Below are 69,799 nucleotides of genomic sequence, written 5' to 3'. Positions count from 1 at the left end.
GTTCTGCTTGTTCTGGGTCCATGTGAGCCATCAGGCAGGGGAAGAGTTGAGTCAGTTCTGCTGATGTACTGATAGATGATGGAGGAGAAACGGTTTGTTATCTCAGCTTTGCAGATGGATTAGTTATTACGATACCAAGAAAGTCAAGCCATCATGGTGTGTTCTACCTAACGGATGAGTCAGCCGCTCCCAGTCCCTGCCCTTCACCAGCCCAACTTCCAACCGCCACTAGCACAGACACCACTTCCATTTTGACGAACAGGAACGCCTTGAAACCTCCTGCTGTCCCGGGCTCCCCACTCATCTCTCTGCAGCTCCTTTAATGCCTAAAGATCCGTTTTTCCTTCTTCCAGAGCTCCTCGGATGACGTAAAGAAGGTGATGCGGCGGGAAAAGAACCGGATCGCTGCCCAGAAGAGCAGAATGAGGCAAACTCAGAAAGCGGACAGCCTTCACTTGGTGAGGACTTTGGCGCCCCGACCATCAGACACAGCGACACTGCAGAAGTCTTCCAGATGAAAGGTCTCACATGCAGACGGAAGAGTGCAGATGCCGCTAGCCTGCAGCCTTCGTGTGTTTACAACACGCTACCAGAGCATGTGGCGGTGTGTCATGGCTACTGCCGGTCTGCACACTTGGACGCCTCTCTCTGTGTTTGCAGAAGATCAGGGCATAAATTAGCAGATGACACATGTATATGTTAATAGCTGTACTATGAGAGGGCTGCAGGGGATCCGGCGAAGCGAACAGCGGTCTTTCCAGTGAATCTATGATCAAACTCCTCTAACGCTGCCTCTCTCACAAAGAGCACGCTCTGTGGTTTTGCTTTCATCAGCTCACAGATAAACAGGAAGGTGAATTTTTCCCTCGCTGTGACACTGCGGCTTATTTCCTGTTTCTTCAGTAGTATTTTCTTCAGTGTAAATGAGTTCAAGTGCAGTATGTCGTGGGCAGGAGGGGAGAAAAGAGGCAGTCACTTCTTGTAAAGCGCGGATAGTAGTGGGCTGTATTTGGCTAAGTGACGCAAGAATACACAGGGGTTTGCCCAAAGGTTGTGAGACATTATGGGCCTGCAGCTTTTGGTCATGGTGAGATGACCTTTTAAATACCCCAATGGAAGATTTCTGCACGACTATTCCCGCACACACACACTCACACACACACACACACACTCACACACACACACAAGGGTACAGCAAACTTTCCTGTCAGATCAGCGCTCTCCAAACATCCATAGTTTCATCATTACAGACAGAAAAGCTGCTGTTTAACTTTCATTTACTCAGAACTGATGCAAACATTTTGTGCCGCAGCACTCAATAAAGTTATTTATTGACACACAAAAAGACAAATCGGCTGAACTTAAAACCCGTTTCAGAGCTTCTTTGGGGCTTCAAATTGAAGTTTAAACGTTGAAAGCAGGCTTTCCTTAAGAAAAGGATCTTTTCTCTTCTCAGGGCTGTGCTGATGCAGCTGAAAGTTGTGCTTTTTGAAATCATTTGTGTTCCTGTCAGGAGCTCCTCTGACAGTTGGAGAACAAAAACAAAAACACGGAGTTTGTGTCTCTGAATAAATCCTTTTCCAAGTTGCAGAACTTATCAGGAATGTTGAGCTACAGCAGAATCCTTTCCAAGATTTAGGAGCTATTTATTGACTGATGTGGGATTTATCTCACAATACGGGACCAATGAGATTCCTGCAAGAAAACCAGTAACAATAAAAAGACACAAACAGAAAAACAAGTAACATCAATGACATCAATGAAGCTATGTGGCTGTTAAGGAGGTCAGGTCGGCGTGAATCCTCTCAGTTTTATTCACGATGTTCAGAGCATCCAGACTTTTTCGGGTGTTCAGACTCTAAACTGCCTGCAGGAACCGGAATCCCATTCATTTGTGTTTTTGCTTGATTACAGTTGATTTTATTGGAAAGGATCTGAGGTGTTTTTGAAGGGGCTGGTTTGCAAACATGCTTTTAAAGATCACGTTAGCACACACGTGACAAAAAGCTAAGAAATTAAGTTTGATTTAATATTCACTCAACAAAAAAAATGAGGCAGTTAAGCTTCACACAAACTCAGAAATCCTTATTTCTTTTATGTTTCTCCAGTCCAAAGACTTCATTTAACTTTCAGTTGAATCTTTTATCACTTCAAAAACTTGGACCCAACAGGAAGTTTCTGTCCAAACAGTTTCTTAATCAGCAACGAGGGGCAAATCAAAAATGTTCCCAAAAACAAAGAATTCTGGACTTGATCAGCAAACAGTCCCATCAAACACTCTGGAACACAGGAAATGTCTTTAAATCTGCCAAGAAGTTTCATTTAACCTGAAAATTCTGCTCACAGCAGAACCACGTGGATCTAAAAACAGAACAAAACGATCAAATTTGAGTTGAGTCTGGAAGATTTGTAGTTATTTTCTGGATAAATTCTGACCGATTAAAGCTTTTGTGTTATTTCATTCAAGAAATGTTTGATTTTACTAAAGAAATTTGTGAAGTTTTTACCAAAATAAGCTGAGATTGTTCTGCTTTCGTGAAACTTTCCTTTTGAGAGTAGAATTCTTGCAGGGCAAGAAGTGAGGCTTATCGTTTTTGCAGCATGCTACCTTTTTTAAGAATCAAACTACACATTTTATTGGTCAAATTTGAAAAAAATAATAGATTTCCGAATTTATTTTTCATTTTGAACTTAAATATTGTCTTAAATCATAAACCAATAGTGGTTATAATATTACAGAAGAGCCACATGTGAGGGTTTTTGAGTGCAACTGCTGCATTTGCACTCAAACTTTAGACCCAAAAGTCATTTGAAATGTTTGTGGATTATTTAAAATATTGGCGTCCGGAGCAGGAAATGGAAATAAAATGCAAAGTTTGAAAACCATTTCTGAGCTTCATGAATGTTTTTCCGGCAAATCCAGCAGTGGTTTTCAGAAGCTAACACCTTTAGCGTGTTAGCATTGCAGTCATATATACCGCTATAGATTAAAAAACTTTTTTTTTTCTGCAGCTCCTCTCTCTTCCGGTAAAACATCATTTTTTGGGTGCATGTATGTTCTGCTTCTTCCTTGTTTCATTTTTATTTTGGGGAGGCCAGTTTTAACATTTCCTGGCCTGCGAACCGGGCTTGGGACATGCCAGGGAGATGTTCAAAAATGACTTACTCATTGAAAAAAGTGGAGGAAGACCTTGACGAATGAACCCGACACAGGGAACCATGCTTCTTGAGTGACTGACAGGTCTTTTGTTCTTACAGGAGAGTGAAAACCTGGAGAAGGAGAACGCCGCCCTCAGGAAGGAGGTGAAGCAGCTGACAGAGGAGGCCAAGTACCTGTCCTCGGTGCTGAGCAGCCACGAGCCCCTGTGCACCAGCCAGGGCGCTCAGACCCCCGAGCTCCTCTACCCTCCCCTCCACAGCAGCTACCACCAGCACATCGCCGTGCCACACTACCAGCACTGACTGCCGCTGACCTCTGAGGACAGAGACTGACCGGAGATTACGGGCGTCCGTTAAACAGCAACATGCAATATTCAAAACTATTTATTTTGCTTGTGTTCATCTCTTTGATTGTGAATCTGTCTGTGAACCTAAAGGCTCCATAAGCTGAAGTGTCAGCCCGTCCATGTTTACAAGAAGAGGAAGAGCCAGCTTTGCGCTGGGGGGGGATGGCACAGGTCCCTTTAGATGGCTGAGTCCCAGCAGCCTTTGCCATCCTGCCATGTTCGTGTTTCTACTGTGTTCTACTGTGTTCTACTGTGTACATGTCTCAATGCTCAGGAGCTTCTGACAGACTTGATTGTGGACAAAGAGAATGTAAAGTTGAGCTTCTAAAGGCCTAAATGTACCAAAAAGTTCAAGATGGAAGTGAAGGAGGAAGTGGGCATTTCATTTCAAAATAAGAGTGCAGCAAATGTATTTATTAAACGTGATGTTTTGGAGGTGACGTGAGATCTGTGGGGGGCCGTTATTCCTGCCATCCCGCCTCGGGTGCGCGCGCGCGCAGCGTCGGCCGATGGCGCGGTGGTTTCTGCGGTAGATGGCGGTGTTCACCAAAAGGAGGTCAACGCGCACGAGGGAGATCACTCATCTGTGCACCTTTTCTAGCGCGATCTGAATGATCGTCGGAGCTCTGATGCCCGCGCGCGCACGGCACGTCCATGCAACCGCGGCCTGTTTGTTATCTGAGAGTTTGGAACCGGAAGTGGTGTTGGTAAAGCGGGACGTTTCATGACCTTGTGGCGGGGGTCTGTTGGGCCACGCTGGAAGTTTCGGATCTGCGTGACATGATGCCCCGAGGCCACGCTGAAACGCCGGCACAAGCCACGCCCTGTCACGTGGGGACTTCAGAGATCTGAAGCGGCGATTTCAGCTCCGGGTGGAGGGTCACGGCGGCTGCTCGCACGCGCGCACGTGGGAACACCGGAGGAACTGAAAGTTCGCGGACTCTCAGGAAAAGTTTCCGTCTGGGGGGAGGAGGAGGGGGGGGGGGTCATGGGGGGGCTGTGAACGTTTTTATCTGACGTTACCGCCTCTAACAATCGGAGCGGGAAGTTCGCGCTCTTCCGCTCTCCTGTAAACGTGAGGGACACCGGGACGTTTCTGCGCGCCTTCGCCCCCTGAAGGTTGATCTCCATGAACGCGGATCCCGAGGACACCCGCCACTGACCATGAACCGGGCGTCGGAGGAAGAACCGAACGAGAAGCGGAGCGGAGCGGACCGCGGCGCACCTGAGGCGCCTCCCGGGGATCCGCGCGCCGGTGCCCCGCTGCCCACGCGGCTGTACCGGCGCCGCTGGTTCATCGTCCTGCTGTTCAGCTCCTACTCGCTGTGTAACTCGTACCAGTGGATCCAGTACGGCATCATCAACAACATCTTCATGAAGTTCTACGGCGTGGAGACCTTCACCATAGACTGGATGTCCATGATCTACATGCTGACCTACATCCCGCTCATCTTCCCGGTCACCTGGCTGCTGGACAAGAAGGGGCTCCGGGTCATCGCGCTCGCGGCCACGGCGCTCAACTGTGCCGGCACGTGGATCAAGGTGGCCAGCGTCCGACCCGACCTGTTCCCCGTCACCTTCCTGGGACAGTTCTGCTGCTCGCTGGCGCAGGTCTTCATCCTCGGGATGCCTGCCAGAACCGCGTCGGTGTGGTTCGGTTCGGATGAGGTGTCCACCGCCTGCTCCATCGGTGTGTTCGGGAACCAGGTAACCCCCAGCCCCCCCAGATGCACCTTTTCCCCACCTGGCCTCTGCTCCGGCTGTCAGCTCAGATCTGGAGTCACGTCCCCGCGTGCTGGCCACGTTTGCGTAAAGACGCACGGCGGCCGCGCGCCATGGCAGATGTGAGAGCTGAAATGTACAGAAGATGTTTAAGTTAAAGAGTTTTCACGAAACATGAATTCTTAATTTATTTATCTTTTTTTAAAGTTGACTTTAAACATCCTAAAGACTGCTTTTCAAAATAAAAGCGAAATCCCTAAAACAATTAAAGACCCTTTCAGTACCGGACGGTGTTCTTGGGGTTTCTTTAGCCTATTATTCTCCATTAAGATGACTTGTTAATCATCCACAAAACAAATAAATAAAAGCATCAACAGAACCTGCAGTGGAACCTAAAATAATTTTTTAATTTTGGAACAAGATTTGTTTTTCAACTTAATCAAATTTGACTGAAAACTGGATAAAGAAGAAACAAAACTTTAAAAAAATAGACATTGGATTTGTCATCTAAATTGATGTTTCTGGTTTGTTTTTCTAACAACCAGCATTTTTTTTGGAGAAATGAAAGTTTTCAGCCAAACACGTTGGAGCTGGAAAAGCCTGAAGGCCTGTTTCTAATGAAATGTGATGAAATGTAGAAATGTTTCCTGAGTTGACTCCCGTTATTATTAGAACATGCTGCTGTAGGAACTTTTTGCAGATGAATCCAAACAAAAAAGTCTTTTATTATTTTCTGGACCTGGATTCCCTCAGTGGCCAAAGCCGTCATAAAAGGAGCTTTGAGACCGACTGGAGATGCCAAATCAGCAGAAACGAGAGCAAAGATCAGCAGAGTTACAGAGCAATCGCATAAACAGGATCTGTTGTAGACGTCTTTTATGGAACAGAGGAGTGAATCCCAACAGGAAGTTTTCCTCCGCAGGGATGTTTCGGGTGAACACCTCCAGATCACATGGTCAGCAAACGTGAGAATATTAACTTTGGCTGCAGCTTTAACATTTAAACGCGTTGGTTTGAAATGGGATTAAACTGTAACTTCATGTCACCTGTTTCTGCTCCATCTGTTTGCTTTTATGGACTTTAGTTTGCAGCTTGAGAGAGACTCCATGAGGCTGAAGAGGATGAATTGAGGGGCGTGCGGCGTGGAGGCTCAGGCCTGTCACATGTCAGCTTAGAAGGACAATGGTAGATCGCGCGGTGGACGCTCCCCGCACAGAGCATCTTTCACTGGACCGCCTGTCAGGACTCTGCCATCTTTTCAACCGTTACAGTTTGCAGACGGCTCCGCTTCAGGACAAATGCAACAAAACAATCCCCTGAAGCGAAAGCGTGCAAACGCCGAGCCCGCTGCCAAAGAATGGCCGCCGTTTGGGGCGGCAAAGAATCTTAGTCTGAGTCTGGCCTCTCTGCGGTGGAGTCCTGAGGCTTTAGGCTGGGCTCTGTCTGCTGGGTCTGGATCAGAAACATTGGGAGGTCCAGCAGAACTGGGTCCAGAAACTGAGATTTACTGCCGTCGCTGGTTGATGCTGTTTCTGTTTGGTGCCGTCTCAGCCAGTAATGCCTTCATGGGTCTCCAGTATGCCATCATCAGCAACACCTTCATGCGCTTCTACAGCATGGACTCTCTGGCCATCGACTGGCTGTCCCTGGTCTACCTTCTCACCTACGTTCCTCTCATTCTGCCCGTCCTCTGGCTCCTGCACAACAGGGGGATCCGGGACGCGGTCCTCGTAGGATCAGCCTTTAACACAATCGGTTCTTGGATAAAGATCGGGAGCGCCGGTCCGGATTTGTTCCCAGTCGCCTTCTTAGGCCAGTTTGTGTGCTCGGTGGCCACGGTCTTCATTCTTGGCATTCCTTCTTATCTCGCCTCAGTTTGGTTTGGAGAGGAAGAGGTCTCCACCGCCTGCTCCATAGGAGTTCTGGGAAACCAGGTTTGTTGGAAATTTCAAATACGGAAGTGAATATTGAATCATTTCAGCTGCAGCAGCAGCATCTGCTATGAAGAACTGCAAGATTTCTGTGAGGAGGGAGAGGAACCTGCAACAACAGTTTGATGTAAAGACTCAAACGAACGAGCTTTAAACGGACCTACTATGAAATCACACGTCGACTATCCAGATAATCAAAAATCGATTTGATGGGAAGAAATATTGTTTGAGAAGATTTCAGCTTTAACTTTCAACTGTTGATGATAAAAAACAAAAAAACTTAGAAGCAATGAAAATATCTAAAAATGGTGAAATATTGTAACCTTTACACAATTTTAAAGACCTAACTATTTATATTTGGAGATTTGCTGAATGTTAAGGTTGACCTTTTCATTTAAAGACAAACGAAGGTCAAAATCCCATTTTGGCAGCATCCGTTCACAGGCGGGGGATGCAGCGTGAGATGGAACGCATGGGTGCGGCGCCCGCGCTCTTTGGGCCGGTCTGTTGTGGTGTCGTTTGTAGACTGGTCCACACGTCCCTTGCCTTTAAGCATGACCTGTTGGTCTGCGACCCACCAATGTTTAAGAATTTGTTTACATTAGACACAGAAATGACATTTTCGATAAGGAGAGTTGTTAGGAATGTGAGGAAAGATGGATTTGTGGTACAGAAAAAAACGTGTGAAATCAGTCCAAAAGCTTTGGCGGACAGGCTCTGTCATGCATGTGTGAGATGAACTTTGACTGTAGATGTATAAATGTAGACACTGATGGTGGTTAGAGACCAGACCGTGATGAAGCATCGCTCCAGGTTAAGGCGGACTGATTGGCTATTGGCTGAAATGAAAGACCTAATCGACGATAGTCTGTAGAGTGACGTAACAATTAGCCAACCCGGAAGTGAGGAAGATCTTCTTTATTGAAATTGCGTCAAAGCTCCACTAGAATTGGGGTGTAACCATTGACTATAAATGATAACTGCACTGAGTGGCCCCTCCCCCCTGGCGTTTCAAACAGGAAGTGGCTCCAAGAAGCCAAAATCTCATAGACTTCTAGAGAGAAATAAACAGCTGTTACTCAGTCATTCTATTGGTCAGAAGAACCGTTCTGGATCTGATACTTTTTTTTAATCATCTCAGTTTTCACGATATTTTCTCTGTAGTCCGAATTTTCAAGGTTATAAACCGACCAATAAGCTGCCTAGATAAAAGTAGGTGGAGCCTGCTGGGCCCCACGTTCAGCGTTCCAAATCTTTTATGGATTTCCACCTTCCAACAAGCTCACTCGCTATTGGTGACAGTGGTTGTCATAGAAACATTGACTCAGACCAACTTGGACCAATCACTGCTTACTGACTACGGCTGTCCGAATTCCCGCCCTAACTACTAAAAAACTATATAGTGCAGCACTATGTAGAGCCCTGGATTTTAGCAGCAATTCGGAGGCCACGCTCACTACTTAATGTTTTTTTTTTCATAATGGCGGAGATAACGTCATCGATTTCACAAAGGTAAAATCTAATTAATTTGAACGTTTGGTGACAATTATTTATGAGTCCACTCTCTTCTCAAGATAAAAATGCTGATGTTTTAAATAAAATACATTTAAATACATTTTTTGGCAAAAATTGTTCTGACACAATGCATTGTGGTCTGAATTCGCCCATCTAGTGAGCATCGATGCACACTGGTTTTTCACAGAGACTTCTGGGAAATTTCTAGGGCTCTGGATTTTGGGATTTTAGATTCAGACAGAACTAGAAAATGGAGAACGGACTATATGGTGCGCTATATAGTGAATAGGGAAGCAATCGGAAAAAAACCTACGTCTGGCTCCAACATGGAGGTGTTTGTTTTGTGAAAAAAACGCGACTGGATTGACTTCATTTGGTTGGAGTTGGAAGTGAACCATTTCCTACGGATGATGTCACTCAGTCGGTCCAGTTCTTAAATACGCTCAATGGGTGTAACCTTTTGATTGACAGCGGGTCAAATCTTACTTTACCAATCCATGCATCCATCCATGGTTCGGTTGCCTCATACGACCACAGTGATGATGAAAAACAAAGCAAAGTCATGTGACCAGAAGCCTCTGTCGTCTATGGTTACTGCCTGATTTAAAAAAACATCCCAGATTCTGCATCATCTCCTCTGGTATAGAGGAGCAACTCCAAAACAGACACGTTAGAGTTTTAACCATTCACTTCAGTTTTTTACAAATCTTTCTTGTAAAGTATAAATGCTGTTTGTAAATGTGCCTGTTTTCATTAATGTATTATCTGAACGTACTCCTATGTTAACAGTTCAGTTACATCTAAAATAAAGGGTGAAATGCTTTAACCAAAGCAGCAAACAGTTTTCTCATCTTCTATTCCTTCTGCTCCGTGTCATTCAGCTGGGCTGTGCCATTGGGTTCCTCCTCCCCCCCATCCTGGTTCCGAATGTAGACGACCTGGATGAGCTGGCTCATCACATCAGGGTGATGTTCTACATCACGGCGGGCGTGGCCACGTTTCTCTTCATCCTGGTCGTGTTTGGTAAGATAAACGAACCGCGTCTGTCGTTTCCAAACCAAACATTTCATTACCTTCCTTATCAGTGAGAGCTCTGTAATATCTGTGTGTAAACAGTTTAGGAGACAGTTTGTCGTTTTTAATTAGAATGTCCCAATCTTCCTATCACCTTAGATCCCGGTCAAAGTTCAGCTGTAAAAAGCCTTCTGGTTTTAAAACGAGCAGAAAGATTTATGCAATCTGCTTTCCTGTCCTTTTGCTGCTGATTCTCCTTCTTTTTGAAGCATCGCTGGTTGGTTGAATGAGCGGAAGGGTCGGGGTCTTCTTTGCAGTTTTAACGTCAGGTTTTATGGCTTCACACAAAACCATAAAGCTTCTTCTGTGATAATGACTTCTGGATAAAGAATATTTATTTTTAGCCGTCTTGATGCACACAATGGGTCACTGGGAAGACTTCACTTCATACAAGTTGCAAAGAAGACATAATCTATGGTTTTAACTTGTCATCTTTAGATTAAAATAGGCCTGGATAATAAATGGCAAATTTATCGTTATCGCGATATCAAGCTGTGCAATATGGATATCGCAAAAGACGGCGAAAATCGCAATAAACGGTTACCTTAAATGTGCTAAAACAATCAGCTTGAAGTGTTTAGCGAATCAAATAAATGCATTTATGCATTGGACCAATCGGATGGAGCCATATGATGTTAGATGCTCGCCTCCTATGTAGATGAAGGTCATCATGTTGGTTCTTATTTAAATCAAACTGCAGTGAAATGGAAATTATGTTTTTGGTTGTTTTGCTTTATGTTCATGTATCGCAAGTTATGTCGTCATCGCAATTTTGATCACTAATATCGCATATCGCGAGTTTTCCTCATATCGTGCAGCCCTAAATTAAAAGGCAAATTGTGAGATTATAGATGTTCCTACTGATGAGCAGCAGGTCTAGTCTTCCTTGGTTTTTGTTATTTGAATGTGAATACAAATGACACCAATAAGAACCAAACAACAGGTGAGAAAAATCTGGATCTTAGAGCAGCAAGTAAACAGAAAAAAGTGTAAAAAACAGAAGAAAGTAGGCATCAAAAAGATATTTGATCCTTTGAAATGAGTAATGTATTGATTGAATGAAATGGTGGGAGATGTGGCTAAACTGGTTCTGTTGAGTGTTTTTTTTTTTTGGGTCAGAACCACCGGCTGATTTCGGACGTTGTTTGGTTTGCTTGTCCGGGATGGACGCTTTTTCAGCCTCTATCAACAGATTATCGCATTGCAGACCCCATAACAAAACGGGCCTTTCTGACCGCTTTGTTCGGTCCGTTGGCCTCCCCACACTTGACCCCCCCCCTCCCCCTGTATTTCTGTGGATGGACCAATAGGAGGTTATTTTTATGATGGTTTCCTTTCAGTTTGCAGGGAAACAGTTGATCTGCTGGAGCTTTCATGTCAGATGTATTCACAAAACAAACCAAAAAAAAGGATTGTTAGTCTGTGCTCAGGAACTGCAGGGGGCAGCGCATTGTGACCGAAGGAAGCGGCGTGTTTGTGTTGTTTTATAATCTATATATTCAGGGACACATATGCTTCCTTTGTGCCTCTGATGTTTCATATCTCGCCGTTGACCTCAAGGCTGAGAAATCCTCCCCTGTTTGTATGAGAGGATTTGAGTTGTTGCAAACACATTTATCTTCTTGAACACGCGTACCCCCCCCCCCCCCACACACACACACACACACACAACTTTGAGTTGAAAGGCACACGTGTTCATCCCCGCAGAACCCAGACGGAGAGAAACCGCTTCCATGAGAATACTGCGGTTGTGTCTGAGCTGGAAGGGGGCGGAGCTCCTACTCTGCATTCCTAAACACAAAAGGATGCTTGTGGGGGCATTTCCATGTGGTGCCATGCACACATGGACACCAGCTCCCAGAGTAAGTCAGTGTTGGGATTATGCTTTTCCTTAGGTCACTCATTTCCACTCATTCCTTCCTCATGAGCGGAACCATGTGCCTTCTCTTAAAGCCATGTGTGACATTTCTGCAAACGTTTTTGCCAACTTTCTATAGAATTCACTGATTTGCTTTGTTGCTGTTGGAAAACCTTTAACAACACAAAGACTTTTGTGTGTCAGGAGAGCTTTGAATGTTTTTTTTTCATGCAGTTTTGACAAACTTTATTGAATTAAGTTGATTTGAAGCTTCAAAAAAGTAAAAAAAAAAAAGTAAAAAAATCTTTTGTTGAGGTAACATCCACCGTCTGACTGTGAATTACAAAAGAACTTTCTAGGAAACAGAACCACCACATCATTCAGGAAAATCGTTAACCGCCATCCATGTAAATCTTTGGACCTGTGGGATTGTTCAGGTGTTCCACTGTGCAGACACACCTGTGCAAACGTCACATCGTTGTGAGGGACTGGCATGACAGAAACGTGTTTTTTAGCATCAGTGAGCGTTTAGACGTGAGGAAGAGAGACTTTGACACGCACAGTCATGCACATGCATGCACTTGTACACACATGCATGCACATGCAGACACAAACAAAGACGCAAACGCACACACACAAGAAGGCAAACACAATTGCTTCACACGCATTTATCGTACACACAGATTTGTTGTACACACAGTTATCTTTTGCACAAGTCATACACACAGATCGCTCTCTCTCTCTCTCACACACACATAGTCATACACACACACACACAAATGTCATATACACACTAATAGACACACATGTCATCCACATATGTTATACAAACTCTGATACACACACATTGTCATACACACACATTGTCACACACACACATGCTCTCTCTCTCTCTCTCACACACACATAGTCATACACACACACACACAAATGTCATATACACACTAATAGACAAACATGTCATCCACACATGTTATACAAACTCTGATACACACACATTGTCATACACACACATGCACACACACACACATGCTCTCTCTCTCTCTTACAGATTAGATAACCGTAGACTTTACTCCGGCGGGGAACGTCGGGTCTTTGAGTCACGCGGGACTCTCTGCTCCTGACCGCCTCGGTCAAACAATCGGATTGTTTGTGTTGAAGTGAGTCCCTGACATGACACATATGTACTCACAAACTTCACACACTCCTAAACACAACACCCTGCCATGTGTGAGGGTTGTCCTGCTGGCGAGGCCATCTGCTGCGCTCCAACAGGCCGGTGAGTCAGCAAGGCAGACCAAGTCGCAGCCGTGAGCATAAGCGGCGAGCGCAGAAGTTTGGCGACGGCGATGTCCTCAGATGGAGACTCATCCTGGGGTCTGAGTCAGGAAGGCAGCAGATTAGATTAGAGAGAAACACATTCAAGGGCGAACAGCAGAGACTCTGCAACATCAGGCTTTTGGTTCCAACACTGTTGCAGAATTTAGTTCCCTTGAATCCAGTTTTGACGATGGTGTCGTCTAAACTGCCTTTTACCACTTAAATGGAAAGTTTTCCATCAAACTTTAAGTCACGGTCATTTCTGGCTTAGACTCCTCCCCCTTCGTGTCTTCAGGCTTCGCTTTTGGATTTTATCGTTTAGATTCTCCAGTGTCTGCATGATGTCGGTGTTTCGTTTCTTCTCTGCAGAAATGTCTATGGAAATATTTCTGTAGCATAATTCAAAATAAGAGTCGAGACCAGAAATGCTTTTTCATTTTCTCCTTCAACATCGCTCATTCTATGACGTGATGAAAGCGGGGATTGCATTTTCGTTTTCAAATCCACTGTGTAGCATAATTTATTCTTGGGGGGGGAGGGGGGCGATGACCTCGTTGTTCTGCCTTTCCATTTCTTTTCGTTTGAAATCATCGTCATCCAACATCAAAAACTTCATGAAAAAGAAGATCCTCCAGAAACGCTATAAAAACAACCAGAATAACAATTTCAAACTCTGATTATTCTTTGATCTATTTTCAAATCATCCCCCCCTCCACCAAAAAACCCCCAATTTTCATCAAAGTGGGTTTTTAATAAACTTTGTAAAAATAAATAATAATGTAAATAATCATTTTTGTCTGGAATTCTTTTGCATTTTTATTGAGTTTTCCTTCTTTTTAGTTGCTGTTATCTATTTTTCAAAAATAGTCTGAAAGCTGAGCAGTTTTTAAGATTTGTGTGGCTCATTCAGGATTTTCTAGATTATTTTGTTTATTTGAAGTTATTTACTTAAAGTTCATGAAAATAGTCTTAAAAAGTGTTTCATCAAACTTTGTTTTATGGAAGTAGAAAATGAGCTTTTATTGTGAAAGTCTGCATGTGTGTGCTGCAGTCTCAGGTGAGTTCATGGCGTCGTTGGAGCTGAACGGATGAACTCGTGTGCGACTGTTTTTTTCTCCCCGCTCACACTTTCTTCTCCTCCTCAGTTTTCCAGGAGCGTCCGCCGCTCCCTCCGACCCTGGCCCAGGCGACGGCCCGCTGCATCCCAGCCGAGGAGTACTCCTACGTCGCCTCCATCCTCAGGCTGCTGCGCAACAGGCCCTTCGTCCTCCTCATCCTCACTTACGGTTGGTGGGCCGTCCTCACATCTGCTCTGCCTCCTCTTCAAAGCTGCTGCCTGGAACGGCGTCTTAAAGCGTTTCTGTTGTTATTGGATATTGGGATTTTCCCACAGACGGAGGTGAACGTGTCCCGCAGGTCCAAAGTTTGTCCCGTCTGATAACGTGTCCGATCAATGCAACAAAAACAGATACAAAGCTGGAATATGACATCATCCAAGGCCACGCGTCAGAACCGTGAAATCGTTTAGATAAAAAAGGAACCAAAATTATTAAAAAAAGGAAACAAATGAAACGAGAAGGAGCCGCATTTCCAGAAGAAACTATAGGGTTGAATGAAAATGAAACTTAAAGGGTCATCAATGGCAAAAATAAAAGAAATGAAGAAAGAAATGATCAAAGTTCAGCATAAATAGAGTGAAAAGAGCACAATAACAATAAAGATATGTTTGTGAAAAATGCCAGAGTCGGGTATCGAACCAGCGAGCTTCTGCTCCAAGGATTCCCCATTTATTTCAATGGAGGCAGAAATCCTGGAAGATCTGGAAAAGTTCAAGGATTTGCAGGACCAGAAGGCACAGCTGGAAAAAGCTGAAAGAGATGAACATTTGAATAGTTGAACGGTTGAAATAGCTGAAAAATTGTAGGAGGAGATAAGCAGCAAAGAAAAGAGGAAGATACTAGAAGAAAGAAAGAGAAACAAAAAACAATGATTGAAGGATTTAAAGCATTTAACCCATAAAACCCAACATCTGAGGAACAAAAGGTCTCAGATGAAAATGAAAGAAAAGCTGTTGGCGTCTGCATCTGTCAGCAGCTCTGACCTTCCTCTTTGGACCTCACAGACGGCTGTCACGAGTCTGTTAGACGCTCTTCCTGTTTCTGCTGCTGGGTTGCCCGCCGTTGCAGCAGCTGCCACCTTCACCTGCCGCCTTCACCTGCAGCCCTCACCTGCCGCCTTCACCTGCCGCCTTCAGCTGCAGCCTTCACCTGTCGCCTTCACCTGCCGCCTTCACCTGCAGCCCTCACCTGCCGCCTTCACCTGCAGCCTTCACCTGCCGCCTTCACCTGTCGCCTTCACCTGCAGCCCTCACCTGTCGCCTTCACCTGCAGCCTTCACCTGCAGCCCTCACCTGCCGCCTTCACCTGCAGCCCTCACCTGCCGCCTTCACCTGCCGCCTTCACCTGCAGCCCTCACCTGCCGCCTTCACCTGCAGCCCTCACCTGCCGCCTTCACCTGCAGCCCTCACCTGCCGCCTTCACCTGCCGCCTTCACCTGCAGCCCTCACCTGCCGCCTTCACCTGCAGCCCTCACCTGCCGCCTTCACCTGCAGCCCTCACCTGCCGCCTTCACCCGCAGCCTTCAGCTGCAGCCTTCACCTGCAGCCCTCACCTGCCGCCTTCACCTGCAGCCCTCACCTGCCGCCTTCACCTGCAGCCTTCACCTGCCGCCTTCAGCTGCAGCCTTCACCTGTCGCCTTCACCTGCAGCCCTCACCTGCCGCCTTCAGCTGCCGCCTTCAGCTGTCGCCTTCACCTGCCGCCTTCACCTGCCGCCTTCACCTGCCGCCCTCACCTGCCGCCCTCACCTGCCGCCCTCACCTGCCGCCTTCACCTGCAGCCCTCACCTGCCGCCTTCACCTGCCGCCTTCACCTGCAGCCTTCAGCTGCAGCCCTCACCTGCCGCCTTCACCTGCAGCCCTCACCTGCCGCCTTCACCTGCAGCCCTCACCTGCCGCCTTCAGCTGCAGCCTTCAGCTGCAGCCTTCAGCTGCAGCCCTCACCTGCCGCCTTCACCTGCAGCCCTCACCTGCCGCCTTCACCTGCAGCCCTCACCTGCCGCCTTCAGCTGCAGCCTTCAGCTGCAGCCTTCAGCTGCAGCCCTCACCTGTCGCCTTCACCTGCAGCCCTCACCTGCCGCCTTCAGCTGCAGCCTTCAGCTGCAGCCCTCACCTGCCGCCTTCACCTGCAGCCCTCACCTGCCGCCTTCACCTGCAGCCCTCACCTGCCGCCTTCACCTGCAGCCTTCACCTGCAGCCCTCACCTGCCGCCTTCACCTGCAGCCCTAACCTGCCGCCCTCACCTGCCGCCTTCACCTGCAGCCCTCACCTGCCGCCTTCACCTGCCGCCTTCACCTGCCGCCTTCACCTGCAGCCTTCACCTGCAGCCCTCACCTGCCGCCTTCAGCTGCAGCCTTCACCTGTCGCCTTCACCTGCAGCCCTCACCTGCCGCCTTCAGCTGCCGCCTTCAGCTGCCGCCTTCACCTGCCGCCTTCACCTGCCGCCCTCACCTGCCGCCCTCACCTGCCGCCCTCACCTGCCGCCTTCACCTGCAGCCCTCACCTGCCGCCTTCACCTGCCGCCTTCACCTGCAGCCTTCAGCTGCAGCCCTCACCTGCCGCCTTCACCTGCAGCCCTCACCTGCCGCCTTCACCTGCAGCCCTCACCTGCCGCCTTCAGCTGCAGCCTTCAGCTGCAGCCCTCACCTGCCGCCTTCACCTGCAGCCCTCACCTGCCGCCTTCACCTGCAGCCCTCACCTGCCGCCTTCACCTGCAGCCTTCAGCTGCAGCCCTCACCTGCCGCCTTCACCTGCAGCCCTCACCTGCCGCCTTCACCTGCAGCCCTCACCTGCCGCCCTCACCTGCCGCCTTCACCTGCAGCCCTCACCTGCCACCTTCACCTGCCGCCTTCACCTGCAGCCTTCAGCTGCAGCCCTCACCTGCCGCCTTCACCTGCAGCCCTCACCTGCCGCCTTCACCTGCAGCCCTCACCTGCCGCCTTCACCTGCAGCCCTCACCTGCCGCCTTCAGCTGCAGCCCTCACCTGCCGCCCTCACCTGCAGCCTTCAGCTGCAGCCTTCACCTGCCGCCTTCACCTGCAGCCCTCACCTGCCGCCTTCACCTGCAGCCCTCACCTGCAGCCTTCACCTGCAGCCTTCAGCTGCAGCCCTCACCTGCCGCCTTCAGCTGCCGCCTTCAGCTGCCGCCTTCACCTGCAGCCCTCACCTGCAGCCTTCACCTGCAGCCTTCACCTGCAGCCTTCACCTGCAGCCTTCACCTGCAGCCTTCACCTGCAGCCTTCACCTGCAGCCTTCACCTGCAGCCCTCACCTGCAGCCCTCACCTGCCACCTTCACCTGCCGCCTTCACCTACAGCCCTCACCTGCAGCCTTCACCTGCCGCCTTCAGCTGCAGCCCTCACCTGCCACCTTCACCTGCCGCCTTCACCTACAGCCCTCACCTGCAGCCCTCACCTGCCACCTTCACCTGCAGCCCTCACCTGCAGCCCTCACCTGCAGCCTTCACCTGCCGCCTTCAGCTGCAGCCCTCACCTGCCACCTTCACCTGCAGCCTTCACCTGCAGCCCTCACCTGCAGCCTTCACCTGCAGCCCTCACCTGCAGCCCTCACCTGCCACCTTCACCTGCCGCCTTCACCTGCAGCCCTCACCTGCAGCCTTCACCTGCCGCCTTCACCTGCCGCCTTCACCTGCAGCCTTCACCTGCCGCCTTCAGCTGCAGCCTTCACCTGTCGCCTTCACCTGCAGCCCTCACCTGCCGCCTTCAGCTGCCGCCTTCAGCTGCCGCCTTCACCTGCCGCCTTCAGCTGCCGCCTTCACCTGCAGCCCTCACCTGCAACCTTCACCTGCAGCCTTCACCTGCAGCCTTCACCTGCAGCCTTCACCTGCAGCCCTCACCTGCAGCCTTCACCTGCAGCCTTCACCTGCAGCCCTCACCTGCAGCCCTCACCTGCCACCTTCACCTGCCGCCTTCACCTACAGCCTTCACCTGCAGCCTTCACCTGCCGCCTTCAGCTGCAGCCCTCACCTGCCACCTTCACCTGCCGCCTTCACCTACAGCCCTCACCTGCAGCCCTCACCTGCCACCTTCACCTGCAGCCCTCACCTGCAGCCTTCACCTGCCGCCTTCAGCTGCAGCCCTCACCTGCCACCTTCACCTGCAGCCTTCACCTGCAGCCCTCACCTGCAGCCTTCACCTGCAGCCCTCACCTGCAGCCCTCACCTGCCACCTTCACCTGCCGCCTTCACCTGCAGCCCTCACCTGCAGCCTTCACCTGCCGCCTTCACCTGCCGCCTTCACCTGCAGCCCTCACCTGCCGCCTTCACCTGCAGCCCTCACCTGCCGCCTTCACCTGCAGCCCTCACCTGCCGCCTTCACCTGCAGCCTTCACCTGCCGCCTTCAGCTGCAGCCTTCACCTGTCGCCTTCACCTGCAGCCCTCACCTGCCGCCTTCAGCTGCCGCCTTCAGCTGTCGCCTTCACCTGCCGCCTTCACCTGCCGCCCTCACCTGCCGCCCTCACCTGCCGCCCTCACCTGCCGCCTTCACCTGCAGCCCTCACCTGCCGCCTTCACCTGCAGCCTTCAGCTGCAGCCCTCACCTGCCGCCTTCACCTGCAGCCCTCACCTGCCGCCTTCACCTGCAGCCTTCAGCTGCAGCCCTCACCTGCAGCCTTCAGCTGCCGCCTTCAGCTGCCGCCTTCACCTGCAGCCCTCACCTGCAGCCTTCACCTGCAGCCTTCACCTGCAGCCCTCACCTGCAGCCTTCACCTGCAGCCTTCACCTGCAGCCTTCACCTGCAGCCCTCACCTGCAGCCCTCACCTGCCACCTTCACCTGCCGCCTTCACCTACAGCCCTCACCTGCAGCCTTCACCTGCCGCCTTCAGCTGCAGCCCTCACCTGCCACCTTCACCTGCAGCCCTCACCTGCAGCCCTCACCTGCAGCCTTCACCTGCCGCCTTCAGCTGCAGCCCTCACCTGCCACCTTCACCTGCAGCCTTCACCTGCAGCCTTCACCTGCAGCCTTCACCTGCAGCCCTCACCTGCAGCCCTCACCTGCCACCTTCACCTGCCGCCTTCACCTGCAGCCCTCACCTGCAGCCTTCACCTGCAGCCCTCACCTGCAGCCTTCACCTGCAGCCCTCACCTGCAGCCCTCACCTGCCACCTTCACCTGCCGCCTTCACCTGCAGCCCTCACCTGCAGCCTTCACCTGCAGCCCTCACCTGCAGCCTTCACCTGCCGCCTTCAGCTGCAGCCCTCACCTGCCACCTTCAGCTGCAGCCCTCACCTGCCACCTTCACCTGCAGCCTTCACCTGCAGCCCTCACCTGCAGCCTTCACCTGCAGCCCTCACCTGCAGCCCTCACCTGCCACCTTCACCTGCAGCCTTCACCTGCAGCCCTCACCTGCAGCCCTCACCTGCAGCCCTCACCTGCCACCTTCACCTGCCGCCTTCACCTACAGCCCTCACCTGCAGCCTTCACCTGCAGCCCTCACCTGCAGCCCTCACCTGCCACCTTCACCTGCCGCCTTCACCTACAGCCCTCACCTGCAGCCCTCACCTGCCACCTTCACCTGCCGCCTTCACCTACAGCCCTCACCTGCAGCCCTCACCTGCCACCTTCACCTGCCGCCTTCACCTACAGCCCTCACCTGCAGCCCTCACCTGCCACCTTCACCTGCAGCCCTCACCTGCAGCCCTCACCTGCAGCCTTCACCTGCCGCCTTCAGCTGCAGCCCTCACCTGCCACCTTCACCTGCAGCCTTCACCTGCAGCCCTCACCTGCAGCCTTCACCTGCAGCCCTCACCTGCAGCCCTCACCTGCCACCTTCACCTGCCGCCTTCACCTGCAGCCCTCACCTGCAGCCTTCACCTGCAGCCTTCACCTGCAGCCTTCACCTGCAGCCTTCACCTGCAGCCTTCACCTGCAGCCCTCACCTGCAACCTTCACCTGCCGCCTTCACCTGCAGCCCTCACCTGCAGCCTTCACCTGCAGCCTTCACCTGCAACCCTCACCTGCAGCCTTCACCTGCAGCCCTCACCTGCAGCCCTCACCTGCCACCTTCACCTGCCGCCTTCACCTGCAGCCCTCACCTGCAGCCTTCACCTGCAGCCCTCACCTGCAGCCTTCACCTGCCGCCTTCAGCTGCAGCCCTCACCTGCCACCTTCACCTGCAGCCTTCACCTGCAGCCTTCACCTGCAGCCCTCACCTGCAGCCTTCACCTGCAGCCCTCACCTGCAGCCCTCACATGCCACCTTCACCTGCAGCCTTCACCTGCAGCCTTCACCTGCAGCCCTCACCTGCAGCCCTCACCTGCAGCCCTCACCTGCAGCCCTCACCTGCCACCTTCACCTGCCGCCTTCACCTGCAGCCTTCACCTGCAGCCCTCACCTGCAGCCTTCACCTGCAGCCTTCACCTGCAGCCTTCACCTGCAGCCCTCACCTGCAGCCTTCACCTGCAGCCTTCACCTGCAGCCCTCACCTGCAGCCCTCACCTGCCACCTTCACGTGCCGCCTTCACCTACAGCCCTCACCTGCAGCCTTCACCTGCCGCCTTCAGCTGCAGCCCTCACCTGCCACCTTCACCTGCCGCCTTCACCTACAGCCCTCACCTGCAGCCCTCACCTGCCACCTTCACCTGCCGCCTTCACCTACAGCCCTCACCTGCAGCCCTCACCTGCCGCCTTCACCTGCAGCCTTCAGCTGCCGCCGTCTCTCTGAGTTTTCAGATTTCAGCTGCAGAAAGGAGTCAAGGCAGAAATATTTTAGCCTTTAGTCTTTTTTTCTGCAGGCCCTCCATGGAAGATTATTAAAACCAAACACAACCAAATGTATAAATGAATGCCTGAGGCTTTTTTTTTCTCTGAAACAGCCTAAATCCACTGAAATGATAGAAAGGAGACAGAAGGCCTGACTGCTCACCGCTGACGTTTCTGTGGTCTGACAGGTCTGAATGTGGGCTGCTACTACGCTGTGGGGACGCTGCTGAACCGCATGATCATCTCTCATTATCCTGTAAGTCCAGTTTTTTGGTTGGTTCCATCGTCTTAAATGATCAATAATTGACCTCAGTTCACAGGTTGGTCTCCGAACAGTCCAGTCTGCAGCTTCTTTCCTCAAACATTTACTCTTCCTTTTTTTTTTGGGGCGACCCAGAAACGTTGACCCAGAGCTTTCAGAAAACCTGCCTAGAACCTCGTGAGCAGTTTAGATCTTCCTCACAGCTGCAGGTCTTCCTCGCCTCCTTTTTGCTTAGTCGTGTTTGTTATGTCTGCTGCTTCCCGTCGGTCCCAGCTGACCTCCGGCTCGCCACATGCGCAAGGACCTTCGCCAGAGACGCTCATGTGAAGATGAGCGGTCGGGAAGCCCGGTTCTTTTAGCCGCCATGACATCTTCCTCTTTCTCTATGCTCTCGTCGTGACTTCAGCTGTGGTCTCTTCCAGAACGAGGAGGTGAACGCCGGGAGGATCGGCCTCACCATCATCGTCTCCGGGATGGTGGGCTCGCTCATCTGTGGACTCTGGCTGGACAGAACCAAAACATACAAGTGAGCCAAGTGGACCTTGAGAGCGGCGCTGGGTTTGGGGCCAGAACCCGAGACCCGTTTATGTCTTTAGGAGCGGCTCAAGCTGTTCTCTCGTTTGGGTTTTGGCCTTTTGCTGTTTGTGGCTGTTTGTCCAGATGCAGCCTGCTGAAACATCTGTGACCTCTGACCTCTGCTGCTGGCTCAGTGACGCCAGCGTCCTCCAGGCCGGCCCTCCGGCTGTTACAGTGCGAGTCCTGCAGACGTATTTGTGGCTTTGAAGCACTGAAATGTCTGAGGTTCCTCGAATGCATCTGAGAGGCCGCTGACAGGCGTGACTTCCTTTGGGAAGTCTGTTTCTTCTGCTTGTTCAGACAAGTTGCAGCCACACAGCACTTTGTTCCAAATTGAACCCAAATTTCTTAGATCCAGTTTGTGTTTTTGATCCGTTTTTTAGCTGTAATGGATTCATTTTCACCTTCGTGCTTCAAAAGGGTCAGAATCTGTCATGAAAAAGGTGCAAACCGGCCCGTCTGCAGCCCGGATGAAAAGCCTTCAGTCCGCGCTGCATCTGGCAGCTGCTGCCGCCGTTTCAGCAGCAGGAACCTGCTGACGACGCTCTCTGTGTCCAGACAAACGACGCTGGCGGTCTACCTCATGTCTCTGGTGGGGATGATCGTCTACACAGCCACGCTGGACCAGGGACACCTTTGGGTGGTCTTCATCACCGCCGGATCTCTGGGGTACAAAGCAACTGTACGGTCTCTTGTCTGTAATGTGGCGGTCTGCACACACGGTCACTTTATTTACACGCTTAGAACCGAGGTTTTCTAAAAATAATAGAGAGAAACAACAACCCAACCAGAAGGAGCTGTTGAATGCTATATGGCTGAATGAAAATGAAACGTAAAAGGTCAAAAAAAAATGAATAAATTAAGTGAAAACAGCACAATAACAAAAAATATATGTTTGTGAAAAATGCCAGAGCCGGGTATCGAACCAGCGGGCTTTTGCTCCAAGGATTCCCCATTTATTTCAATGGAGGCAGAAATCCTGGAATATCTGGAAAAGTTCAGGATTTGAAGAACCAAAAGTCACAGCTGGAAAAAGCTGAAAGAGCTGAACATTTGAATAGTTGAATAGATAAATTAGAAGAAAAACTGTAGAAGGAGCTAAGCGGCTAAAAATGGAGGAAGATACTAGAATAAAGAAAGAGAAACAGGAAAACTATGGTTGAATACTTTTTAGCACCACGGATAAATAAATAACGTGTCTGAAAAAGTTGGTTATTTGTCATCAAAGCAGTTGTGCAAAAAGAGGAAGTGAGTCTGGAATTGTTGCTCCAGAGACTTTTTGTTACTTTACTGTCAGACTGTTGGAGAATGACAGAAACAGAGTCTGTGAAGGAGAAGTTAGTGTTTGCATTGTTTGCCCCTGCAGGTTCTTCATGACGGGGTATCTGCCCCTCGGCTTTGAGTTTGCGGTGGAGCTGACCTACCCGGAGTCTGAGGGAACGTCGTCAGGCCTGCTGAACTGCTCTGCTCAGGTCCGGCGTGCCGCCCTGCAGCCCTTTGTTGCCTCAACAGCAACATTTGTGTTTATGCAAACAGCGGCTGTGGCAGTGAGACCGTTGTTGGGTTTGTTCTCTCTCTGCAGGTCTTTGGGATCATTTTCACCATCTGCCAGGGGAAGATCATCGACGCCTACGGCACGCTGGCGGGAAACATCTTCCTGTGCGTCTTCCTGCTGATCGGCACAGTCATGACAGGTGAGACCGTCAAACTACTCCCCACAATGTTTTGAACGGCAGTTGTCCAATTTCTATCTAATGACTCAGCAGGGAACCAAAAGGAATTTCTATAAATGTTTAACGTTTATTCTCCTGAAGAAATAGTTATTCTGTCTTTCTGCCTTAGATTTAGTGGAAAACATCTTTTTAAATGATCAAAAACAAAAATGAAACAGATAAACATAAATGTCTAATATTTTATTCTACTTCTTAGCCTGTTTTAATTATAAAGATGCTCAGATTTTGAATGAAACAAACATTTATCGTCAAACCCTCTTAATATTGTTTATTTTAAAGAAACTATTCAAGAAAACTAGAATTTAAAACATTAAAGTTACAAAAATAACTTTTATCCTTTACAAATATATATATATATATATTTTCCATTTATACTGTGGGGTTTTATTCCAAATGTGAGGTTTTTGTGTCTCACAAAACTATGCAGATGATAATGTTTAATTTTAGGAATTTAAATATTTTTATGATTATTATTACACCCGCCTCATAATTTATTCCTTTTCACTCTATAAGTACACGTATAATTTCAAATACACATATAGACACCTGTATAGGTAAATGTACACATAGAAACATGAACTCTCATTTGATTTCTTTAAGTCTTTATTTCCTACAAACCCAAACGCATCCCCACACAATAAGAAATTATTATTCATGCATATTTACAGATATATCACTGTTTATTTATGTAGATATGTATTAACAATCATATATTTATTTTTTTAAGCTTTTACATTTGGACATTGTTTTATTGCTGCATAAAAATATTTCTTTTTTTTTCTTATTCTATGTCTTCACTGTCAGAGGAAAGTTTTAGTGAAGTGGAGTTTAAATCATCCATTAAGGAAAAATAGGTTTCAGAGGGAATTTGGTCATGTGAGATCTTCCACAGCAGCCTGACTGCAGGAGGACTTTCCTTCATTAAAGGAGGGATTTGGTTCCTGCGTTAAAATGAAACCAGCAGAGTCTTTATGCAAATCTCCAGGAACCAGGAGGAAGGACGGAGGGAATTTCTGCCCAGCTGAAGGTCGGCAGATGTTCCTGATCTGAAGGAGTTGTTATCCAAAATGTTAAATGACCTGACCTGAAACCTCAGGGGAAGTCGGAAACCTTCTGGTTTGTCCGTCCACCTTTTTCTGAAGTGCAGACGTCTTCCTGTTAATAATCAAACAGGAAGTCACTTTGAAGAGCAGTTAGTGCGGCTCCTGTTTTCCGCCTCTGCAGACGGCTGCATCCTTACTCCCACCGACGTTCCTGCTTTGGTTTCATCTGCTGCAGGTTTGATCAAGTCTGATCTGAGGAGACAAAAAGCCAACCAGATCGCCAAAGAAGAAGTAAGTGAAGGACGTTCCGTCCGGCCGGCCGGCAGCCGTGGCGGTTCAGACGGGAAAAAATGGCTTTTCACAGACGACGAGTCCGAGTCCCAGGGGAGCTGATTTGGTTCTTATGTCTGAACGTTGTCATCTGTGAAAACCCTGCTTCTGCTGCGGCCTTCAGGCTCCGCCCACAGACAGGTGTCACGGCTTCGCTTGCATGAAGTTTGCACGACGGATTTGAAGGAACGCATGAAGTTTGATGATAAAAAAAAACGGTGGACGGAGTTACTAATGTTCCGACTAACTCTCATATTCTTGGAAATATAAATCAAACGGAAACTTGAAGGCTTTCAAACCCGTTCAACCCGAAGATAACAACAAATTCTTTACCAAAGAATTCTGATTTTCACTAAATCCATCCTTTTTTTTTTTTTTAAACCCGCACGCTGGAGCCTATCCTTGCCATAATCACTAAATGAGATTTGAAATGTCATGTCTGCTGCAGGTCACAGGATGAAACCTCTTTAGGTTGGATGATCATCTCTAAAAGCTCAATGATCAAGTCCAACGTTCTTCCACATCAAGCTTTAAATAATGCCTCATGTGCTGAAGAAGCGGCTGGAATCCCTGTGCGTCCGGGACCACACCGACTTCCAACCCAGCAGAAGTTTCAGGGAGCATTTCATTGAAGGGAAAATGTGTCAAAAACCCAAACTGATCAGCAGCTGGAAATGCTAAAGGATGCTGCACCCTGGTAACCGTGGCAACCGCGCTCCAGAGACCTGCAGCAGCATCACATCTGAGATGAGCTCATTTAGAGGATGAAAACATTTGTTAACTATATTTTTTTTAGCTCGTTCTGTAGAAGTTCACTTCTCTCCTTCCGGGTCGGGTCTCCAGGTTTGGATGAAGCTGCTGGTTCTTGTGGACAGTCAGATCTAAAAAACACAAACTTTTGACGTCACCTTTTGCTTACGAAGGACTCATTTGGATCACAGAGTCGGGTTTGTTTCCCATTAAAGTGCAGATCTTCATCCAGACTGGAGGCTCAGACCCTTTAAGATGCTGAATGAGAAGTGATCAGCAGCTGTTGTTTTAGGCAGAGAGGCAGATGTCGGGTCAGGACTATGGAGCCACGGCCCTCCTCGCCCAGACGCAGCCCGCTTCCTCTCAACCCTGACCAATCAAACTCTCGTTTCCACAAACAAATCTCTTCAAATCTTAGCTCGACTCTCAGAAGCACAAAGGTAGGAGCACCCAAATGAAGAGCAATCACCACACTTCCGCGTTGATCCCTCACACCTGCTGTTCACCTTTCACCCACTCTGTCCTTCTGAAGATCTGCACTTTTCACACAATCGCACTGATTGGAATTTCCTCACCTGCTTTTGCCTCCACAGCTTCTTAGAAAACTCTGAATGTTTTATTGCAGTGAAAACTAAACCTTTCAACCAGATGAAGTCGGTACTGAAGACTCTAGACGAGCCGTGGTTCTCCTCTGAGGTTCGCCCCATTTTTCCCTCATCATGAACACCTGCTGACAGGTGGGGGCGGGGCATGGAGAGCTGTGTCGCCTCCACAACAGCATTGTTGATCCATCAGTGGATCTGGATCTCCCTCCTTTCCTCACTTGAGAACAGAACTCAGAGACACCTGAACTCCAGACCTGGAGACGCAGAATTCCCCCGTCTTCCTCAGACTCCATGCTGGTTCCAATCCCGACCGCCTCGCCAACGTCTGCAGACCAACAGGAGTTTGAAGCCTAAAGAGGAGACCAGCTTTAAGCTGCTCCATTTTTACTTCCTGTGGACTCGGTTCTCGGCCCAAACCCAGGATCCATCATCAAGAAACGGCAAGAACCAGAGAAAAATCCAGAAAACGGCCGTCAGATTCTGCTGAGAAGAACCCGTTTCTGTGCTAGAAGGTCCAAATGGAGTCTTCTGAAACCCCTGCAGCTCCAAAAGGAAAGGCTGCAGCGCCCTCCGCTGGAGAAAGCTGGTACTGCTCACCAGTTCCACCACAGACAGACTCCAGGAAGGCGTTCTCCACCCTCCATCCTCCTCCACAGCAGTGGCGGCTACTGCTCTGTCTGAGAGGGGAAGCTCATTTTCGGCCTACATCATAAAATTGTCTATTTATTTAAAAGTAAATTCTGGCCTACGTTCCTTTTCAAGAAAATGGTCACAGTAATACAATTTAAAGCAATAAAACAATATAATCACAGCAATATAATTTAAAAATGTTTGGATGGAGCAATTTAAAAAAGGATCATGACTGATTTTATGTGGGCTTTCTTTATAAAAATCAATTTTCATTTAATCTTTTAAATCTTGGTTTTATTTATTCATAGGGTTAGGGTTAGGGTTTATTTATGTTTATCTAGAACTTTACTGATCACAACGATCCAATACAATAAAGTGAAATACAATAACAAAAAAGCTGCCGTTAGCTTCCGAATCGGTATCAGCCGGAGCCGCAGAGGAGCTGCTCTGTTTGAGACCGTTTGTTCCCGGTAGACTCACCGAACAGCATGAAGAGCAGCGCGCAGACCAGCGTGGCCACGAATAGCTTCAGTGAGTCCTTATAGGACAGAAGGGCTGTCAGTCAAAAGGAGAAGCAGTCTTTCAACAGACCCCCCAATCGTCACGCAGAAGCTCAGAGTCCGGGCCAGCCCACTCCCCATTCACCCCCAGAGACGCTGAGCGTCCGTGGGCGGGACATAATCGCAGCGTTTATCCAATCACATTCTAGTTTCGAAGCGCTGAGAAAAACCGTTCAAAGCAGTCCCATTGAAGTCAATAGACGCTGGGCTTCAATAGGGAAATGCACTGTGACGCTGCAGGAATGTATGAGAAGGAAATGGAGTCAGCCAACCTGCTATATGTAACTGATTCTGAACAAACTCGTCTTTGAGATGAACGTTTTCTAACCCATTTTTAGTCAATAAAATGTTAATACAATACAATACAATAGTACATCTTCTTCTTTCTCTTTCGGCTTTTCCCATCAGGGGTCGCCACAGCGAAACAACCTCTCATTTGATGATGAGTCGCATGGTAAACTTGGCAATGTTTTACGCCGGATGCCCTTCCTGACGCAACACTCTCAATTTATCCGGGCTTGGGACCGGCACAGAAGCAGAGAAGGGAACAGGGAGCAGCCCGGATTCGAACCATGGTTTCACGGACGGAAAGACCGCAAACCAGCACGAGCTAAACCAGCTCCCACAATACTATACAATACAATAGTACATATTTGACCATTAATTTTGTGACATTATAAGGGAAGCCGAGCTCCCTTGTAGTCTTAAAGAAATGGCCACTGTCCTCCACCCACCACTCTCTCTGAGCTCATCAGCTCCACTTCTCTACATCAGATCATTCTCACCACAGCTTAGGTTAGACCCCGCCCCCTCCACCACCCCCCCAGTGAGATGACACGCCTGGCTTCGACCAAAACCCCAGAATGAAAACCAGATGTCATGTTCTCTGATTGAGCAGCAAGTGGCTGTTTCTCAGAAACACCTGCTTCCCGTCTGTTTCTGGAGGCTCCGCCCACTGGACAACCTTCCGTCCTCATCCTGCTGGATCTTCCTGCAGCCTTCCACGCCATAAAGCATCAAACCCTCATTTTCAGCTGGAGTCTCACCTCTGCACTGACTTCATTAGATCCTTGCAGATCCTACAGGATGATGATCCAGCTCTCTGCTTGGGCGTTCCTCAGGGTCTCGTTCTCTGCCCTCATCTGTTCCTGACCTGCATCTCCAGCCTCCGTCTTTTGTTCACGGGGTTTCCGAGTGTCGATATGCTGGTTCCTGCAGCAGCAGATCACAGAGAAACCAACGTTCTGTGATCCACCATGGAGGAATGAGCGTCTGCAGCTCAGCCGCTTCACAGCCAGTTTTCCCAAAAAAATACCAAAAAACTGAACTTTTCCACAGTTTTCTATCCTAAGGACATCTTTCTTTTTCAGCACTTGACATTCTTTCAAGCTAGAGTGTGTGTTTTGGTATGCGTAGCTTACGTCTGACCGCTGTGGACCAAACTGAGGCGGGAAAATCATTTGCTGACTGATTTAAACATGTCGGACGAGTCAATTGTGCCGATTTTTGCTGGAAAATTGTGTCTTTTAACCATCATTTTCACCCAGCAGCTGAAGTAACACGTCTCTTATGATTGACAGGACCCGCCCACTGGCCAAAGGGGAAGCCTGGATGTGATTTCAGTCAAAGAGGCGGAGCTTTAGCCACTCGCCATCAGGGACCGTCGGTCCTTTCCAGAAGTCCTTCAGACACATTGGAGAGATTCAGAGATCAGAACAGCTTCTGTGTCTCAGTGGAGGCGACTCTAATCTGCAGGGAGGAAGATTCAGGAACATCTAAGGCAATAAAAGTCACTGTATAGATACTGAATAAATAAAGATATGACTGAATTTGGCTTTTTTACCAAAAGCAATCACTTAGAAGTGATGTCGTGTGGCTGTGTTTGTAGCAATATTGTTGTTTTTCTTTGAAAATAAATCGATTTTGTAAAACTTCAATCTGAGTCTGATTTGATTTGAAACAGAAAAGAAAATCTTTAGTTATGTAGCACTTTACAATCAGAGTGCCTCACAAAAGGAACATAAATCATATCAAAGCAAAAGAGAAGTAATAAAATACAATAATAATCAAAAAAAAAAACATGATAAAACGTAGTAAAGGAAGAAAATCAACTGAAAAAAACGTCTTGACCTGAGATTTAAAACGGAGTCAATCGGACTGAAATGACAGATCTCTTCTCGTCTTTAAGCGGATCTTTGGAACGCTTTAAAGATTTTGGTGTGAAGACCTCAAGGATTGGGCCGAAGAGGATGGGGTCAAAGGTCAGATTTGTTCATTGGAGCTCTAAAGTCTAAAAGTAGAATTTGAAAATCACTTCCGAATTTGACTGGTAGCCGACGTAGAGCTGACAACAGAGGAGCGATGCGTTTACTGGTTCTTGTTAAAAGCCTCGCTGCATAGTTTTGACGGTTTGTTAAAACGGACTAAATGCTTTTTCATTGATAAAAACGGTTTTTCAGGATCTGTTTTGAGTGACCCTCAGGGACATTGGCCTGTCAATCAACACCCCAGGATTTGTGAGGCTTGACTGGACAGACGAGCTCAGAGACCCGCGGTGTCTGCTGGAAGGGATTTGATGTTTTCTGGGTATTTAAAGAGTAAAGGATTATTATTCAGCCGTGTTTTAATGCTTGTTAAGCAATTCAACAAACGTTGTAGTTTGTAGTATCCACTTTGTTGGAAGTAAATCCCCTTAGTGTTGATCAGGTGAGGTCATAGATGAAGGTGACGGAAAAACACCACAAGACTGCATTCAATAAAAGAAACCAGAGGTCACTTTCCAGGTGACGCTCGGAGCATTACTTCCTGTCATTGATGATCAGAAACAAAAAGTTCAACAACTTTTATCTGCAAACTCCAAACATCCAGAGGCTTTGCAGAAACACCTTGATGAACTCTGAAGTCCTCCTGTCTGCTGTGCAGCTTTTCCCTGATCCCTTTTCAGGCTGTGTTCGGCGTTCTCTGACTGGGAAAAAGCCTCAAATTTGTCTCAGAAGTCCTGCAGAATTAGGTGAGATCTCTCCACAATGAACAAATGTTTGGATTACGCAGCCGGCTATGTGGGTTTAAAGATAAAGGAGAAGTTCTGGCTTGACCTGAGAAACCACAGCCACGCCTGTAGACGTGCAGGATGACCAGAGTCCAGGTGCCGGGGTTTGGTGTGGGGCAAATGATGAGCGCTGGAAAGCTGAGGGGAAGGACAGATGAAGGTGAACCTTTAAGTCCTGAAAATACCCACACATTAGAAGGAAATGGGAAAGATTGATCCCCATTGGTGTTTCACAGACTGTCTTGATTCCCTAATTGGCCACAAGGTGGCAGCATTGTCAAAAAACAAACTGGGAAAAAAGAAATTTTCTAAAATGAAAAAAACTGACAATAAAACACACATTTTTATACTTAATGATGTTCAATTGTGACATTTACAAGGTTGAAGAAGTGTTTTATTTGGTGCAATATAAGTGAAATAAAAAAGAAGGGCCCAACAGCAGAAAGGAAGCATCATTCTTCATCATCTTCATTCTTCTGCAGGTGTCTCCTATCTGATCTTCAACAGCTGACATCATGTTTTTCCTGATGTTTTTCAGCCTCAGGTGAGCTTTGTGCAGACAGGAATGTCGAGGCGTAGGACCCAGGCATGCTGGGAAATCTATGTGACCACCCACGTGTGCAGATGGGTGTTTGGAGCAGGCCTCTTGTCAGATCGGTAGAATGCTCTGGAGCTCAGGTCAGAGGATTCAACACATTCATCTGCAATGAGGAGAAAAAACACAAAACTGATGCAAGAATTGAATTTAATACACTGCTTGATGCTGACAACCCAAATGAGGTGTGTTCAGTCGATCAGGATGTGGAAAGGCTTGAGTCAACCAATCAGTAACAAGCTGGTTAGAGAAAAGTGGAAACCAGGCAGGGTTGAGACTCTAGAGGACCAGGGGTGGCCAGTCCTGCATCACCAGAAGAAGATGGCGTGCTGCTGCATCTGTCTCTGAGAGCGTCGACCCGCTGAGATCTGAAACGGTGGAGAAAAATGAGTCAAAATAGCAGAAAAACTGATGTGCAGCTGCACAGAAATTTAGTCATGTGAGGTCAAAAAGGTAGACACAAGGTCAACAATAGCATTGGGCTGAAAATGACTGTACAACTGGCTAAAGTAACTGAGAGGTACGCATGGCGTACCATAGGAGTACCTTTCACAAATACAGATAGAGAAGTACAACAAAAGTACCGAAAGTGTTAACATGGGCTTTTGGGCATGTTAGTGACAGTAGCATTGACAGAGCGGTAGTGATGGACGTAGTACTTATGTACAAGTATTATGAAGTTCCAGGATCCTTGAAGGTTCAGTCTTCTGACAATTGAATTCCATCAAAATCTGTGTTTTTTCAGGTTTTTCTCTCTACTGTGTGATCAAAGCTTTCAGCTCAATCGTGAGATCCCTAAATATACTTCCAATTTCGATCATTTTTCAATTTTTCTTGTTATAGTATCCAGTATTTTTCCCAATAAAACTGAATATAGAAACAGTAAAATCACTTTGATCTCCTTATAGGTGAAAATCAGCTTCAACCTTCAAATAGTCATCAGCTTTCAAACACATATAAGCTCATTTTTTTCTGGTGTTCTTCAATCACAGGGTAATTTTGTGACGGGTTAATTTTAACAGATTTCCATCGAAAGGGTTTGATGACATCATCCGGGAAGTTTGGGCAGAGCATGGGCTCCCTCTAGTGGCGGAAACCTGAAAGTATCACACAAAATGTAATTGAGCATAAATTCAAAATGATATGGCCCCTGCCTTGCTCCTCACTGGACCAACCGTGGGCCGGGCGGGTGGCTGCCTGGAGTGCGGAGCTGGTCTCCCTTGGGGGGTCCTGGCTCGTACCTGGGGTTGGGGCAGGGGGATGCCCAGAACTACTGGGTGGTGGTGGGGTGCTCGTCTGGGGCTGTGGGCACCCTTCTCGGGTGGGGCCCTGCGTTGGGCCCTCCCGGTGCGGCGGGGGGTGCTGCTCTCCTGGTTGGGCTGGGGCGGCGCTCTCTTTCCCTCCGTGCCTACCTGCTCTCTGGCTCTGGGGGCCTCGCGGCGGTCCTGCTGGCCCTGGCCTGGGTGGTGGGCTGGGTCGCCCGGGGGGCGGTTGTTCCCTGCCTGCTGCCGTGTGGCGTTGGGGGGTTTCCGGCTGCCGCTGCTGCTGCGGCGGGGGTCTTGGTGTGGGGGTGGCTGGGCACTCTCCTTCCTTCTTGTCACGTTCCACCATCCATTTTAGAAGAACATAAACACTCACCTGAGCACAGGTGTTAGCTCACCTTTGCACTAATAGTTTGTATGATTGAATGACTGAAATATTTCACACTAGTTGGTTTGAAGGCATAAGTATGCGTGTGTGAACACTATCTGTTTTGTGTACATGTTGACATTTTTGCAGCCAACAGGTGTGTTGATAACATTTGAGTGTGTGTGTGGACAGGCCCGCCCTTTTTGTACTAAAGTTGAACCTTACCGTAATGACAAGCAACCAGTAAATTTGTAGCTTTATTATGCTTCATGGTTTTATCCCCCCTCCCCTCCTATTATAACCCTCCTAAACCCCCCCCCCCCCCCCCCCCCCCCCCCTCTAACATCCCTCTCTCTTCTTCCCTTCTTTCCTTTTCCGTCCGGTCCAAGACAAAAAATATGAAATCAAATATGATTAAAATGAATAAAGTTTGGCCTCAATTCCCAAAGGGGTTTATTCAGACAGACCTCTGGTTTGTATGGAGATTAATAACCCCTCTTGTTAAAGTAAAATATGTCCAACACAAGAGGCCCTCAGTTCTCATCTGCCTGCCCAGCTGTTGGACAGGACAGGTAAAAATAAATAAATAAATAAATTCAAAATTATAAGATGAGAAATTTTGGTAAAAAGTAGGAAAAGACGCGTAAAATGAAATTAGTTTTTAGTAGAAATGTATGTTTTTGGGTTGTCTTTATACATTATTCTAGAACACACAGAGCAAAATATAAAAATAAACTTATTTTAATCTTCTAAGAGTTTGTAATTTTTTGAAAATCAACTGGTCAAAATAAATTGCTCAAAGGGAAATTTTATCAGTTTTATAATTGTTACAGTTTGAAAATATCCATGTAAATCTTATCATTTTTCTGTGCATTTTTTATTTTTTTTTTGTTAACAAACTGGAATAGTTCCCTGTTTTATTCCCATTTTAAATGAGCTTCTTGTAGATCCAAGGCTCCATTTGGCAGAAGGACATGTCTGTCAACCAATCAGAGGCGAGCAGAGATGGGCGGGACGGCCAACAGGTTCTGCCCTGACCGGAGCGGCTGAAGTCCAGACTCTTTGACCAGAGAACCTGGTCCACGAGGAGAGGGTCCATGAGGAGGCCTCTGCTGACCTTTGACCTGGAAGTTACATCTTTAGAGGTGAGTCAGATTGTTCGGAGTTGTTTGTCTGCTGATACCCGGCTCGGGTGTGGCCTTACAGCCACAGACTGGAGCAGGAAGAGTTCAATCATGACGTTTGTTTGCTTTCGTGTGACTTTTGGAGTTTGGTGAGGAATTTGTTTATGATAACGCTGGAAGCTAACAGAACGTGCTGGGATTTGTTTTTTTTTCTGCTTTCTCTAATGGTTCTGGTGCCAACAGCTCGTTAGTCTACAAGCTGGTAGAACAGGTTAAGTCTACAACCACAACCAAAGTGTCCTTGACCTTTGACCTTGCGAAGAGGCCACGATCTTGAAATTAAAACAAAAGAAAAAAAATCACCTTCATCATCTTCTACAATTTTAAAGTCATCCAATGGGTTTGGATCGAACTCCTCAAGCATCATTGACATTTAGAGGTTGTGGATTTTCAACTTTCCATCAAACTGGTGACCCTTGACCTATAAAGGGGTTAATTAATATCCATTTTTATGAAGTCTGTGTTGTCCTGGACTTGGTGCTTTGGGTTTCTACATGCTTCTGTACAGGCAGCAGGTCGGAGAGAAGCTGCAAAAGAGTCATCCTAAAGAAAGAGGAGCTCTCATGAAGACTTCCTGTCTGCCAACTGGATCCTTTACGACCCTTTTTATCTTATTTTTAAGCATTTTAATATGACACAGCAGTCCCTTGTGCTGGAAACAGACGTCAGGCAATGTCTTGTTAGAAAAATGAACTTCAAATGTGTTTTCAAAATGCTTTTTCAAAGAAGACGACTTGTTCTGCTGTGCGTGATGGTGACGCGCCTCACAGCCCTGAAAGCCGATGATGGAATCTTGGTGGGGATGTTGTCGCCTCATGCAGGTCTGTATGGTATGATATCGGTATGATGACTGCTTTAACCTTCATCACAGGTGGAGATGAAGGGTGGAGGCCTTGTGTTCAAGTTTATTTGTGTGGCACAATTCATACACAAAGTAATTCAAAGTGCTTCACAAAACAGGAAAATCCTTTAAAATCACAACACATAAAAACATACAGAATCATTATAAAATTGACTTTAAAACAAAGCAAAGAGAAAAGAAGCTGAACAGAGGTGAGGATAAGGACCCTTCAGTCGGCTAGAATGTTCTGAGTCTGGATTTGAACCTTAACACAGTAGAGGCCGGTCTCTCAGCATCACAGAGACTGTTCCAGTTTTTAGCTGCAGAAGACTGAAACGTTGATTCCCTTTGTTTAGTCCTGACTCTGGGCCCCCGCAGGAGGCCGGTCCCTGAGGTCCTCAGAGTCCCAGACAGTTCATACTAACATGTCAGAGATGTACTTTGGTGCATGGAGAGATTCGGAAACAAGCAGAGCTGCTTTCAAGTCGTTTCTTTGAGCGACAGGCAGCCAGTGCAGAGACCTGATGTGACGGTACTTCCTGGTTCTAGTCATGACTCCAGCAGCAGCGTTCTGGACGTCCTGAAGCTGTTTTACAGCTGGTTTGGGGAGGCCGTTGAGCCGGCCGTTACAGTAATCTAACCTGCTGGAGACAAAAACATGAAGAAGTATCTCCAGGTCTGCCTTTGACACGATGTTTTTGATTTTGGGAATGGAAGGCAAAATGCTGCTGATGTGGCTGTTAGAGTTCAGGTCAGAGTCTTTGATTAACCCCGGGTTTCTGACTTGATTTGAAGCTTTTAGAGACACAGAGTGAAGGGAACTGCTGACATTTTCTCTCTGTTTGCACAGAAACAAAGAGGTCAGTGGCCTTTTAGCTGCAGCTCACTGCAGTAGCTTCATTTACAAAATGTTTATGTCAGACCCACTACGATGAAATTGTTTTTTTTGGTGGTATTCACCTCATTTTGTGGCATATTTTTCTGATGATAAAGGACATGTATTAAGAAAATCAAGCTTAAAATTTGATTTCTTTATGAAAAAGAATGAGAAGCGGACTAAAACAATTGTGGGATTTGTTCCATCTGCCTGCTCATCCCCTCACGCTCCATTCTGATGCATCCACCTGCAGACCACGTACGTCTGTTTGCCCTGTTTTGTTTTTGAATAGGTTCTCACAGACTCAAACATGGAACCTCCAGCTAACTGCTCACGTTTATGGATGTGGTTTCTGTGGATCACTGAGGTCACGTTCCTCCAGCTTCTTCAATGTTTCCATTTCTCAGCAGGCAAACGTGGACAAAAATGTCTCCTTTTCCTGCAGCAGATCTCGGCTACCATCTTGGTTTTTTCAGCACTCCTCCTCCTCCTCCTCCAGCCTCCTTCTCCTGTTTGGGCTCTGGGAGGTGAAGTTGCTACCAAATCAAGTCCTGGAACGATCAGCAGGGGAACATTTCAGACTGTGAGGTCTCAGTTTTACGACAAGCGAGGTATTCATGGATGGGAAAGAAAAAAAGCAGAAGTCGCTGATTTACCTGACTTAAATTTACATCAGGGGGGCAGGAGAGGCCCCCCGGCTCCTCGGAGGAGCATCTCCGGTTTCAAAGCTGGCAGGCGGGTCGGCGCGCAGGAAGCTTGTGAGGCTTGGCGGCGACACGCAGCAGCAGATGGACGTGAAGTTAAACAAACACACAAACAGGCATGAATGGACGTTTCATCTCCACGGCGCACAAACACACGGCTGCCGTCCGTCACGCAACACAAAAAGCCGCGTCCAACCCTGACTACATGGACAAACACGGACTGTGGGTTGACACGGTAAAAACTGCGCATGAGCTCAGTTTTGGAGTCTTTTCCTTTCCTCTAGATGGTTATCTTTCCACCCTCCTCATCAATCCCAGCTTTTATGAGGAGCTTCATGACCTACAGGCTGAAGAACTTCTGCATCATCTGAGGTGACATTCATGCAGCAGCAGAAGCCTGGAACAGCAGAGATGATGGTGCAGGGGGGAGGGAGCGTCCGCTCAGCAGAAAGAGCCTTATTATTAAAGCCCCCCGGCAGGGCAGACATGGTGGAAAATACTCAGGAAGCCCGACTCCACCAATCCCAGAGGCTTTCTGAGCTTGATTTAATGACCCTGTGTGGCAGTGGTCCTCCATCTCTGAGAAGAAGTCATGATAAGCATCAGCGTGACCCCTGGACCCCCCTCCCCACCAAAAAACACAAACAAAAAACTTAAGAAGTCCCACTTTTCCCAACTTCATCTGATGATCACATCTGCTGAAGAAGCCGATTCCTCCTCCTGGAAAACTTCAAGATGGAGTCAAACTGTGAAACGGAGTTCAGCCGAAAGTCAAAGCCCATCCTAAGAAATCCATTTTTCCAGTTCAAAGCAGTAGGACTTAAGACCTGCTGGGGAAAACCCCACCGGAACACAAGAACTGGACCCTAGACCATCATTCCAACCTCCAGACAACAGTTGGATGGGATCTGAGGTCCACTAAGACACCTTGACTTTGACGCTTCTGATCCTGGTCTGGTTTCTGCTGATGGTCCTGACCTCTGCTCCTCTGTTCTCCTGCAGATGAACCCTGGTGCGGTTCACTTCAGTGTAAACGCAGACAGACTTTCCAAAGGGGGAGGGGCTGGGGAGATTTTTCTGCGTTTTCTGCTCCCTCCAGCCGAGTCTACATACCGTCCCACAAAGTACGGGGCGCCGTAGCCCAGAAGACTGGGACTCATCGAAGGGCGCATGACAACAATTCACACTCACGAGGTTCCTCCTCCAGCATCTCTGGATCTCCTCCTCCGGCTGGAGCATTGTTGAGCCGCTGACGGGTTTTGTCCCTAAAACATTTCAGCTTAAACATCACCAAAAGACAAACTTTCGTTTTGCTTCTATCTCAAATGAAGCCCATTCTGTAAAATTCTCCTTTTTTGATGAGTGTTGGCGTGTTTCCTAGTGTCATATGTGAAGTCAGGAGGTCATTCGTGTGAAGGCCCTGGCGCTTTCTTGTGACAGCAGCTCACCTGGAGCCGGTCTGATGTTCTGTTTGGCTCCGACGGCGCTGCTCCTCTGCGGATGCGCTTCATCCGGTTTGAGCGGGATCAGGGCTGTTTCTGCAGAACATCACATGAATGTGACTGGTGAGTAGCAACGTTATGCTGCATGAACATGCATATCATAATCTAGTGTAAAATAATAATAATCTGTAAAATAATAAAAATAAAAAAACCTCCATCCACACTGGGATTTCATAGAGGAGCAAAACGCAGTTAAAAATCCATAAACCTTTAAAAGATGTCCATAAAATGTGCACATTTGGGTTCTTGTGGCAGAGATTTAAATTCCACGGCGCTGCATTTGTCTCCAGAGGTGACGTCGATTGTTTTTCTGGTCTAAAACCAACATTGATGTTTAGGATTTGCAAGGAAATTAGGGTTTTACTGGAAGCCTCCGGGGCAGTTTGGCGAGCCGTTCCCAGTGAAAGGTGATCTGACGGCGGCTCCAGCCACTTTAACAGGCACCTTAATGAACTCTTCACTGTAAAAACAACAAACAGCCTTCAGTAAAAGAGCGTCTTTGAGAATATGGAGGTATGAGGACCTGCAGGGACACTGCTGCATGACATGTGACACCTATTCACTGATTTAAGAGCATTTTCTTTGTGAAAGACTTCGTCCTCCAGCCTGCAGCCTCAGGTTGCCTCCAACACAGAAAAAATGTGCTATTTGTTTTGGATTTGGCTCCTGCACGAGTCCACAGCTCATTTAGCCTCTTGGTAGTGAAAGGGTCGCACCTGGATTTCATTTTTGTCTCCAGTTGCAGCAGTAAAAGCAGAGTAGAAGCTCCCTGCCCTCCTCCTGCAGGTCAGAGTCGGAGCGTTTGATCAATAAGGCAGTGACATCACCGAGCGAAGGCCTGCGGTTCTGCTCCGGTCCTCCTTCATGCTGCCCCTGGGAGAGCTTTCTGGATCGAGTGTCCTCGCTCTGTCAACACACCGAGAAATCAAAGCCTCCTTTTCCCTTTCCTGTGTGAAAACGCCCTGGTGTTTTGGAGCTGCGTGGACTTTTGACTCTTTTTCACGACTGCTTTCACAGTAAAAAAAATCCCCTGATGTAGGAGTTTGAGTGAGCTGGAAGGACGGAAACAGCGTCGCCTCCATCAGTCCGCTTTCCCAGAGGTTTATCGGCAGAATCAAGGCCGTCAGAGTAACGGACTCTGTGCGTTTGTGAACTCTGAACATCGGTAAAGAAAGATGCTTATGGCTGTGAAGGGATGCGAGTCAGATTTGGTGCTTTTGCTGTTCTCGTCTGAGACACATCATCAGCTGTTTGAATGGTTCTAGTTTACAGCCGCCGTCCTCTGGTTGACTCCTGTTTTGAGCTCCGTCACCGACGATGTGATGGTTTTAACTCCAGGCTGAGATCATTCTCTGTTCCGCTGAGATTTATCTTGCTTTTGCTCCTGCTAAAGTTGGTACTGAGCAGCAGGAGAGACCTCTCTTTTGATTAAATACATGAAGAAAGAAGTTGCTAAAAAGTCCCTTTTCTGCTAAACCTCAGTAAGAATGAATCACTTCGCTCCAGTTTGTGTCTAAAATGACTTCTTCATGTTTTTGGGTCCCTTCTACTTCACTCCTGGTTGGACAGAAGAGGAACACCGGCTTCCTTTCTCAGGTTCTGTCTTTGTGTTTTCAGTTTGAACTTGGTGTCATTTTATTGAGTTTTCTGTTCTGGAAAAAGTTTTAGAAACTAGGAGTGGAAAAACACAGATGTGGAGTTTATTTTTTTGTTGATTGAGTCGCCACCATTTGATTTTTGAGTTTGTCTTCAAGCAAAAATGTATTAATTTATATCACAGTTTCGCGTTTGACACAATAGTTTATTTGTGTTTTTTCCACAAATTCAGACTATGGAAAAGTCATTTCCATAGTCTGAAAATCCCAAAATTCTATATCTTTATTTTTGTAAAAAGAACAAAAGGCAACACAATAGAAGTTTTATTTCCTTACATAAATGTATTTTCAGCTCATTTTCAAAGTAAAACTTTCCTTCTTTGTAAAAGTTACTTTTAACCGCTTCATGACCAACTTTATTCCTACTTATACAAAAAGACATTCTTGCTTTCTTGGCGATGCCATTAAGCGACATTCAGGGGTAAGAGAAAAAAAGTGTAATAAATGTAAAAAATGAATACAAGAAAACCTCAGAAGGAGTTTACTTGAGTATACGTGTGTCGTCTCATCTCACTGCGACAAACTTTTGTTTGCTGGTTTTTAAGCAGTAGTGCTGGGAAGAAACATTTAAAAAGACTGAATTCTGTTTTTGGTGTTTTTAACGTGTTCATTTTTGTCAGGATGGAGATTAAAAAGATGAATGCTGGGGGTCTGAGGGGCTGTAAGCTAGCAGCAGAGCGTGTAAAGGAAGGGATGATGGGATATCAGTGGTAAAATATTTGCACCTGCGTCTGCTGAACTCGTGTTTAACCCCAGAATGAGTCCATCCGGACTGAAGATTTTACCCAGGACTTGCAGCTCAGAAAAGGATCAAACATTCTGATTCCTTGGAGCCACGATCGGCTCATTAAAAGGTGAAGGTGACGCGGTTTTGAATCCCCCAAATCCACCGATTATCAGCAGCGGTTCTGCAGGTTTAATCCCATCCCGTGCTTTCATCTTTAGTCTTTGCAGAAGTGGTCGTAGGGATGAGGCAGACAGTTGGATCCTTGGAATTTTTAGACGACGTCTTACAAAAATGATGGATGAGCCTCAGAGGCTGCTGCCGTGTCGGACAGAATCCTAACATTAGTTTAGTGGTTAGGATTCTAAGGAGAGATTCCTGCAGAAAGCCCATCTGACGGGCCGACGCCGTCGAGTGATGGGAGGAAAAGTTCCAATTCCATGTATGAATCAGGGGAAAAAGTCAGTGGGAGGGGTAAGCTGATGCCGAAAAGTGACCCCCTGTGTGTGGTCCCTCCAGATCAGATGCCATAAAGAGAGACGTGCACAGACTGTTGATATTCAAAAGCCTCAAATGTTTGTTTGAGGAGAGTAATTGATACTCGCCACTGGAAGAATTTCACCCAATTTGGCACAAAGAGGGAGAACAAAGGGAGTCCAGTCTACCATGTCTGCATGTGTTCTGCTCCCGGAACGCCGCCTCCTCCTCCTCCTCCTCCTCCTCCTCCTCCTCCTCCGGAGTTCAGTGCAGCATCAGACCACACAGACTGCTTCTCTGCTGGTTTTCAGATGAGGATTCCTTCGACTTCTGCCAGTTTGTCTGATATTGAACCATTCGGTTTCCATGTCAGGACGTGCCTCGCAGCTGTTGGGATTGGAGCTGCTGCTGAGATCGGTTCGAGGAGTAGCGGCGGTACTCCGAGCTGCGTGGAACATCTTGTCGCGTGGCGTTCCCATCCAAGGTGGCTTAAGTGATCCACTTTCTTTGCCGTGTTGATGCATCAAGAGTTGTCCAGAGTTTGTCTCCTGTCGTCTGATCCTGGTTCCTTTGGTTCCACCATGTTTGACGCCTTGGGACAAGAGTGGAGGCTTCCGTCTCTCTCTGCCAGCACCACCTTAGAACGAGGGGAAATGGGGCAACTGGGGCATCTCCACTCGCACAAAATGATGTACGATTACCCTCAAAAAATATCCTCTAAATAAGTTAAAAAATATAAAATACAACATGTTTTTCTTTGATAGTGATAACAATTACCAGTAGAACTTATAGAATTTGTCTTGGTGAGATTTTAAAAAAAAAACAGTTGTGATGTCCTGCCTTTAAAAGACAAAATGAACCGTTCAGATCAACCATAACCTCTCATATTTAAGTAGAGGGCTCTGGTAATTAGAACTATTATGGCTTAACCCCCGTTAAAATCCAATACATCAGAACTGATAGAAAATTCTCATTTTGGGGGAAACAAAGATGTTATTTTTAAACCTTTGATTTAAAAAAAAGAGGCTATAAAACTGATACATCTGGGTTATTTGTTAGTTTTTGCAACAACAATGTTAGCTTAAGAAGCAAAACTATTGACCCGAGTGTTAGAAAGAAATGCCTTTATCAAACTATAGAATGGTTATATAGGGTTAAAATTAGCGAGTATTGCTACAAAAATGAGTGTTTTATGTCTTTAAAGCAAATATATTATGCACTTTCCCCAAAATATACCCTATTTTAAGAGGATTATGGCCTAGAAATAGGGGTAAGACTAGAATCCCACATTTTAACATAAATTCACAAAATATTTTGTGAGATTTTGTGTTTTTGCAGTGAATCCTTTGCTCCTCCTCCTCATGTCCGTCAAACCTACCGATCCTTCAGAAAGTTTCTTCTCCTGAGCTTCACATGCAGCAAACAGCTGGAAAAACAGTGCTTAAGTCTGTTTCTGCCGATTGAATGAAGATTATCAACCATGACAGAAACAGTGAAATAACTTTAACTAAAGAGTGAAGCAGACACAAACTCAAAGTCCTGTTTTCTTCTTAACACTTGATGTTTGGCTGAAGGCAAACAGATCCCAGCAGTTACACGCAAGGACAACATTTCAATGACATACATCCTCCTCTGCAGAAGACATCTCCTTCCTGCAAAATTTCCTCCCAAAAGTGAAGCCAGAATAACACAATTGGCCTCAAGCAGTCCACAAAGGTCTGTGTTTGCTCAGATGATGAGAAAGAGGGAGGTTTAGCGTGCGTGGTCAAGGTTACACGGACGTTTAATCAGCATGTTAGGATGACGGAAGCATCAAAATGGAGGGAGAACTGAGCTGCTCTGGACTGCATCGTGTCGTCTCCATGACAACTATTTGTCAGTTTGAAAGATTCACATGAAGCACAAACACTCAGAAACCACTGATGGAAAAAATGTGGCTATTTCACATGATAATAATCAGGGACTGACTCCATTGAACAAAGAATCACCAGGTCAGTTCTCCAGGTAACCACTGGGTGATTCTCTGAGTCGGTCCCTGTTAAAGGAAGATGCTGTTTTCAGTGATGCTGATGGGAACTTTTACTTCCCAGTTGTATGTTCAAAATGGAAATTGGAATGTGTTGTTTTTAATTAAACAAACTGGTCAGGCAATTTGTCATAAAGGGACAAATATCCCATCATTTTTATCTTTTGGACGATCGTCTCTGAACCCTGGAGATGGTTCTGCGTGAAATCCCCAGCAGTTGATCCGCTTTTGGAAGTCAAACCCTCCAGTGGAGCATCGACAAAACATCTGATGCTTGGTTTCAGCTTCAGAAAATCCTTTGACTACACATTTATACCTGAATGCATCGATGCTTTTTCACTCGTTTTGTGTTTAGAAGCAGCTTAAAGTGGGTCCATGTCAGTAAGTGTGCATATAATAACATGGGGGTGGTAGTTTCATGGTTTGAGTCTGTTTTCCTTCAAGTAGGTCACATTGGAGATGTACATTTTCCCAGTAAGTTTTGTAGAAACCATCCATCATCCATCCATCTTCCTCCGCTCATCAGGGACCGGGTCGCGGGGGCAGCAGTCTAAGCAAAGATGCCCAGACTTCCCTCTCCCTGGCCACTTCCTCCAGCTCCTCTGGGGGGACCCTGAGGCGTTCCCAGGCCAGCTGACAGACGTAGTCTCTCCAGCGTGTCCTGGGTCTTCGCCGGGGCCTCCGCCCAGTAGGACATTCCCGGAGCACCTCTCCAGGGAGGCGTCCAGGAGGCATCCGGACTAGATGCCTGAGTCACCTCAACTGGCTCCTCGATGTGGAGGAGAAGCGGTTCTACTCCGAGCTCTCCACGGGTGACCGAGCTCCTCCCACTATCTCTAAGGGAGCATTCAGCCCCCCATGGAGGAAGCTCATCTCAGCCGCTTGTGTTCAGGACCTCGTTCTTTGGGTCATGACCCAGAGCTCATGACCATAGGTGAGTATTGGAACGAAGATCGACCGGTAAATTGAGAGCTTTGCTTTTTGGCTCAGCTCCCTCTTCACCACAACGGACTGATACAGCGACCGCATAACTACGGATGCCGCTCTGATCCGCCTGTCAATCTCACGCTCCAATCTTCCCTCACTCATGGACAAGACCCCAAGGTATTTAAACTCCTCCACCTGGGGCAGGTACACTCCACCCACCGAGAGATGGCAAACTACCTTTCTCCGGTCAAGAACTATGGCCTCAGATTTAGCGGTGCTGACCCTCATTCCAGCCGCTTCACGCTCGGCTGCAAACCGCCCAGATGCACGCTGGAGGTCCTGGCTCGATGAAGCCAACAGGACAACATCATCTGCAAAAAGCAGAGAGGAAATCCTGTGGTCCCCAAACCAGACCCCCTCCGGCCCCTGGCTGCATGTGGAAATTCTGTCCATAAGAATCGGTGATAAAGGGCAGCCCTGTCGGAGTCCAACGTGGACCAGGAACAGGTCTGACATACTGCTGGCTATGCGAGCCAAGCTCCTACTGCGGTCATACAGAGACCGGACAGCCCTCAGTAAGGCTCCCCGGACCCCATACTCCCAGAGCACCCCCCACAGGATACCACCAATAAAGACCAAGTTTGAGATCTAACCCTCCCGTTATGTTCTGGGTCAAATTAACCCATTTTAAAAATGTAGAAATCTAAAAAGAAATCTTTGAAACTTCTCCTGCTCAGCTTATTTAGTTTGATCAACATATAAAGTAAAAATGATTCAATAAATAAATTTGTAAATAAAAAAACAACCCAAATGTTGTCTTACAAAGCTACTGTTATGGCTATGGACCCATTTAGAAAAAAAACTTTAAAAGTCTCCTTTTTGGCCTATTTATTGTGATAAACATATAAAGTAAAAATGGTTCAGTGACTGTAGTTATAACCCCTCATAGTGTTTATAATACAAAACCATTATTAGTGTCAAATGGACCCATAGTATTATGGTATTTAGTGTGATCAACAGAGTAGAGTAAAATGGTTCATTAATAATATATAATTGTAACCCCCCCCCCCCCAAGTTAATATTACAAAGACAGTTTTGGGGTTATATTTACCCGTTTAAAACTGTAAAAAAATATTTAAAAAAACTTTTTAATTTTAAAAATGTCAAAAATGTAAGAAAAGTGGCTCTGAAGCTTTTCCTGCTGGGCTTATTTATTGTGATTAACATACAAAAAATAAATAAACATATTTGTAATCCCCCCCCACTCCCCCACCCAAATTTTATATTACAAAGTTAGTGTTTGGGTCAACTTGGCCTGCTTTAAAAATAAAAATAAAAACTATTTGGTTCTTTAACCTCTTGATGGAGCTGTGTCCTCTTTTGGTCTGAAAACAGTCAGACCTCACGCCGCCCGCTAACGATTGCGTGAACACAGACCGAGCAGACTCTCAGCCCCCCTTGTCCTGCAGTCTTGCAGCTTTCAGGAGCCGATTCTTCCCGCCAGGCGACTCTTTACGTTCACTGCAGCTCGCCGGAGGCTCTCAGGATGAAGCAGGTATTTGCAGTGTCATGGAAAATCTCTGTAAAAGGCCTAGTTAGTGAGAAACAAAGACGACTTTACAGCTCCTCCGGGATCCCATTAAAAACCAAATCTTCTCATCTTCTCTCCCGCTTTAGGATGGTTGGCACATTCCTGAAGTGTCCTTTGTGGTTTTGGGTACATCCTGAAGATTCACACCAAAACCACATTTTTATATCAGTGAGAACAGAGGGATTTACTGCATGTTTGTAACTCTGCTAATAATCTGAACTCCAAAACATTTTGAAAGGAAAAAGCCTTTGGTGCTGACATCCACGTAAACGCAGGCGCACTGAAGTCATGTCACTGAAAAGACATCGTTCCTTCAGCCAAGTCTGAATCTGTACTGAATGTTTTCCTTCCAGCCAATAGAATGTGGTGTGAGGCCACTGGGTTGCTAGGCAGGCGTCTCCATGACCCTCTGCGATGGGATCCATTTTCTGAGAAAAGACAGACAGCCCATCATACCCCCCCACCACCACCACTGCCCCCCTATAGGAGAAAGTCCTCTTTATTCCTCCTTTTTGGGAGGATGCAGCCAAAATCTGTTGGGTGGAGTTTTTGCATCGTGGTGATACTTCCACAGGGACCCGACATTTGATCTGGAAATTGACAATCACAAGATCAGCTTTCCTTCTGTCATTCAGTCTTGACATTTTTACGGGATTCTGCTTTGAGAATTATGAAAACTCCACAAAGGCCTTTTACAGAAAGGAAAAAAGATTTCAATTTATTTTCTCCCTCAGAAGGAAACCCTCTTTGTTTTGCCTGAATTTGTTCTTCAATATTATTTGGATTAGAGTTAACAACGGTGAGATCAAATTAGCATTAATACCAGATTTTTACTCAAATCAGTCCAGTCTCTACGACCCCCAACGGACCCAGACGACCAAAACCCCAAGTACCTGTATGGGTCAACCCCCCCGGATGGGTGCATGTCACTGAGGCCTAAAATTACTAAAAGTCAATGCTCATATGGGCTACAATGGTGAGTAAAAATTGAGTGTCAGAGCAGCATTCACAAATGTCTTTAATAAAGTGAACTTCTTAACAGCATCTCTCCTCTGAATATTTCTGCTTCTTTGCTGTCAATTTGTAAAACTTTACTACACAGAATTGAGTTTTTTTGTACAGTTTCAGGTCCATTCTGGAATTATTGTGAATTATGTTTAAAAAACAACTATATTTAAAAAAAAGGCACTAAAATATTAATATAAACAATCAAAAAGAGCCTACTAAGGGTTATGAAACAGCAGGAACTGTCAGTCTTCATTGTTTTTTGGGGGTGTCTGGAGGATGTGGGGGGCTACAGTCAATTTCTTTTTTTCTTTCTTACGTGTCCTGCTTGGTTCCATTCTGCATTCATTAAACTTGTTTTGTTAGCCGCTCACAGTCTGAACATCATTCTGAGCCTCCAGTTTTGACAAATCTCCTCTTTTTTTTGTGGCGTTCCTTTGGGGGAGTGTGCACGAGTCTGGATGCACATCTGAAGTGTCAGGTCACCAATTGGAATCAGAATAGCACTTTAGAGCCAAGACTTATAAGACCACTGCATTTTTAAAAACAATATTCATAAAAAAACCTTTTTGTTATGCTAATTAAAGTGCATTAAATAACCAGTCAAACTGTCCCCCCACATGCCAGGTGTAAATCTGCTCCCCCACCACATCTGTGGCTTCACTTGATCCTAATGCAGAGGCTTCAGGAGATGTTCCACATGAAACTAACCAACAACATACCTGACCAACCTCCAATTTTCCCCAGTCTAAATTTAACTTCAGCTCCTGTTGGATGTGCTTCTGTGAAAAGAAATCTTCTCATACATGTGGTAGAATTTAAACTCTGACCAGAAAACCACTTTTTATTTTGCAGGATAATCAGAAAACTGTGTCTTTAATGCTCTTCAGACTTGGTGAAACGTAAAAGTTTCAGCTCAGACACATAATCTCACACATCTGCTTCTCATTCTTAGCATTTCTTCAGAATTTGAAACCTGGAGGTCAAATCAAGCTGCTTTTTGCTTTTCTTTGTCAGGGACATTTCTGGCTTTAAACGATATTATAATTGCAAAGCAAAATGAAAAAAAGGCGAGAAGCTGAAGCGTTTTCCCACCTACTGCCTGAGAAATCAGACGCAGATGAAAGTCTCCTGATGTGAGACAGAGAGGAGACGGATCCTGACACGAGAGTGACGCCTCCAGGAGGCTGGAATGGCTATAGAACCCATGAAAACGATGTTTTCCCTGTTTTTGCCTGATATTTCCCCACTTTCAGACAAACCTGATAAATAAGCTTTGTTTTCCGTTTTTGGAACTTTTATGACGGACTGGGCGCCTTCCAGCAGTTACTACCAAATGTCCTAGATGGGTTGCTGCTGACCTCCACGAACTCAAAGGGCTTTTATTTTGAAGGCTGATGAGGCCTGAGTTTGAGTTCAAATGTTGAGTTAATTTTAAAGTACAAAGCATCAGCGGGGGATTTTAACTCCTAACCGTCCTTGGCAACCAGCTACAAAACCTGTGGAGAATGAAAAAAGGGGATTCTTCTCTGGAAATTCCCTGGAACTTTTTCTCTTAAAAACTGAATCGACATTTTTAAGTTTGTAGCTCTTATCTGATTGCAATAGCTGAAAGGAAGTCGTGTCCAAAAAGTGAAATGATGTCTGTGGGGGCGGAAAGGCGTCTGCTCTCGGCGATGATAAAAGCCTGGAGCAGTCACATGGAATCAGGCCGGACGAGGCGGAACCGGCGAGGCCTGCAGGAGTCTCAGATTCCACTTAGACACAAGCTCTGCTGCTTAGGAACTACAGAAACACGCACTCGTGGAAATCGTGTCCTGGCGATGGTTGTGTCGTGCCGTGGATGAAGCTCCGCCTACAACCATCTAGTGGAGCAAAGAGCTTCAACCAAAATGGAAGAGTGGAGTTGAAAACGTTTCCGTGCTTATGCTCAGCTTCTGCATGTCTCACTGCACACCAACGTCCATTTTCCACATTTATTGTCATGGTGCCAAAGGGGGCGGAGCTAAAAGCACCAGCATTCTGCAAAGCAAAATCAAAGAAACTGTGAAGCACCAAAAAAAATTATCTTTACTGAATGAAATGACCCAAAATTTACTTTGTCCGGTTAAAAAACAAACAAAGAAACGTGTAGGAGAACTGGACGTGACTCCTCCCCCCTGGCGTTCCAAACAGGAAGCACAAGGTGGTCTGGGTGTCAGACAAAGGCCGAAAACATCAGGTCCAGATTGTTTTAATTTAACACATAAAAAGTAGCAGAAATTTTCTAAGCTATCCATAAAATAGTTACCACAAAGGAAATATAGCAAACACCTTTCTCCTTTCGAGCAGATATTAGCTGTTGTGTTTTGTTTTTATTTTTGGCTTAGATCTGGTGAGAACTACAGTTTGCACATTGATGAGGTCACAGGGACTTGTAGGACCTGCGTGCGCTGAGAGCAACGTGAGACGCGTAAACGCTTGGACCTTCGTCTTTATATTTAAGACAAGAGTTATAGAATAAAAATTAGATGAACGTGATTTAATAAAGGAAATAATTTGACCCCCTCCAAAGAAAATATGGCGATGTTTCACAGAATGGCGTTTTCTCCTCCACCCACAGTGTTGTCTGCAGCTGGTGCTTTTTGCAGTTTGGGAACAGATCTGACATTAGCAGGTCTAACATCCTGCAAAGAGGAACTGCTGTGAGTAAAACGTCATTTATCAGATATTTATGGTAATATTTCAAAGAGAAATATAAAAAAAAAAAAACCCCTCAAACTTGCATCGTGGAAAAAACCCAGCAGCACTGATGTGATTCTTCATTTTAACGCTCTGATCTAAAGTGTTTCTGCTGTTAATGTACAATAAATGAGCACTTTTTCTGCAGTCAAAAGTTGCATGGTGTCGTTTTTAAAGTGTTTACATCGAGCATCAGGCTTCCTCGGTCTCCGCTCTTCTGTCCATCCCTCTGTTTCTGGAAAAGTGTCATGGAAACGCCGCCTGCAGGAACAGAACACATCCAGACCTCCCATTCATCTGTTTAGCCGTGATAGTCTATGAAGTCGACGTGTGTTTACATATTTGTTCACCCTTTCACTCTCTTCCATTAACTGTGGGTACTGGCCTGACTTCTGTGTGTGTAGGTGTGTGTGTGTAGGTGTGTGTGTGTGCGTGCGTGTGTGCACATGCTTCCCTTTGCTGAATTACACAACTCTTTCCACCCTGGGGCCAGAGAACCCCTCTAATGTGACCTGATGGTTTTATTGCAGCAACAGTCCGTTTGAGGACTCGGTCGTTCCCAAACATGCACGCACACGTGCACGCACACGTGCACACTCCTCCATTGAGATTTTTCTTCCTCGCTCCACATCTGTTAATCTGCTCGAGTGAAAAGAGCGAGGTTTTTCGTTTACGTGCCGTGCCGTAGGAGTTCTGAGGGAGTCAGACTTCAACCCAAAGTGGACCCTGAACTTCAACCACATCCCCGATTTGTCCACCAGACGTTCAGAAACAAGGTTTTGTGGAGTCCTGGAAGGAATCTGGGTCAGAGACGTTCCGGTTCAACAAAATGAATCTACCTGAAGGTTAAACCACATCAGACCTGAAGCTGACCTAACCTGCAGGAACACGTTTGACCTCCTGACCTAACTCATCAGGCCGTTTGACGTTTTTTGCTATAAAGGCGTGAAACGGCCTGACGACTGATCTGAGCTGCTCTGAACCATCACCAGGGGGATTCTCCTCTGCTGCGTCAGAAAAATCCACTCTCATGAGCTGACGTTTTACAATTTGGAGTTCTTTCTTTCTTTTGAGAACAGTGAGTCACGGTTTGTGCCAGTTTTCCATCTTGAGAAAAGTTTGGCCTAAAATGTTTTTAAAAGAAAAACTTCAACTGCGAGACAAAATGTAGACAAAGATTTGATTTTTAAAGAATTTATTTGTACGATGCAGCAGAAAATAGAAACCAAAAGAACCCCGGTTTTAATGACAGAGGTCAAAGGTCACCTGTAGGTCTTCAGCAGGTTTGGTCCATTCCTCCATGCAGATCTCCTCCAGAGCTGCGATGTTTTTGGGTGCTGTTGCTGGAAAACACTAGACTTTCTACATTCTGGCCAGAGCACTCCAGAACCTTCAAGTGCTTTTTTGCATAGTCACTTCTTGGTTGCCATGGCGATGTGTTTTCGGGATCTCTGTCAAATTTCATCCCTCAAGTTGTCACAGATGAAAGGATGTTTTTTTTTTCTAAATCTCTTCATAGGTGAATCGGTTCATCCTCTCCTTCATACCAATCAGTCGTCCCGGCCCCTTTGGAAAAAACGGCCCAGACCATGATGTTGCCACCCCCGTGCTTCACAGTGGGTATGGTGTTCTTGGGATGCAGATCAGCATTCTCTCCCCTTTAAACAAACGGTTTTGGTTTTATCCGACCACATGACCTCCCAGTCCTGCAGAATTCAAAGCAGCTGGATGTAAAAATACATTTTTACTTTGCTGGATTATATATTTTTTTAAATCCTATCAGTTGTGTAAAAATTGACGATTTAACAAACTTGACTCGACCTTTTTCTTCCCATAAAAAGATTAAATGAAATCACGGTTATTTTTATTCCGCTTTAAATAGTTTTAAAGTCAAAACTGTTAGTTTTTTTTTAAATTCTTTAACTTTTTTTTTAATTTTTTTTTTTACCCTTTTGACTAATCATTTTTACAAGTAGCCCCAACGTTTGGCTCGTTTCTCCGGCCCCGCAGAACAAATCCACACACAGCTTCACATAAAAACCAAACGTCCAAACTCATTGATTCTGTGGAGGCTTTGATGTTTTCCTCGCCGCGCTCCTGTCCTCACACGATTGACCTTTTTTGGAATGGCACTTGTCAAATCAGCGTTGTGGAAAAAGCTGCTGCAGCTGCAGACAGATGTTTGAGCCTCGAAGTGCTGACCTTCTGCAGCCGCACGTTTGTTGGTACAGAGCTGTCTGCAAAGCCATTAAAGCGCCGACCCCGGCCCGGACCTCGGCCAGCCCTCCAGGCTTTTGTGCGTCCGTCATGGTTCATGTCTGACTGATCCTGACAGGCCACCGTAATGGGCACACAGGGAAACATTCTCTGTGGTCACCCGTCAGCTCCAGTTAGCTCAAACCAACATCTTCACAAACGCGTGCGACCATTCGCAGCACATTGGCGAGGATGGCGTTGTTCAAAAGAAAGGCTTTAGGGAGAAAACTTAGCACTAAAACCAAAGCAAGTCGGGTCAGAACAGAACCACCTGTTTTACATCCATCCTGATGATAAAAAACATGTGGAATCATGTTATTAAACTTTTAGTAGAAATTTCTCTTTGTTTTACCTAAAAATGTGGCAAAAACAGACCAAACAACGAGACATCTGTGGAATAACATGCTCTGGGAACGGACGGAACCATTCAGGCCTGGAAAAGAGGTTGGAAGGGTTTGAATTTATTACACAGTTAAAAAAAAAAGCCAGCGCAGGAAACAGGTGCAGCTCCAGAGATTCAGGCAAAAAGCAAACGGAAATCTAGCTTCAGTGACGTGAGCAGGAAAATGTTTCCGCAGATCCGCTTCACCTGAAGGTTTCTCCACGTAAAACCTTTTTTTCCGCTGCAGGTTTCTGCTTTCAGGCGCCGGCTCATTAGGAAAGCAAAATATTTACAAATGTGACGTAAAAGGGAGACATGATCTTCCTCCTCCTACTGAAGGTGGTGTTCGACCTGCTGCCGGAGAATCCCATTGTCCCCTTGAAAAGAGGAATTTCAGGAGCCCCCCCCCCCCCCCCCCCCCCTTGGGAAAGGTTCCAGGTTTGCTTATTTGTGAAATCTGAAACTCGGCAGATTGACCTCAGGAAGAGGCCGCCATCTTGAATTTTACCCTCTAAAAATGTCAACTCCTCTTAGAAATTTGGATCCATCGCCTCCTAACTCCTCGAGCATCACTGGGAAGCTACTGGGGGAAAAAAGGTTGGTTTCAAAGTTTTTCAACTCTGAATGGCGTTAGCGTGGCGAGCTCGTAAATGTGGCGTTCTCCTGTTGCTCGCACATTTTTCCTCCCAGTGAAGATTCAATCACTGGCTCAAGCTGGACGGATTAATATGACAGACGATTTGAACATATTAGAAATGTGGGCGTGGTTAAAAAAAACAACAACTCAGTTGCCAAGGAAATCCAAAAGTTTACTTTTTCTGATTCCTTAAAAAACTAAACAGACCTGTTTGTCGCCGCCAGACGACTAAAAAATAAAATGGTTGCTATGGAGATAAACCAACAGAAGAGCTGCCAGTTTGAAAAATGTTTTTTTTTTTCATGAATTTGTCTCGTGCAGCTCAGACTCGGGTGGCAGGGGCAGAAAGGGAGAGTGAGGGCAGGGGTAAGTAGTGCCTTCGGGGCACATAAAGCTTTAATGTTATTTTTAAGAAGATTTGTTGCTTTTCTGGTTCAGTTCAGGTTTTGTCCCCCCCTCAGTTCCATCCGGTTTCAGGCATCCACGCTTTTAAGTTTCTCCTTGGCAGATCTTATCGTTACCCTTTTATTTCCCCCTCATGGGTTGGATTAGGCTTTCGTTGGAGTGGAGTTCAGCTCCGCCCACACTTCTTTTCTCCCGCATTCACATCATCCACAGCTTCTTTTCATGACAATTTTATTATGATGGAGCTTTTTCAACAGTGAAAGGCTTTGAGTAACCAAGGGAAAATGATTGGGATCTGCTGCACGGCGTGGACCACCGTGACAGCAAAGCGGATTCATGACGGAGATCCTGATCTTTCAGGGAGAAAGGTTCTGCTCGGCTGGATGAAAGACTTTCAACAAAAAAGAGGGAAAAATGATGACGGCGGAAGACAGCTGGTCACATGATGGAGAACTAAAAAAAACATCTGAAGACAGTTACTTTAAAGCAAACTAAGAAAAAGATGATTAAAAATCCGGACGAAAGCATCATCATTAAACACCTCAAATTTCCCTCATTTACAATTTATTGATCCACTTTTCACAATAGAGGTTCTGATCTTAAATAAGTCCTAAGGATGAAGCAGGTTCTCCGTTCTTTAAGAGCCACGACTCTTTCTTGATCGAGTTCAGTGAAGGAACCTGAAAGTGGTCACAGCTGCTGTACATTTAGAACTAACTGGGATGGAAGACAGAAAGAAAGCGTCTCCAGAAAAGCTCTGCGTCTCTGGGTTCAGATCAGACTCCTTCAGGTCTCCTTCAGGATTTGCTGCAGTTCCACCACCAGTCCCAGGGTTCCAGTGGCTTCTGTACCTCATGAATCCCGCCGTGGACGCCGCCTCCAGCGTCCCTTCAGCTGCACTTGCAGGACTTGACGATCATGTTGGAGAGCTGCTCCACTTTAGGCGTCCGTCCAGAGTAGTAGAGGATGGTCAGGGGTTCCAGGTCTGCAGGGACGCAGCAGGGAGAGGCCGACGCGCTCGGGTTCAGCGTGTTGTACAAACTCAGGAGCTTTTTAAGGAAAAAGCAAACAAACGTTAACTCGACACATGAAACCTTCCAGTTTCAGCTTTTAGGAGTTTCACATCAATGAGGAAGAGCGGAAAACTGGACAGAAGCTGTCGACGTACCGAGCTGTGCGTGGTGTCCGAGCTCCGCAGATAGGGACACGGCCCGGAGCAATAGTTGGCATCGTAACCGCTGGGCTCGTGGATCCACTTCCAGTCCAGATCCCGCCGGAAGTCGATGTGAAGGCGGCGAACGCAGCAGCTCTCCTCAGCGTTTCTGCGGCGGAGAAAAAGCACATCAGCGTTGGGGTCGCCGTGGCGTTTCTGGCCCTGTCATGGCGGAGGTTTGCATACGAGAAGCAGTAGTTGGCGTCCAGCGCTCGCTTGCGCCGACGCGTGGTTTGAGCGTCCAGGCGATGCGGGGGGATCATCATGAGGATGAGGTGAGGAACATAAAGATCCTTCTTCCTCTTTAGTTGATCGAGATCCAGGCGGCTGGGCTCCTCGTCTCCATCCACCCCTGAACCAGCAGAGACATTGAAATGAATCAGGATTCATTTTTCACGGTTTCAACCATTTCTGACCCTCTCTGCATTTCATTCAGGACAAACTGTTGATGCACTAAAGCAGCTGAAAGCTTCCAGCAGACATTTTCCCTTTTGGTGCATCTGCCAAACCAGAAGCTTCCAGAGCGGATCAACAGGGACCAAACTGGCCATTTCTGAGTCTCACCTTTGAACTTTACCTCCAGAACCTCGTTTTCATTGTCAATGATGTCCCCGTTCGGCCTGAAGGTGTGGCAGGGACAGTGGACGCTGATCTCCAAGCCCAGATTGGATCCTGACGGCGAGAAGCATGAAGAGGAGGAATCCCCATGACGGCGGTAGAGGGTTCTGACATGTGATATCCCAGAGCTGGATGACCTCGGACTCACCTGGGTTCATCAGCCATTCCCGTACGGTCTCCGTGACGTCAAAGGAGACCCACTCCGGGGTGCCTTTGGTCTGCACGTGCTTGGCTCCGATGTAGCGCTGCTTTCGAACGGGCTCGTTCGGCCGCATGATCTTACAGTTGTAAAAATCCATTTTTTAGTTGTTTATGTTGAAAGGGATGTAAAAGGGTACAAACGTCTTATTTTAAAAGGAAGGACAGTTCAATGAGAAGTGAAAACAACTTTAGCAAACATGTATTGTCCAGTTTTTCATTGAAGAACAAACTCTGACACAGCGGCTCAGGCAGTCTTAAAACCGGACTTTTTTCTGACAGGAGCATTTCAGACACCTGAGACAAGAAGGGATGCTGCTCGTGGTTCTTTTTCTCCAGCATCTCGGGGTTCAGGCCAGCTGTCAATCACATGCTTTGGTACCGGATGGTGAAACACTCTTTCTGATGGTTTCTCACAGCGATAATGAAACCAGCCCAGTGTTCAGAGAGAACAGGCTTTCAGATTCCTAAAAACCCCAGAACCTGCAGGTTTCTTTAGATCAGGTCACATGACTACATCCATATCTCTTCTAGTCTTTGCGATCTGTAATTCTGTTACCTTTGCATTAAATAATTCCACACAAGAAGATCAAACTCCTTAAGGAGTTCTGTTCAAACTGAGACACCTTAAGATCCATCCTTCAGCAAAGCTTGGATCCGTTTTTCATCAAAGTATTTAGTCGATCTTCATCACATTCTCTTCTTCAGTAATTCTCATTTTAATAGGGTCTCAGTAGAAATATTTTTGCAGAAATTGTCAAAAGTTAGAATTATTTGGTCCTTTGATTTTTTTTATCTGATTTAGTCAGATACTGGACCAACTCTGATTCATGGATTTACTCACAGCCCTGATCCAGATCCAGAAGGAAAGCGTTTTCATTCCGCGGGCAAAAAATAACTTTCACTGGGAAGATGTTTAGCTCAAATAAAGACCTTTTCAGCAGTTTTTGTAGCTTTTGAATTCTTCCAGGAAACAGAAACTTTCAGCTGAAATGCATGAAATAGATCCCACAGTGAAAGTCTGTTTGTGATTTCTCTGCTGGTTATTCTGACTCGCCTTCTGCAGCACTTTTCTCTGGAACTTTAGTCTTGGTCACAACTGCCTTTACGGGTGGATTTGGGCCGTCTCTGGATGAAACATGGTCAAACCTGTTCGCAGGTGACCCGGACAGATGATCATAGACCGCCGCTCAGTGAACCCGCAGAGAGAAAATGTTTATTTCTGCAGGCACGCTGCGGGCCACACGTCATAGCCAACACTTATACAACATGTAAAGGGGGAAGATGCAGGCGCGTCGTACAGATTTTTCCTTTTTTCAGGACCCCCCCCCAACCCCATTAGTGCTCTTTGTGTGATACGTGTTGCTGCGGCGTGACTGTTAGGAATAAAGAAATGAGAGAAACGGAGTGTTGTTTGTGCGGAGCCGCTCATCTGGATGACCTTCCACAGACCTGGACAATCCAAAAACCTGCAGAACCCGAGCGGGTCAACCCCTGTATACGGGTGCATGCGACTAATCTGTTCCCATCACTCTGGTTCTGCTGGTCGGAATTCTTCCTGTCTGTTCTCAGTTTCCCCAAAAGCTTCACTCGACAGAGTCTGAACGGTTCTTTCTGGTCTGAACGTGATGAAGGACACAAAGTGAAATGGCTTGAATAAATTTGTCTTGCCGCCTAGTGATGAATCAAGTCATGACAATAAGAAGAAAAGCAGAAAGATGGTAGAATAGACCTTTCTCTATGCTGAAATAAAGCTGTGTGTACTATTAAAACGGCAGATTCTATAAAGTCTGCAGTTGCCTTGACTTTGTGTTGGTGTTTGTAGAACGATGAGGAAACGGTACCTTTACGCACCTGGTAGAGCTCGATCCGCTGCTCATTCCTCTTGGCGCTTGGATTGGGGACCCTCAGGGCTCGCAACTCGGCCCTGAAGAGGTTGGTGGAGTTCCTCTCCATGGCCGACACGTTGAAGTGGAAAACCTTGGAGGTGATTCCTTTTGGGCAGTAGAGCAGATCGTCTGTGCGGGGGAAAGGGGGCGGAGTAACACAATGATCTAAATTTTGAAAGCTGCGGGTTTGAATTTATTCATTTATCATACACTTGCATTCAAGTTTTATTCTCTTCTGTTCTCTCAGAGCAAACTTTTTGAAAGCAAACGAACAAACAGCTGCTTGAGAGATGAGCTTCAATTCAAGCCTTTCTGTTTCTGCAGGTGATCAGAGCAGAGGCATCTCACCTAAAGGAGGCCCCCGTCATTCAAATTTACCAGAGAAAAGGAACCATCATCTTTCTGGGCTCAGAGTCATTCTGAACATAAGCAGCATCAAGAAAACATTTTTCTGTGTAGGAGATAACATTGGATTCACCCCGTCTGCCAAGCCAGTAAAGCGATTGTGATATCTGGAGTTGTGTTGGCTGCAGGACCTTTTTTGTGCTCCATTAAGTTGAAGTGAGCTGTGAAGTGTGTCTAGATGTCTTCCCGATTCCTGGAAGAGACGGTTTTCAAAAGGCCACAAAAACGAGGCTCTTGAACTAAATTCAGATCCACAAAGAAGAAAAGTTTAGTGAAACCATTAAACCCCAGCCTTTATCTTGGGTCAGCAATGCAGGATCAGCACCAAAACCTTCAAATCTTTAGTGAAATCTCAGGAGTTCAACATAAATGTGTCCGAACCAGAACCTGAGCTTGGAAATTGGGTTAAGGGTCTGAGCTCAACGACCAGCTTGTTAAATAGTCTGGCAGGAACCCTCTCATGGTGAATGGGGTGGGGGGTGGGGGGGTGTCTCTGCTTCAAGGCTGATGGGGAAGTCCTTCTGTCATCCAGCGCTTCCTGTCTGATAACTTTCCCTGAAGGCATCGCCGCCGCCGCTGGGCAGATGTCGCTCTCATCTATGTCTGACTGGAGAGGAAACGGGAACATCTGGGAGGACGGACAGATCCATTGAGGAAAAGAAGGGGGGGGGGGGGCTGAATTTCCTGGAAAAGTTTCAGACTGACGGCAGGCTGGCAAACACAAAACACTCATGAGATCAGCTTTGAAGGGCTGCAGCTCTCTGTCCACTTTTCATGCAGACTCTGACACCTGAAATCTGTTTGTTGGGGGGGGGGGCTGGAGCCTTTTTATAAACCGATTCATTCACATTTTATAAACCCATTTATTCACATCATAGAAAATGTAGATGAATTTAGAACTATCCGATGGTTTAAACTCAAATATCTTTTTGGATCCGTGCGCGCGCCTCTAGTGCGTATTTACGCATTTGGAATTCCAGCAGAGCAGCAGGAACCGCAGCTTTTCGGTGAATTACTCACTGTTCTCTGGAGATCCGTAGATCATGTTGAACTTGTAGATCTCTTTGGCGTAGTACTCCGTCTCCGCGTTGTCCTGCCCGCAGCTCTGCTGCCGGTTCCGCTCCAGCTCCTCCAGCAGCTGCTTGGTGCTGTTGTACAGCGCCTGGACCTGATAGGGGATCTTGCTGGGTCCCTGGGAGTGCGGGGGGCTCGTTAGTCGGAGTTTGCTGAGAATTTGACCTCGTATTGCTTCAACCCTCTTCCGTTTCACGTGGTCAATGTCCACGGTGGCGCAGGTCGAGAGGGATGAGCTCAAAGTGGCGCAGTGGAGGACGAGAAGAACCACTAAAGCTTTAGCCAAATGCATCTTTGTGAAGTAGAAATGTGAAGACTAAGATCTCAAGAAGAAAACTTTAAACTCCTTCTGGTGCTTTAATATATATTTAAACCTTTTTAGATAACTAACGACTAACTCGAAGCACGCGCGTCCACTTAGAAATCCGTGTGCGTGCTGGCATCCCTCAGCTCAGAGATTTGGAGCGGACTGTCCCGCATGAGAAACGGTCTCTCTGCTGCATCCTGGAACAACTCCGGCTGGCAGCTTCCAGCAGACTTCCTCCTCATCCAGACATTTCTGTTCTCGTCTGTGAATGGATGTCTCGGGTGCGGCGCGCGTGAAAAGTGCGGAGCTGTGGCCTCGTGACATGTGAGCTCTATAAAGGTTTGCTGAAGGAGGCGTGGCCACAGAGAGCGTGCGGCTTTGTTACGGAAACTTTTCAGCTCCTTCAGGTCCCCGCGCTTTGCTCTGGGATGACCGGTGACGTAAGAACATGTGGATGCTGACACCTGCACTGCTGCAGATGTGAACATCCAGCGGTTTTTCTGCGGGAGGAAGAGGAGGAACATCTGAGGAAGGGAGCCTGCAGACCAGTGGGCTCCAACCTTTCCCCCTAAAAGATCAGTTTGGTCCAGTTTGACCAAAACTGAGCAGAGCCGCCAGATCCCACCTCACTGTTCGGGGAGAAACACGTCATTTATATTTGTGTAGCCATTTTAAAACAACTTTGAATAATAGTTTTATATTTCTGTTCTATTACTTTGGAGAGCAGCAAACAAATTTCAAAATACAGCCTGTGTCATGAGATCATACAGTCGTAGATACTTTTAATTTCAGAAGTTTGCCTCTGTACAAACAAAAGATAAGAAATTTTTTTTAAGTTGAAACCTATTCTAATGATTAAAAAAGATCAAACCTTTTCCAATCAGTTTACTTTGAAGTCCGGGTGTTTTGGAGAAAGTAAAGCTCCTCTCAATGCTTCTTGATTTAGTTAAAAAATAAAAGACAGTCAATTCTTAACATGTTACATAAATTATATTAATATCAATAATTATATTAAAGCTGTTTTAAAGCCTGAGAGGCACACAGGAGGGTGAAAGAGCCACATGTGGCTCTGGAGCTTCAGGCTGCAGATCCTAAAGGAAAACCAGGAGGAACTTCTGCAACTTTCTGAAGTAAAACCTTTTGCTGAGACTCCTGATAATCTGGGATGACCCCTCTGTATCTTTAACACTTTGGAGAACCTTCAAACACCAGGTTTGTATGAACAAAATGTGACCAAAGACATCAGAGGACATTTCCACCTGTAAGCACGAAATCAGCGTTTCTGCAGTCCGTTCTTAACCATCTTTCTTCTTCTTCTTTGCTCCTCCAGGCAGAACTCATCCCAAAAGTTCTGCAGACAAAGAAAACGGACAGTTTGTTCAGCGATCATGACACATTTTTACTCTGAGTTGTCATCCCTTCAGACTGACGAAAAGGTTTGGACACAGAAAATAGGAGAAACCAAATGTTTCCCCGTTTTCCTTTAGTTGTTTTTCTTAGTTTTTCTTCATGTAAACTGGTTTATGTTTAGATCTTCTTATGTCATCACCCTGACGTCTCATCTGCCCTCTAGTGGTAATAGGAGGTACTGTCATCTGATAATTCTAACCTTTCTAGTTAAAATGTTTTTCCTCCTAAAGCATCAATTCTTTTCTTTTCTTTTTGTAAATATTTTCCACCCTTCTGGTTGAACTAAAGATTTCACAGACACAACATTCTTCAAAGTGTCCAAAAACACATTAGGATCTTTTCTCCTCCAAAGCTTCAGAATCTGTCAAACCCTCTTGTCAGACGTGTTCTCACATTACACAGGACCTTTCAAAGCGATCAGATTTCTGTTCAGAAGAAGAAAAATGAAAAACAAGTGAAGTTCTGTTGTGGCGCAGATTTTTCCCACGCCCTCTGAAGCCACCATCAGTGTAAATGTCATTTTTCTTTAGTCATGTCTGAAGCTTAATTTTTCTGTGCGCTATTCATAGGGCACATCTACATTTCTCCTACTTCTTTTGGAGCAAATGGAGGGGCCCCATGCCCAAGTATGGGCTCCATCACTTTACGGTTCCTTTAAGCCCCCAGGAATGACCTCACCAGGTAAGAGTTGGAGCTAAAACACCTTTCCTCTGTCAGGAACTTACTCTGTCAAAGATGGTGGAAAATGTGTGCATTTACAGTGTTTTGAAACAGATTCCTGCAAATTTACCTGACTTTGGCTGCATGTAGACCAACTTCAGGTCTTTAGGGCTTCTTTATATAAAAACCTGATCAGTTTGGGAAGAAATCCAGACCGTGATTGTTGTGGAAAAGCAGTTTTATGAAATGTGATGCCTGAAGCTATTTTCAGTGGTAGTTCTGGTTTCTTCCAGCCTTAAATGCTGAATTCTGCTCATAACATTTCTCCCTTATATTTTTTTGCCTTCAGGATCTTTGTGATTCTTTTGTCTTAACCCTTTTTAAAAACTGAAACCGTTGTTTATTGTGTGGAGGATTTTTTTCGTTCTAACAATACTTTTTAAATCAATTGTCGCCAGGTTTTAGTTCCTTCCAGCAGGTTCCCCTGAATTCTTAAACGGGACACTTCTTTTTGGCAGTTCTCCATGAGGCCAGCTGGTGGTGCTACACCCCAAAGAACCTGCCCTCAGTGTGAGGCGCAATCGGCCTTCCAACCTCCAGACAGAGAAGAACAAAGGTCTGAAGAAATGCACCTGAAAAAACAGGTTTTCTCACAAATTTGATTCCAGATTTATTGTGACAGCTTTTTTTCTTTGTTTTGTGCTCCAGTGGGATAAATCTTGTTAGGCTGGGACAGATTGTGTCATGGACTTGAGGTCATCATTGTGATTACTCACAGATGAATGGAACAGGACTCTATTTAAAGTGCTTTTCCATAACCTGGCTTCCAAACATGTTGTAGTACTTGGGAATCCCAGACATGAGCACCTAAAGTTCACTTTTTACTCCAAACCTCCTCAGAGACGACCTCATCGCTGCGTCAGGTCTGAGTGAGTCACTCTTTGGCGATTTCTCCATCAGGGCAAAGGAATGTGGCTCTGTGAAAACAGGCGGAGACGGAAGAATCCACTCTGTTTCTGGGAGATTCCTGCAAGTTTACAGGAGTTACGTCAGCTGCTGAGTTGGGCTTCCTGCAGACCGCAAGTCCAGAAGCTCCGAATCCAAACCCGTTTGCCTGCGAAGCCAAAACCAGGAGAGTTTTAAAGTCCGCCTGTGAGTCACGCATGGATGCAGGTTCTGGAAGGAATGTTAACGGGAGACCCCTGAAAGCAACTCCAGCAACGGTTTGGCAGATCAGATGAATCATCTGAAGGGTCCAGCATCTGTGGTAGCCATCAAAGACGGGAACACGGGGAGAAAACGCACGCCGGCGAGACGTGACAGAGAGTGAGGTCATGTGGAGTCAGCAAACGTCTGTTGGTTCTGAGGTTCACCATCACAGTTGCTGGACAAACATCCTGTTTTCATCGATTCTTTGTTCTTCGTCCCACAGAGGGCAGCAGCGTTGGCGTCACATCTGGGGCTTGAGCTGCTGACTTCCAAGGTTTTGGAAAACGAACAAAGGCGGCGTCTTTGGGCCTCGGCGTGAAGATGAGATCACACAACCACACTCCAGATGACTGAGGCCAACTGTTCCTCATTCCTGAACAAAGGTCTGGCTGGACTTTGGATCCGTGGGATCAAACTTCCAGATCTGAGATTCTTGCATTTTTCCTCCCTGACTTCACTTTCCGTCACGCTTTCATCAACACTTTTACCGCTGAGAGCGAGGCGCATGTCTGTTCTGTGACTGCCAAGGAAAAGGTTCTGGTTGAACGTTTCCACTTCCCTCCACCCTGACATTTCTATTCCGGTATGCGGTGGGTTTTCAGGAAACACCGCAGCTGTGAAACACGAGCAGAGAAGATGTCAGAGACGGCTCTAGCTGGTTTTTCTGCAGCTCCTGAAACTTCTCCAGCTTTCAAGGCTTTTCTCAAAGTTAGAAGGGAACTCTGCCAAAAAGGAAATCGGAGTAAGAGCTGACATCGTCCAAGGGTCTGAAATGAACGAGTGGTTAAAAACCGCCTCATTAGATGAGTTTTGGCTTCTGAACACACACACGATCTTGAAGCTGTCGTTTCACGAGGAGAAAGTGTTGCAACTTCCATTGTCACGAACATAGATCAAAAATCAGGAACCATTTGTGGAACCTCACAAAAATAACAGGGTAAAACCACAGATAGGCTCCAGCAACTCTGTGACGGCGTTGAGATGGTTTGGAAAATGCATGCATGGATGTTTAAAACTGAGACATATTTGTAGCTACTTACACCTTAGGGGCCTCTGAACTCACCGGTGCGTTTGCAATCCCAGCGATTGTTTACAAAGGCGTAGAAATGACTCAGACGCCATGTTTGTACAATTTTTTAAATCCGAAATTTAGCTTGAACGGCTCGAGATGATTTTTATCTGTGAAATGTTTTGATTTAGAACAAACAGAAGTATGATGGAGTTATAGGGCCACACACAAAAAATAAAATACATTTTTGAGATAAAAACTTGTAGATTTACAAGACTTAAGTGAAAGTGAGCGTTCAGAGCAGCAGGTGAACGCCACGCAGCAGCAGAGCGACTAAACCCAGTTGAACAGGTGAGCTGAATGTTTATTGATAACGTTCCAAATGTCTGGAAGCTCATTTATTTAGATTTATGATTTATTCATGTTTTATTCATTGATGGGTGGTTTGCAGGATCTGTGCAGCCGTTGATGAAGACGTTGGTGTCCCTGCAGATGTCCACTTCCATCCTTTCTTCCTCCATGAAGCCAAGATCTCTAACTCTGAGTGACGCTTCCATCTGAGCAGGAGCACTTTTAGGCATTTTCAACATTCTAATGCTAACATAACTGACTATGTCATTCGTCTTTATTGTTTTATGTTAAAACGGGACATTTCATGTGGAGGAGGGGGCGTATGTGACACTGTTTACTTCCACATTGGTGTTTGTATGACAGGTTCATGACGTCAGGTGACAAACGAACTTCATGTTATGTGAATGAAAAGGAGAATAAAGGCTGCAGCGGTCCTCCACACCCAAACGTGTCTCTGAGCTCCTTATTTTACAGATGACACTCCGCTCTACCGACACTGAACCCCGGAAAGACGGCTACAGTCGCCAAAAGGTTCAGAACTTCTTCTTTTTGAAACCTATCTGGAAATAAAGCTTCACAAAATGATCCACATCTTTCATCTTCAAGCTAGGCTCCGACAAACAGACGACTTTGGTGTAACGGGTAAATCTATTTCCACTTTATTCTCGCCATTTCGACTTTTTTCCTGTAAGTGAGGAACAATTGGAACTTTTTTCTCACAGAGGCCTAAAACTCCGTCATACAGCAGAGTCATGACATGACTGTGAACCCCCCTACAATAAATCTCTGGAATTTTGTGTCGTTTCGTAGACATTTGCCTGTTTCTGTTCATATATTTACATAGTTTTGCTTTTGTTTTTATATTTATGCATTTTTGTTTTGATCTTGAAACATAAAACGAGTTTGATATCAATTTTGTGATTTTTGTTGTAAGAAATGACAAAATGTACTAATCAGACTTAAGTTATTCTGGTTTAACGTGGAATCAATGTGTCATTTTTATGAAAAAAGAAGTAGGAGTTTGAAGCAAAAACATGGATATGAAGCCACAGAAAAATGCTCAGAATATTCCAAACTACTCACTGAGACATTTCTCTACATGTTGGTATTTAGAAATGAATTATTCATGTTTTTTTTATCTTCAATTCTAAATATGTAAGTATTTTTTATTGAGTTTGCAAAAGTAAAGGCAGGAAATGATGCAGTTATTTGTTCTAGAAGATGATCCTATTATCTGAGCCTACGGTCCCGAGTTTGATGCGTTTTTGGAGCAAACAACAGGACGGAGCCTTCAGGTACTAATGTGCACAAATACACGCACATTTGCACAAATACACGCACGTTTGCACAAATACACACACATTTGCACAAATACACGCACGTTTGCACAAATACACACACATTTGCACAAATACACGCACATTTGCACAAATACACGCACGTTTGCACAAATACACACACATTTGCACAAATACGCGCACATTTGCACACATTCTCCCAGCAGCAGTCAGGTTAGTCCCGGCCTCTTCACGCAGAGTCTAGACAGGAAGCTGGTCGGTGCCAGATGAAGGATTTTCCTCTTCTTAACCACTTGATTCTGCTCTCGGAGGCAGAACCTGCACATCTGTGTCTTTGTGGGAAAAACTGTCACCAAAACAGCAGCAGAAGCTCTTCCTGGAGTCCTGCTGGTGGCTTTTCTGTAACTTTTCGAGCGTCTGAACGAGGAGGGGCGGTGTGAAAAGTTCAGCCTGTCCTTCCCGGGAACAGGGGCTCATCGCATCCTGCAGAGCTCAGCTAAATTAAACCGGGCCCCCACTGTTCTCATCTGCTTACCTGCAGCCCCTGCCAGGCCCGGCCGTGACCTCTGAACCCGCACAGATGGGTCTGCATAATAAGACACGGGCACACACGGCTAAGAGCCATCTTGGACTTGTTTGACAGGTGGACTTGAAAAGTTGGAATCGGCTTTGCTGGAATTCCGACGGTCTGACCTTTTCCGAGCAGTGACAACTTGTGCCACGGTGCGTTTCTTTATTTCACAGCGTGGGTTGGATTTAGCGTTAAAGCATGAAGGCAGATGATGACGGAAGTGCAGTTTCTGCAGGAAGTGTTTGTCGGTGCAACGCTGGCCTCAGGCCAACCACCTTCATGCGGCTCACTGTAGCTCCTCACTGCAACCGCATGCAAATGCACGACCTCCTGGCTCAGTAGGACTGACAGGAGAGCAGATCTATGCAAGCAACTTCTATTCAATGATTCGTTACGGCTGATAAATGAATGCATTTGGAGTTTTTCATGGAAAAATCTGTCAAATATAACCGATCTGAAGGCAAAATAACCCGACACATCACTCAAAATGAATTAGGAATTTTATTATTAACAATTGGATCATTGCAAAGATTTAAAATCTTGTTTTTAGACATTTAAGATGTTTTAGCAGGTTAAAGTAGTTTTAACTTTTCTTTGCTTTTTAAGCTTTTCTCAAAATCAGAGTATTTTTGTCTTGTTAAGAGCTAGGATCTAGAAATAAGGAAACGATGATCAAAATGATCAAACCCTTTTCCTCCGAACTATAAACAACAGAAAAACTGATTTAAGACTCAAAAAATTCTAATTTGCCTGTAATTTTTGGTTAAGAAGTATTTTCAACTTTGGACTGACATTGATTGACATTATTTTAGAAACAAAAATCTAGATTTATGTTTGAAGAATAAGATTTGATGAGGATTTAGTAAGATGGGTACTAAGATTCTCCTTTTATTATAGATTATAGATATAGAAAATTATAGATTTCTTGTTAAATAAATGAACTTGCTGCATAGACAGATCATTTTACTACTTTCTTGTGATTTTTTTCTTAAGATTAGATTTTGTTGTGACTTACTGACTAAATCATCTTTTTGTCCATTCAGAACGTTGACATTGAAAAGGTTTTCTGTTTTCGGTTTTGTCCATAAGTAAGACACCCTGAACACAGTGAGACCATCACGAGGAAAACACAACCTGAGGTGAGTCTATCACCTCATTACAATCACCTCCCTATAATAAGTTATTCACCACATCTCAAACCTTTGTGTGTCGTGTCATTTAAAGTGACGCCTTCCCTCCAGAAATATTTGCACAGAACCATTGTGTTGCTTTTCTCCTTCAGACTCTTTTTTTTCCACACGTGCAGCTAAAATATGAGCATATTTACAGTTTGTCTGAAGCTTTGACGGATGGGCAGGAAGCGCTTCTGCATTAACACCATATTTCATGGAGGAATTGGCTCCGTGTGTCAAACCATCTTCTTCATTTCCCACATGAGTGGTTTTCTTATCACCCGGACCCCTCTCACCTGCCCCACGTGCTAAGTTAAAGCCGATAAAACACCCAAATATTCTGTTAAACATGGGCAACCTCTGCCACGGGGCTGCTCCCTGCAATGCCTCCTGGGTAATTATGGTAATAACTCAGCCGTCAGAGGCGAGGCCAGAGGCCCCCGGGATGACGAGGCCAGATTAGAGCGACTGACGGCCGGGAGAGTGGCGTGGTGGGGGCGGGTTGGGGTGGGGGGGGGGGTCAAGGTGAAGGTGGCAGGGCTCGCGCCGTCCCATAAACCCTTGCTGTCTCATTAGAGGCTGCTGGATGTATGTGGACATTTGCTGCGATCTGTCCGCCTCTCCAAGCGAGATGCTGATGAGGGACGGTGACAAATGTTTGATTAGCTGGGATGTCTGCGCAGCCTTGACTGCTGGGACAGAAGGTCAAAAACCGCCACCGTCTGGACTCGCCAAACCATGCGGCGAGGATAATAAAGGTACCTATCTTTATTATTATTATTGGTTGAATACTATAAATCCTTCAATCATAGTTTTCCTGTTTTTCTTTCTTTATTCTAGTATCTCCCTCCATTTTATGCTCCTTAACTCCTCCTACAATTTTTCATGTATTTCAACCATCCAACTATTAAAAATGTTCAGCTCTTTCAGCTTTTTCCAGCTTTGACTTTTGGTCCTTCAAGTCCTTGAACTTTTCCAAATATTCCAGATATTCCAGGATTTCTGCCTCCATTGAAATAAATGGAGAATCCTTGGAGCAGAAGCTCTTTTTTGTTATTGTTCTGTTTTTTTATTTTATTTTATTTAACCTTTATTTAACCAGGAAAGTCCCATTAAGATTAAAAACCTCTTTTCCAAAAGAGTCCTGGACTTTAATTTAAGGTCAACTTTGATCATTCCTTTATTTATTTTTATGCCAAGTATTACCCTTTAAGTTTCATTTTTATTCAGCAATATAACATTATTATTGTTGTTGTTGTTGTTGTTGTTGTAATTATTATTCCATTGAGGATCTGGATGCTCAGAAAGGCAAAGGACAAAATGTTCTGGCAGAACCTGATCCATTATGGGTGCATGTGGTCCCAGACACAGAGGTGTACGCCATTACTTTCAGAAATTAAAATCGACTCCTTTGTATTCTGTGTCTGACTGCAGACTCTGACGGCAGACTCTTGCATGATGAATAACAAAGATCGTAACGGCGCTCTCGCATTTTGGACACTTTCACAGAGGGGCAGTGTGTCGCCTGCATGTTGTTGTTTTTTCTTACATAGTATTGTCACACTTTGAGGCCCAGTTCATAAAGAAAAAATCCTTTTTTGTCCACCTGGATGAAACATTGGTCATGAATCTGAATTGATTCCCTCGCTGATGCTCTAGCAACTGCAACATAGCGTGCAGCATCACGATTTGACATGTCTGAACACTGGAGGTTCATCAGTGACATCACACACATTTAAAACTTGAACCTCTACGTTTTTCTTTACTGCAAAAAGCAGAGCAGTTAAGGTGAAACCAGCACAAAACCAAACCATTCAATCCCAGTTTTCTTGCATATTTTCTGGTTTTGGTGAATCTTTCTTTTCCTTCTGTTCTGCGTCTCCATGATCAGCCAAAGCCTTCGTCTGGGTCACTCCATGGTCTTTGCTCACATACGATTTCTTTTCACGTTCTCAGAAAACAGACTTAAGTGACAATAATGATCATTTCCACTGACAAACATCTGTAACATCTGCTACCCAGAGAGCCTTCCACTGACGTTCAGCCAATAAATAATGTTAACAGATGTGGAATTACTCAATTATTTCCCCATGCAAACCCATTCAGACCTTTTCTCTCCTCTTTAAAGCTGTAAACAATTCTCTAGCCTGAAATATCTCCCGTCTGCTCTCATCCCTTCAGTCCTGTCATGCTTTACTGAGCCCATATTCATGCTTACACAGTTACATTCTGCAGTTTACTCACTGCCATCCATCCTGCAGCCACACAGACCCCTGACCCGCAAACAACTATGAATATTTATTTGTTCCTCTAAAAATAACTGTATCACAACGGAGTGTCCTGGACGGGAGCGGTGCAGCCGTCAGCATTCAGCCGGCGGCTCCTGGGAGACACAGAGGTGGACACATCGATGGACAACCGCGGAGAAAACGTCCCTTTGCAGGAAATATTCTGGGGTCGAAAGAGTCCCGTTTATGGAGCCTGAAAATGGTTGTGCAGCAACACAAACACACAAAAGACCCCACAATTTAACAGGATCACAATGCAGCAGCAGCTGAAATGTCACATAACACATTTAGTTATTTTGTGACATTTTTCAAAAATCTTCTTGTCAAGTTATGGAAACAGGAAGAGAAAAATCAATAGATAAAAAAAGAAAGAAAAGCGATAAATGGTACATAAAAAACCAAAAACCTGGAGGAAAATTAGTGATTAAAGAAAACTAAGGAGGAGAAACGGTGAACAGATGTCATATGAAAAAACAGTAACACAGGTGTGGCAGGAAGTGAAAGCACTTTGTTTTATTCAAGAGCAATACCTTCAAAATAAAACACAAAATGTTTCATGCACAAAGAAAATAAATTCATCCTTTGGAACTGAAAGTGGCTTATTGTGAGCAATAAAAGCAAAACAGATTAAAACAAAGAATAGAAAAAATATCAATATATCAGGATGTTTAATCAGAAATTGATCAACCTGCATTTCCACAAGAAAATGCAGGTTTTGATTTGATTTGAAATGGTTTATTTCAAGCAATTAAGTAGAAATAATACACAACAGCAATACAAACATCAGTTATACATTCATACAGTAACTAATCAAACTTAGGATAATTAGACATATTAATAAATATTGCTTGAAAGGGAGTGGGAGGAAGCGAACTTATATAATCCCACCCCGTTATACTGTAACCATTTTATTACATGATTTATCAATATCCGGTTCCCAGTTTTTATCAGACAGAATTAAAAATCATAAGATATCGATAGAGCACATGACAAAGATGACTTACTTAAGTATTACGTCAAAAATAACTATTTTAGAAATCAACATGGCAAATGCAGATCAGTCATCTGAAATATATGCAGCTTATGTTACTTATAAAAGCCATTCATATGAATAAAACATAATACTATATCATTAAAGCAGACAACACTGTTTCAGGAATTTTCATAGCAAAAATTTCATCAAGTATCAAAAGTTAAAAACATGTGCAAAATTATGCTACATTTGGAAAGATTTTTGAATCAATTTATCAAGTTTTGGAGAAAGTGTAGTAATATCATTAAAAGTCAATCAATTTAACAATTTTCAATAAGTGATTAATCATTTGTTTTACTTTTTTTTTTAAATATTTTTTTTTGTATTTTTTTATTTTATTTTATTTTTTTTTTTTATAATAAGGTAATGCCTTAGGGGGAAAGTAAAAAGGGTCCATAACTGTCGATTGTCCAAGGTTGGTATTTCTTCTTTTACTGATAACAGCTGATCTCCTGGGTTCAAAACAGAGTTTATAGTTCTCTTCGATGTTATGTCTGCAGACATTAGATTCAGGTCCATATCCTTCTTCAGCTGATATCAGCGACGGTGAAAGTTGAGGTCAAGTTGTCTGCATGTCAGAGCTCTGCTGTTATTCAGGTTACGTAAAGTGATGAATCCACGTGTCATATTTCTTGAAATTATTTGGCTCTTTGGTTT

At 45.9% G+C, this 69,799-nt stretch overlaps 3 protein-coding genes and 2 long non-coding RNA genes across 28 annotated transcripts in view; 4 read left to right on the top strand and 1 right to left on the bottom strand.

Annotated features, from left to right (window-relative positions):
• batf (basic leucine zipper transcription factor, ATF-like) overlaps positions 1–3,946 on the top strand; it is a 4,334-nt gene extending 388 nt beyond the window's left edge. Inside the window, exons 2-3 of the mRNA XM_011491381.4 lie at positions 354–458; positions 3,259–3,946. Coding sequence (XP_011489683.1) covers positions 354–458; positions 3,259–3,462 — 309 coding nt within the window. The 3' untranslated portion in view covers positions 3,463–3,946. The remainder of the gene's footprint in view (positions 1–353; positions 459–3,258) is intronic.
• A 265-nt stretch (positions 3,947–4,211) lies between these two features.
• On the top strand, positions 4,212–29,187 carry flvcr2b (FLVCR choline and putative heme transporter 2b). Of its 21 annotated transcripts, none has more exons than XM_078942553.1 (13): positions 6,069–6,183; positions 6,313–7,162; positions 9,556–9,697; positions 14,072–14,212; positions 20,950–21,017; positions 21,446–21,549; positions 22,158–22,268; positions 22,966–23,071; positions 23,182–23,293; positions 24,318–24,359; positions 24,506–24,666; positions 25,748–25,895; positions 26,081–26,967. In XM_078942553.1, exons 2-12 carry the CDS (start codon positions 6,527–6,529, stop codon positions 25,826–25,828), a joined length of 1,704 nt encoding a protein of 567 aa, XP_078798679.1. In that variant the 5' UTR covers positions 6,069–6,183; positions 6,313–6,526; the 3' UTR covers positions 25,829–25,895; positions 26,081–26,967. The 21 variants fall into 21 exon arrangements, with proteins under 21 accessions (XP_078798684.1, XP_020570312.1, XP_078798685.1 ...); XM_078942551.1 differs by lacking the exon at positions 26,081–26,967 and adding an exon at positions 28,831–29,187 and having other exon boundaries at positions 6,072–6,183; XM_078942558.1 differs by lacking the exons at positions 6,069–6,183; positions 6,313–7,162; positions 26,081–26,967 and adding exons at positions 4,212–5,213; positions 28,831–29,187.
• A 4,067-nt stretch (positions 29,188–33,254) lies between these two features.
• LOC144990053 (uncharacterized) lies at positions 33,255–57,079 on the top strand. Its single transcript, XR_013653987.1, has 3 exons — positions 33,255–33,668; positions 50,277–50,377; positions 56,680–57,079. It is a non-coding gene; the product is annotated as an uncharacterized LOC144990053 (long non-coding RNA).
• On the bottom strand, positions 52,655–58,703 carry LOC101155815 (transforming growth factor beta-3 proprotein). Its single transcript, XM_004083316.5, has 7 exons — positions 57,781–58,703; positions 56,321–56,484; positions 54,417–54,546; positions 54,215–54,322; positions 53,837–54,002; positions 53,606–53,759; positions 52,655–53,486 (listed from the first exon to the last, which is right to left on the bottom strand). The coding sequence occupies exons 1-7, from the start codon at positions 58,124–58,126 to the stop codon at positions 53,328–53,330; spliced, it is 1,227 nt and encodes a 408-aa protein (XP_004083364.1). The 5' UTR covers positions 58,127–58,703; the 3' UTR covers positions 52,655–53,327.
• A 121-nt stretch (positions 58,704–58,824) lies between these two features.
• LOC110017709 (uncharacterized) lies at positions 58,825–63,227 on the top strand. Of its 4 annotated transcripts, none has more exons than XR_013653985.1 (5): positions 58,825–59,577; positions 60,121–60,232; positions 60,730–60,827; positions 60,920–61,537; positions 61,644–63,227. It is a non-coding gene; the product is annotated as an uncharacterized LOC110017709 (long non-coding RNA). The 4 variants fall into 4 exon arrangements; XR_013653986.1 differs by having other exon boundaries at positions 60,920–62,780; positions 62,881–63,227; XR_013653983.1 differs by having other exon boundaries at positions 60,920–63,227.
• Positions 63,228–69,799: the final 6,572 nt, after the last annotated feature.

Source organism: Oryzias latipes, chromosome 24 (genome assembly GCF_053564925.1).
Source record: "Oryzias latipes strain Hd-rR chromosome 24, Olatipes_Hd-rR_3.1".
Classification (NCBI taxonomy): domain Eukaryota; kingdom Metazoa; phylum Chordata; class Actinopteri; order Beloniformes; family Adrianichthyidae; genus Oryzias; species Oryzias latipes.
Note: the sequence above shows the minus strand (reverse complement) of the source record. Positions and strands in the feature narration are given on the sequence as shown.

Excerpts from the sequence above, each read along its gene's own strand:
- flvcr2b (XM_078942549.1), top strand. The coding sequence starts at position 6,527 with ATGCAACAAAACAATCCCCTGAAGCGAAAGCGTGCAAACGCCGAGCCC. Across the intron at positions 7,163-9,555 it reads TAGGAGTTCTGGGAAACCAG|CTGGGCTGTGCCATTGGGTT; the intron begins GTTTGTTGGAAA and ends CGTGTCATTCAG. Across the intron at positions 14,213-15,048 it reads CCTCCTCATCCTCACTTACG|ACGGCTGTCACGAGTCTGTT; the intron begins GTTGGTGGGCCG and ends TGGACCTCACAG.
- LOC101155815 (XM_004083316.5), bottom strand. The coding sequence starts at position 58,126 with ATGCATTTGGCTAAAGCTTTAGTGGTTCTTCTCGTCCTCCACTGCGCC. Across the intron at positions 54,323-54,416 it reads GGAATGGCTGATGAACCCAG|GATCCAATCTGGGCTTGGAG; the intron begins GTGAGTCCGAGG and ends TCTCGCCGTCAG. Across the intron at positions 53,487-53,605 it reads CGGACACCACGCACAGCTCG|CTCCTGAGTTTGTACAACAC; the intron begins GTACGTCGACAG and ends TTCCTTAAAAAG.